Source organism: Neomonachus schauinslandi, chromosome 8 (genome assembly GCF_002201575.2).
Source record: "Neomonachus schauinslandi chromosome 8, ASM220157v2, whole genome shotgun sequence".
NCBI classification, from domain to species: Eukaryota; Metazoa; Chordata; class Mammalia; order Carnivora; family Phocidae; genus Neomonachus; species Neomonachus schauinslandi.
Genome location: NC_058410.1, coordinates 143,357,151 through 143,427,951, shown reverse-complemented (window position 1 = coordinate 143,427,951; position 70,801 = coordinate 143,357,151). Strand labels below are relative to the sequence as shown.

Here is a 70,801-nt window from a genome sequence, read left to right as displayed (position 1 = left end):
CTGCCCGAGCCTGTGACAGGGCGTGCCGGTTACCGGGCGCAGCCCTGGGAGAGGCATTTTGTTCTCTCGTCGTCTGATTCGCGCTGTGAAATCACTTGAGCCTTGTCCCTGCCTTTACATGCGCCTCACAGCCACAAAGAGGTCCGAGGAGGCTCGCCCCGAGCGCTTATCCCGAGCCGCGCCCCCTCGCTCTCACCCCGAGGCGCTCTCGCCCCCTCACGGCGCCGGCGAGCGGAGCGTTCCGTCCGTCCGGCCAGCGCCTCTTCAACGGCCCTGGTGCGCGGGGCTGGGAGCTGTTGCTGAGCGAGGGCGCGCTGCCGGGGAACAGCAGCCCCTGTCCGTCGGCCCCGGCCCGCGGCGTGTGGGGAGGCCGAAGAGGCACCGGGGGCGCGTCAAGGGCACCGGACTGCAGGCGCAACTTGGCGTTCACTCACGGGAAGGTTGTGTATCGTTTCCCACACGTGCCGCTGGCGTGTTAGCCGCGGTGGCAGCGAGTTGGGGTGTTTGCCACGCTACTCCTTTGACCAAAATTCATGAGAGGTCTTGACCAGGCGTGTCCCGCTTCGGCGTCGCCGGGGCAATGGCGTTGAGGACTGGTCCCAGACTCCTGCACACCGCCCTCCCCCCCACACCCCGCTTTCCTCTCTCCCTCCCGGGCCATTCATGACGCGCGACCTTTTACACTCAGTGCGGATTAGGAACGGGCGCCCCTGACGACGCCTCCCTGGATTCTTATTTGGCTGCCTCGTTTACAAACTGCTCTTCCTCCGCCCCCCGGAATCAAAAGGCTTGTTCCATAAAGGGAAGCGGCACCGTCTGGCGTTAATGGGCTGCGGAGCCCGACCCCTCCCCGCCCAGAAGTGCGGGCTGCGCGAGGCGACCGGGCTGCCGCCGCACAGTCCCCTCGGGGACGCGCTGAGGGCCGCGGCGCAGGGGGCGCTAGGGGGCGAGAGGCGGGCGCCGGCGAGCACCAATCACAGCGCGGCCCCGCCCTATAAATAGGCCGCGCCCGGGCTGCCGGCGTCTTCCTGCTCAGTCAGGTCCTCGCAGCTCGCTCGGCCTGCTCCGCTCTCACCATGTCTGAGACCGCGCCGCCCGCGCCGGCCACCTCCACTCCCCCCGAGAAGCCCGCGGCCGGCAAGAAAGCCAAGAGGCCGGCCAAGGCTGCGGCTGCCGCCAAAAAGAAGCCCGCGGGCCCCTCGGTGTCGGAGCTGATCGTGCAGGCGGTGTCCTCCTCCAAGGAGCGCAACGGCGTGTCCCTGGCCGCGCTCAAGAAGGCGCTCGCGGCCGCCGGCTACGACGTGGAGAAGAACAACAGCCGCATCAAGCTGGGCCTCAAGAGCCTGGTGAGCAAGGGCACCCTGGTGCAGACCAAGGGCACCGGCGCCTCGGGCTCCTTCAAGCTCAACAAGAAGGCGGCCTCCGGGGAAGCCAAGGCCAACCCCACGAAGGTGGCGAAGGCCAAGGTGACGGGCGCTTCCAAGAAACCTAAAAAGGTCACGGCAGCTGTTAAAAAAGCTGTTAAGACTCCGAAAAAGGCCAAAAAGCCGGCTGTGGCCAAGAAGTCGTCCAAGAGCCCCAAGAAGCCCAAGGTTGTGAAGCCTAAGAAAGTAGCCAAGAGCCCTGCCAAAGCCAAGGCTGTGAAGCCCAAGGCGGCCAAGGCGAAGGTGACCAAGCCAAAGACGGCCGCCAAGCCCAAAAAGGCCGCACCCAAGAAGAAGTAAGCGTTGCAGTTGGAACTTATTCCAATAACCCAACGGCTCTTTTAAGAGCCACCAACATACTTCGGAGGAAAGAGCTTTAGTACGTGTCTCCTGGCTCCTACGCGGAGTTTGCCACTGTCTTGCCGGGCTCCCTTGCCGGGGCGGTGCTGAGCCAGTCCTTACCCCACCCCGCAGTTCCTTAGAGGCTCCAGTTCCCACCGGCGGACCTGACCTTTCTAGGTGCCGTTTAGCGGCTCGGGAACCACTGGCCTACCGAGCTTCGTCTTCCCTAGAGTTAACTGTATTGGCAAGACCTGGGGGACTTTGTCCCTAACCGGAAGTCCGCGCCCCGGGCTAATGAGTCATCCCCGGTAACCAGGAGGGATGGGAGCCCCGCTCTGGCCCCAGCTGGGAGCGTGCGCCGCGCGCACACCTGTCTGTTCCATCTCCCCGTTGAGTTCAAAGCCGGGCCCTGCTCTTTTCGGGACAGTAGCGCCTAAAGCGGCCCTTTCCGGATGTGGGTTCCCCTGACAAGTGCTTGGGGGGTAACCCGTGAAACCGAAAGCCTGGCCACACCCTCCGCGGATGCGGCGCGCCAGCTGGATGTCCTTGGGCATGATGGTGACGCGCTTGGCGTGGATGGCGCACAGGTTGGTGTCCTCGAAGAGCCCCACCAGGTAGGCCTCGCAGGCTGAGCTCTGGAAGCGCAGGTCGGGTTTGTTGGCGCGGCGCCTCCGTGTGGGTCGGCTTGGGAGCTGCGCGCAAGTTTCTGGAGGTGGTCCCGACAAGGAAGCTTGGCTGCATCGGAGTTTTGGAGCCGAAGCTCACAAGCCCTTACCGGGCTCCTGTGTTTATAGGAAACAAAGCTGCCCTGATTGGCTAACATTTGAAAACCCACTCGGCCCCTAACTAGAGCGTATTTCTTTGCGTACAGGGTTTTCAATTCTGGTGGCGCTATACCATATTAAGTAGGGAAGGACACTTTCGCAGAATAGTCCCTTTAGGCTTTTGAAATTTAATTCTAGGATACAGATTTTAATAACCTCTTTCACCTCCGAGGAGAAAACACCATATGGTGAGCCAGGGCTACTAAACACAGCTCAGTTGGTTGTAAAGCCTCATTTTTACACGTGCCCCTACATACTCTTCTTTCCCCCCATTTTTTAGATGATCTTTCTTTCCCACTGTCTTGCTGGGCTCCCGCTTTCCGGTAACATCTGCCATACAGGCACTTCACATCTCTGCTCCCCGGCCCTTAAGCTGGCGTGTCGCTAGCTATTCATGATTGCTTTGAACTCGGTCTCTTAGGAGCACCTATCCTACACATGCATGATTGCTCCTTCTGGTTTTCGGTTAGGGCTATTTACAAAACGGTGACTTTACACAAACTGCTTCTTAAAACCTTTCCGAAATCCTTTCAGGTCAAAACCTCTTTTTAATGTCCACGTGGAGTAACATAAGCTATTCATCCATTTCCTAGCGATAAGCATTGACGTTGTTTCCATTGACCACTGCCCACTGTGGCGCAACAGAGTTCCGCCACCGAACTTGCTAGATTAGAGTGAATTTTATATTTCAGTTGGTGCTGACGTATCCTGAAAATAACTCCCCCTCAAGGTGTGGGCTCAATTTTTGCCCGTCTAAAGGGTGTAAAATTACTTCTCATTGTCACTTTGATGTGCATTATCATGGTCACTAGTATATCCTTTCTTTAGGTTTATTGGTCATTTGAATACACTCTTCAGAGAATGCAGGCTTATCCCTTTGCTTCCTTTTTCATTGGGCAGTTTTTCTTGTCCCACTGTTTTTTTTATATAGTAATGAACTACTTATCACCTCTGTTGCAGATAGTTTTCTAATTTTGGCATTTTTTACTAATTTTATTTATGGTGGATTTTCCATTTAAGTGTTATAAAGATCTATATAAAATCCCAAATATTAAATGTTAGAAACATATCTTTTAAAGCTTCTAGATTTCTTGGTTAAGAAACTGAGCCCCACCCCTCCATTATTCATTCAAAAGCCTAGGTTTTCTTCTAAAAATTGCTTCCTAAAAATTTTTTAGTCTCTAATCCATCTAAAATTTTATGCACTTTTAGAATCCGAGTTTACATTCTCCCAGATGGCCAGTTGTCCTAACGCAATTTATAATCCATCCATTTCTCCCACTGTATGTCCTGTTATTAAAGTCTTAATAAGATTTCTGTGTTCTTTTCTATTGATCTCTCCATATAAGTCATGTTTGTTAATTTGTATGCTTGTGTCTACTGTGAATGGAGGACTCATTTCCTTTTTTAGGTCTTACTGCTAGGAAGGAGGAAATGTATTGATATGTTGTATCCAGTGACCTTACCAATTTCTGTAATTCCACTTCTTGGTACTTTTTAAAATAGAGCCCCTTGAGTCTTTCCTAGTCATCAGCAAAATAACATATTGTTGTTGTTGTTGTTTTGGTCTTCCTCAATGTGAATACCAAGCATTTTATTTCTTTTGTACTGCACTTGCTGAGACTTTCCAAAGTAAAGTTAAATAATTTAGCAGGAATCCCTTTTTAGTTCTTGGTTTTAATTAGGCTATTGTTTGTCCTTTAGGACATTTGTTAATTTTTGGCATCTCCATTATTTTAAATGATACCTTCAAATTTTATTTTTAGAAAGTTTTTCAGTAGCTTTTAGACTTTAATATATTGATATATGATTTTCTTTAAACGCAGTGTGGCTGAAAGAGCGAACTAGAAAAAGATGTGTTTTTATAAGGCGGTCATCTAAGAGAGAAGCAGGTGTGCTGTGGTAGAGCTGGAGGAGGGGGGAGTCAGAAATTCTGAGTCCATGAGATCACCAACTGGATGAGGGGTATTAGCAACTGGGTTCAAATGCTGCTGATTGAGTGACTGAATTGAGTACAGGCCTGAGAATAGTCTCTTGGTTAAGTAGTATGGAGGTGACTGACAGCTTTGAGAATAGTTTGGGGAGGACGGAGTTGAATTAAGGTGGAACTATAAATTTGGGAATCATTGGTATATGGATGGCATGTAAAGCCATGAACCTGAGTGAGGTCGCCAAGGGGATGACTGAGGTAGAGAAGAGTATAAAGGGGAAAGTACTGAGTCCTGAGGCATCGAACATCAAGGGCGGAGGAGACCTAGTCCTGACCATTCATCATCGATAAAGCTGAGTAACTATTCTACTTCTTTGTGCTTCCGTTTGCTAATTTAAAAGTTGCATTAGAGGGGCGCCTGGGTGGCTCAGATGGTTAAGCGTCTGCCTTCGGCTCAGGTCATGATCCCGGGGTCCTGGGATCGAGTCCTGCATCGGGCTCCCTGCTTGGTGGGGAGTCTGCTTCTCCCTCTGCTTCTGCTGCTTCCCCTGCTTGTGCTCTTTCTCTGTCAAATAAATCTTAAAAAAAAAGTTGCTTTAGAGCAGTGTTTTTCATGGCTTGTCAGTAATCGAAGAGATTCGAACATATTAGAGCGTGCCACACTGAGGTATCTATGGCTTCCTGGAACTTAGGTTGGGGGCACTTCCGTTGTTAGGCGTATGTATGCATGTCCTGGGTCACGAAGAAGAATGCGTGTCTTAGTGGGGTCACCATCAAGTCTGAAAACCAGTGGTTAAGGTGCTCCCTTCTGGTCTTTCACAATCCCGAGTCTGCTGTTTTGATGTTCTGACCACAGAATCAGATCTAACATCCATATAAGACAGTAGAGAGACTTGAAATCCATCTCATTGTCCCAGAGATCTTCCAGAGACAAGTGGGTAACAGGTGACATACAAATTCTATTATTTACTAATTGATTTGATTGTCCTTGCCTGTGGGGATTTTTGAAAGGCAAGAAAAGAGAGGCGCAAAGCACAGGAGTTAAAGGATTTCCAGGACTGATGGAAGATCAGTGTGGGCCCTTTAAAGTACTGACGACAGATAATGAGCTTGGCTCTGTAAGTCCTACAACTGCACATATATGGGAAAAAGAGAGGAGGGGAAGTCTCACATCTTGATGCTGCAGGTTTTATTGTGTCCTATGTGCCCAAAGGAAAAGGGGGAACATTGGGGAGGAAAAGAACATTGTTCTTTTCTTTACACCATAACCTATTTTTCAGATCTTTGACAATGTGTACATGCAAATCTAAAGGGAAAAATTATTCTGCGTACAAAAACAGAACTGGGTTAAACTCGAAGTATTAACTACTAAATGGCTGTTCAGTAAAACGGTGGCCTAGAAACTACCCACAGGATTCGAGAGTGGGTGTGCGCCATTGTTTAGTTCACCAGTCACCTGCTGGATCTTAAAAATTTATTTAACAGAAACTACAGTCATTTTCAAGTGTGTCTCAGAATGGGTTTCCAGGAGTGGGATTTCTCTATCAAAGGGTAAAAAGCAACCTTGCGAGCTGCAGTTTACAGTTAAATAATCATCATGGAATCTTAAAAACAAATAAATACAAATGCCTAAAGACCAAAATGTGATTGGACCTAGACTATCACGGGTCACCATCTATTTTATTTCATTTTATTTTATAATACATAGTTTGATACAAAAATCCAAATTACATGAAAAGATACACACTGAGAAGTCAAGTTCCACATCACTGACCTTGACCACTCAGGTCCCCTTCCGGTGTTTTCTTTATGCAAATAGAAACAAAACATATATATACTTTTCTTTCTTGCCCTGTCAGAGGATAATGCGAACAAGTTCTCTACCGCTGTTCACTTAGCAGTCTGTCCTGGATCTTTGGCTGTAATGGGACCCAGAGCTCTCCATCTCTTTCCACAGGTATGTGATATACCATGTGTAAAGGAACAATGGTTTATTTTGGTTCCAGAAGCTCTGGGTCTGTATCAGAGAGCTGAGCCCTTTGTACCAGGTGTTGTAAAATGTTTTTTCAGATAGTCATTTGTCTCTTAACTTTGATAAGTTAAGAAGGGTCTTTCCCACTTCAAGAATCAAAGGAATTCACCTGTATTTTCGTCTGGGCTTTTTTTTTTTTTTTTTTTAACATGTCAGTCTTTGATCTATTTGGAGTTTATCCTAGTATATGGTGTTTTAAAAATGACTATCCCATTGTCTCAACACTTTACTCCCAATGATGAGAAGGGCTGACTATGGGGCGCCTGGGGGGCTCAGTCGGTGGGGTGTCCAACTCTGGATTTCAGATCAGGTCTTCATCTCAGGGTCATGGGTTCAGGCCCCACCCTTGGGCTCTGCACTGGGCGTGAAACCTATTTAAAAAAAAAAATGCTGTCTTTATGGCATACAAAATTCCTATGCTGTCGATTTCTGGACTTTCTATTGTGCATCAGTCCATCTAGCCAAGCACTAGCACCATGCTGTTTTAATTGAGGATTAAAATTCCTGTTCTTATTTTCCAATTTTAGGGCAATCATAAGACAATTCTAGCTTTTCAAAGAACTGTGCAATGCTTAGAGCTAGACAAGCTTTGGAAGTCAGTTAGTGTTTGTTCCTGTCTGGCAAAGTTCTGCAGGGAGTGTTGTGCTCTCTGAATACATGTCACAGCACCCCCATCAACTACGAAGGGCCCATCATATCTTCAGGGCATTTATATCGAGCCACGTTCAAGGTGAATGAGTGAGAAGAAACTGGAATAAGTTTTATGATCTTAGAATCAGTGGGTGTTCTCTTTGAACTAATTAATCATTCTTTCCTCCAAACTCTTTAGATGGCCACCATGCTTCCCTTTCCACATGGGGAATCCTAACTACAAAGGAAACAGATAAGGAAGCAGGTAAAGTATTCTCATTCCCGTGCCTCGGAGGAAGACGAAGTAGGTTTTGTAAGCAGCCACCCTCTTCCACACTTACACAGGTTTCTTTGTTTTTTAAAGGATCACTCACATATTTGCTAACTCCTCAGAGGGAGCACAAGGTCCAAGTGTGCAAGCCTAGACCCTGCCCCTAGAGGACCTAGCGATGCTTGGCTGCTCTAAAGTGGACACGTGGGAAGCGACCCATAGATCTGCACTCTCCCATGTCCCACATAGAAAGGGTCCACTGGAAACAGGATTCAGTCAATGGCAGGGGCAAGTGCCCCCAAAATCTTGTGGGTTGATTTTACCCTTTTATTTATAACGCTGCTAATATGCTACATGCACCTTGACTGTGCATCAAATACTCAGTATTTTGATTCTGACAGATGAAAAGAGTAAGTAGCAGGTAAGCCACTGCCACACCTACCCGGAAAGCAAACCGGAGATTTTAAAGTTTATTCTGGATGCTGAAAACTCTTCTCATGGAAGACATATTCTTTAGATGAGCCCCAACCTTCTTTAAACTTTTTAAATCTGGAAACATAACCTCTAAAGAGAAAATCATAACAAAACGTGACAAAATAGCAATGTAAAGCTCCCTGGATGATCAGAGTGAAGAGTCCTGAACCACCACTCAAGTCCAAAAAACAGAACGTCCACCAACTCTCCCCGTCCGCTCACACCCGCTCCCAGTCACTAACCCTCCGTCTTCCCTAAATGTACCCACTATCCTGATTTCTGACACAGTCATCCAGTCTGGCTGTTTTTGAATCTCATATAAAATGGAAATCAAAAAAAAGGTAGTCTTTCGTGCCTGGTATCTTTTACTCAGAAAATTAGGTTTGACAGATTCATCTGTGTCACTATATAGAACTGTGACTCATTTTTATTGTATAATCTTCCATTTTATGAATATACCACAATTTAGGGATCTGTTCCACTGCTGACAGACATTTGTTTCTCTTCTTCAGGGATTACAAACAACGCCAGGAACATTCCCGCACGTGTGTTTCGGCACCTATGTGGACACACGTGTGTTGTTTGTAACCCAGAACCAGAAATCACTGGGTCAAACCCTAAACTTTTTCAGAGTTCTTGTACCAGTTTACCTGCTCTGGAATCAAAAAATGAAAATTAAAGCCACAGTTATAAACATCTGGATAAACCTCACAAACCTAGTATCGAGTAAAATTTAGATGAAAATCCCTGTTTCACATCCTTCTAGTTTTGTTTATTTTTTTCATTAAAAATGTTAGTCTTCTTAAATGTTATCCATCGTGGCAGATGTGTGGTACCTCCCTGTGGTTTTCTTTTGCATCTCTTGCCCATTTTTCTACTGCACTGTGTGCTCCTCTGCTTGGTCTGCCCCCAACAAAACACCACGGCCTGGGTGCCTTACACAGACACGTATTTTCCCACAGTTCTGGAGCTCCACGACTGATGTTCACAGGGCTGACCTGCCGTCCTCAGCCCCCCTGGAGGAAGAGCAGATCCTGTGTGGCCCAAAGCTCCCATTAGGAGTTATACTGTTGACTGTCCAGTGGCCAAGGCCACCAGGTAAACAAAGACACTCTTATCAGGCAGGACACTCCAAGGGCCTAGAGACCACCTCCTAGCAGCCACGGGCAAAGGCCAGACCTCTCTTTGGGTAAGGTTAATTTAATACTACATACAAGCTTCTAGAATCTGCCAACTTACACTGCCCCTCGGACGTCCAGGAGGCAATCCAACCCTGGCATGTCCAACACCAATGGTTCAGTCTCTCTCCAGACTGCACCCACAGGCTCTCCCCTGTCCTCAGATGGTCACTGCACCTCCTTATTTCTCCCCTGGACCCATGGCAACAGCCTCCCAACTGGTCTTCCTATTTCCAGCATCGTCCTCTTCAGTCCGCTCCCAACACAGCGGGCAGGGTGTCCTTTCGTGTCCCCCGACTCACATCTTGCCAATGGTTTCCCTTCCCACTCAGTGTAAAACCCTGTGTTCCTACAAGGTCTGACGGCCGGGGCTTTAAGCATTTATTTTTAAAATTCCACTTGGTAAGAACTATTTGTCACAGCAAAGACACACCAAAGCAAAACAAGTATTTCATTAAACAATACTTACCCTGACTTGACTTTTTATGCGCTGTTTTCTCTGTGTTCTGCTCTTTCGTCCAGAAACACTTGGTAGCAGCCCAGTAAATTGATTTCATGAATACTTATCGGGTCATGCCCAGCACTGCAAAATACACTGCTCCGTATATACAAGCTCTGCCCCCTCCCCCCAGCACCTCACACTGGCACCCTGACCGCGCCCCCAGGGGTGCCCCCTTGCTTACTCCACCCAGGAATAGCGGGCCTTGCAGTCCCCAGGGGCCTTGAGGGCCTTTGCAGCGATCACTGTGTCTACCTGGAATGTCTGCCCCCAGATATCACAAGGGCTCGTTCCCTCACCCTCTTTCAGATTTAACTCCAATGTCCTCAGTGAGGCAGCCCCCTTTACCTCCTACATCACTGACCAGCCTCTAGGATCCCCCAGGGCTGAAACATATCCATCTTCCCCAGAACTCCTCGGACCTAAAAAGAGCCTTCACTATCAGGCCCTGGAAAGATACCTGGCTTCCCTCGGCTCGTCACCCTGGCTGGTCTGGCCATCCTCCTCCAGGACAGAGCTGGGGTTGGAAGACCACCAGAGGACAGCTACTTACAGAATCCGATGTCCTGAGGGAGAACCTGTGGACCAGCTAACAGGATGCAGGGGACAGAAACTGCCCAGGACTCAAGGGGGGGGGGGGCGGAGAATAAAGCTCAGACACCTGCTCTAGCACTTCCTGGCCACTGATCTTTGACAGTCGGCTTCATGTCTCACGGGTCTGGAATTCTTGGCTACAAACTGGAGTTTCATAGCATCCCCTACCTCACAGGAGTTTACACGGAACACGAAAGACAAAGAGGGCCGCCAGCCGAGTGGGGGTTACACACAGCGGTGCGCCGGGGTGGCTGACGCCGCTCGCCAGGGCCACCTGCTAAGCCTTCAGGCATTTTGTGAGCTGCGTGTTTAAACTCAACGATTATTAAAAGTTAAATTATATAAATTTACAATTAAATAGCTTATATAAAAAGCCAAGTTAAGGGCACCTGGGTGGCTCAGTTAAGCGACTGCCTTCGACTCAGGTCATGATCCCAGGGTCCCGGGATCAAGCCCTGCATCAGGCTCGCTGCTCAGCGAGGAGTCTGCCTCTCCCCCTCCCTCTGCCCTTCCTTCCCACTTGTGCTCACTTGCGCTCTAATAAAATCTTAAAAAAAAAAAGCTGATACCCCACATCTCCTCATCACTTCACCATTATCCTCACTCATGGGGTTGTTCACTCCTCTTGTGTGGTGGCAATATTACGTCGTGGGCTACTGTGCGTTGCTTTGTAACTAACTCCACATTCAGTCACTGCTAGTTTGAGATCCACTGTGGTGGAAATAGTTTCACCACAGAAATGGGCATGCATTACAAATTAAAGGGGTTTTGTGTGTGTGTGTGTGTGTGTGTGTGTGTGTGTGTGGTTCTTGTTTGTTTTCCTGAGAGCTATCAAACATTTATTGACACACCATTATTTTCAGAGAATGTTCTCAATAAATGCCTTCCTCTGGGCTTCCTCTCACCCAAGTGGGGGCAAGAACGATCAGGCAGGCTTGCTTGTTTGCTCATTCCCTTCATGTTCAGAGCTCTACACTGAACTTTACTGGGTAAAAACAGTCTGGGATCAGACTCCCAAAGTGGGAGTCTCTACCGAGTACTAATGTCACTGAAACATCATGTGGCTTCTGTTTGGTTCATAAGAAAACTTCCTTACCGCTTACCATGATTTGCAGTTCTGTAAGGTTTGTCACTTGGTTAGTCTAACTTCAAATCCACACTGGCTTTGATGTCATTTACCAGCTTCTATGAAGCCCACGGGCTGGGCTTTCTCTACACATGTTGATTTTAACTCCATTCAAAAATATGAACAAAGGTTCAAAAAAACAGTTTGGCAGGGGCATGGGAGAAGGGGACGATGTAGAAATATCTTCCCCACAGGCCTGGAAATTTCACTACAAGTTGCAACTTTGGAAGATAATAGGGGATATTTACACGTGAGCATCAGGGAGCCCCAAAGCTCCCTGGGAAAAGGAAATACCCCACCATCTAGAGAATTAAGAGCTCAAGACAAAAGAGAACACGGGAAGCAGTTAGTCCAAATCACAACTAACTCACTTTTCAACCATCAATAAAATTTTGTTCCTCATTTTATGGCCATTTTTTCCATACTTACACTGAACTTTTACTACTTCTTATAAGTGATTATGCAAGGAACCAAGAATGAAGACTCCATGACCACCACCTTGAACTACCAGCATCCTTGAGTAGGATTCCAATCTGCGCCTTGACAACATCATAAAATATAACGGTCTTGAATTTTTCAACTGAAGGAAGAAACTGAGGGGTCAAGAGTCCTGCAGCTGGAAACCCCACTGCCTCATTAGAGAGAATGCTCCTTGCTTTGGAACGGGGGAGGAGTGTTGGTCTCACTGGGATCTCAGGGCTCGCTCCTCCCCTCCCGACAGTCTAAGAACCAGGCCACTGGCCAATATATGCCTCAAAAAGGAGCCACCCGTGTTCCTCCTGAAATTTCACGATGTTTTCATATTCCTGCTTACCAGTAATCTAAGCTCTTCATGGCCTTGCCTTGGGGGCCACACCACAGAGCACAGAGCCTGCCTGCAGCTGCAAGGGCAGATCACTCCTCCAGGCTGTGGAGTCTAGTATTTCCTGCAGAATTGCTGCTAAACCCATAATGTAAGAAGAGGGAACCTCTCCTAGGGAAAGAGACTGTCACTGCCTGCAGGAGCTCATCGTTATGCGGTAGGGATCGATTAAAACCTGTTTGTGCATTTTCCGTACACGCTGCTCCATCTCCATCCTCTGAGCTTCCAGCAGTTTCTCCCGACATCGTCACTCCCCTTCCTCCAGCCCACTTCGCCTCTCATCCAACACCTCCACCGATATTCCAGAGGCCTCCCCAACAGCCCCCACAACACCTACAACCCACGCTAGGATGCACACCAGGCATGTTTTCAAAAGTAAGACTTTGGGCAGCTTCAGGGACCCTTCTTAGGGACAGTAGGCTGATTCTTCTAGACTGGAGGTGAAACAGGGGTGATACAAAAACGTTAAGGTGCTGGGCTTCAAGAGGGCAAAGTACAGAAACCCAAAGGGAAGTACTCACCTGGAACAAGGAGGGAAGAAAACACGGGATGATGAATTTTCAGTGCGTTCCCAAACTTGCCCACCAGAGGGAAGCCTCGAGCTGCCGGCAGGCTGGCCAGAAACCAGAGCACGCTGAGTGGGCGGCTTCTGACCATCCTCATGTTCCCTGTTCCTAAGTGTTTAGAAAAAAAGGATACCCACTTAAAAAAAAAACAAAAAACAAATTCAGGACAAAATGAAGAACTATATTTACTTTTCTACATTACATTCTAATTTTTATAAATTTTTTGTCAATCTGAGTATATTTTCCATCATTTGCCATAGTACGTCTTCACTTTTATTTCACTTAACCAAACATTTCTGTTAGATTACTGTGTGTTCATAATAATCACTGATTCTGTTGCACAATTCCTCAAACTTGTTGGTCTGATTAAACTTAGAGTCACTCATCTGCTTTGTCAGGAGGAAATACAGAATATTTTGGGTGCCCTAATTATTTTACAATATTCCTGATCCTAGCTCCTTTAGAATTGGTTCCTTAAAATATGTATGGTTATGGACATTCATGAAGTTTTCATCATATTACTGTGTTGATTGTATCAGAATTTCCTAATTTATGAAGGCATTAGCTACATATGACTTAGACTACCATATAATTTTAAAGTGGTTATTAGAAATAAAATGCTCTCCTCAAACTTTTTTATTATATACAAGTATTATTTTATACAAGTATAAAAAAAACAAAAGAGCAAAGCAAACCCCCTCTTTTTTTCCAAACGGCCTCTTCTTACTTTAATAGAACTAACATTTAATCAGATTTCTCTGCTGGCTAGATGTGCTAGGCTAAATATTAAAAATTCCCAAGCAAATGCATTTTTCCCTTGTACTTTACTGTTATCCAAAGAAAATATAAGGTCCTCCTATGTCATAAATGTAATTTTTGCTCATTATCAAATATGACACATTTAGGTTTCAACGGAGTTGAAGGTTTGTGAGATACTGCTTGGATTACACAACTCACAAAGGCAATAGCTAGGCTGACAGCTCACATTTCAGCGGAACTCAGAAAGCTCAGTAAGCTGGTGATTCTGTCTTCCAGCTTCTAAAACAAACAAAACGCTCCCAGCGGTTCAGACACAAGTCTCACCACCCTGTCTCCCACATTCCAGCAGGACAGAAGGGTAAATATATCGGATTCCACGTTGGTGGAGCTCCTACCACTGGTTTTGGTTCTCTCCATAAGTAGGGCAAAGGTCCTGTGGTCAAAGTAACATCTGATCCAGTGGCCAAACAGAGACAGGAGCAGGGGGAGTCTGCCACAGCCAATGTGAGCAACAGGGGGAGGACTGACCGCAGACCCCGCCACAGTGCCAGGAGCCACCTCCTCAAGAAGCAAGACTCTGGCGGAGTTCCAAATGCGTGGAGGCTGGGGCACAGTCAGGCAGAGGGAGTTTCCCTCCCGCACCCCGGTCCCCACAGGCGCTGTGGGTGTGTGTCTGGTAAAGGGCACGATCCTCAGCACCCGGGGTCCCACAGGAGGAGGAACCAAGCCGACTGTGGGGAGGGCGGTCAGAAGGCGACAGTTTGGACAGTGACCAGAAAGGAACAGGAGGAGGATGTCCAGCTCTACCGGACGATGTGCTCTGAGGACTTCCAGGGAAAGCGGTTCCGGTGGCCTCCGGGGACGGAGGTTCTGAAGCTGCTTCCACAGATGTTTCCTGGAGAACTCTGCCTGGTGAGCACCAGGCAACCTGCACCCGGCCCTACACCATCCTCCCCCCACTCCCCTTGCTCTAGGTCATACCTGTCCAGATAGTACTCGTACACGGAGCCCTGGATACGTCCCCGAAAGCTCCTCACACACTGCACTGTATGGATGGCGGTTCCTGTGATTCGTCCCGCAGAACCGACCACCCCGACCTGCACAGTGGGCTCAGGACTTGTGTGTGAGACTCGCGCTGTGTGAATAACCTCGGGAGCCTGGTTAGTGAACATGAGCTGGCCTCCAGGTCAGAACGGGCCCTTCTGTTCCGAACACCAAGAGCTACACATCTTGTCTCACGTCCCCTCCTGCTCCAAGCGGGGCTGGCCCCCCAGGATGGAATCCCCGAGGGGAGGCAGACGCAGAGCCCGGGCTCCTTGAAAATACAGAAACACGAAAACATGGAAATGCAGCTTGCTCCAAACTGCACGTAGGCGAACAAATGTCTGACTGCAGACCGTTATTCGCCCTCCGAATACGGCCCTTCTATGGGGACGGTCAGTCCGTCTCAGCCGAGGGGAGCACGCTCTGCCCAGGGCTCCCAGCCGGGACTCCAGCCTGGCCGTCTCCACGGGGCTTCCCCAGCTGATGAGGCTGGATGCTGTAAGCACCCGATCTGTTGCAGCTTTGCCTTATTCTCCTTTACTGCTTACTATTGCTCTCATCTATGTGCAGATTTCCCTTTTCTTCTTTCCATTTCTACTATATTTTTATAATATCAATAAAGGGGTTTTTCCACTTTGAAACTGAGAGTACAGCTGCTGTAAATCTTCTGTTCAGAACAGACACGACGCCTTCTAACTCCTCATTCAGCAGACAAGAAAACAATACGATAAAACGACTCGATGCCCAGGTAGTTAACTGCAGCGAATAAAAGCAGAGTAACTATAAAATAGGACAAGTTGATAGAGGTTGCATTAAATATAATTTATAAACACTGCTCATTTGCCTACCAACCACACAGTACAATATTTATTTATTTAAATAAATGTTTATTTAAATATTTAAATCCGTGTAACACAAACTTGTAGATGGTACACCTGATTCGACTCCATTTGATGCTTAGGTTTCCTAGCTCATCATATTAGGCATCGTGGCCTAAGAATTTCCGCTTACAACATTAAAAAGCATGAGAAAATCCAGAGGACATATGTGGACAGAGAAGGGGAGAGAAAGGATGGGAAGGCAATGGCAGGAAAGAGATGGGAGAAGGCAAAACAACAAGTCAGGAATGAGCTCCTTCTAGAAGGTGACTTATGAACGGGAAAGTGGAAGAGGCAATTCCACACAGCCCAGCCCACAGGAGACAGATGGGTGATATCAACATGGAAACTGGGTGAGTTATAAGGCAACCAGGCATGATAGGGCCTAGGGCAAAGCAGGGAGCACACTAACATTCAAATTTTTCAAATACTGAGGCGCCTGGGTGGCTCAGTTGTTAAGCATCTGCCTTCGGCTCAGGTCGTGATCCCAGGGTCCTGAGATCAAACCCCACATCGGGCTCCCTGCTCTGTGGGAAGCCTGCTGCTCCCTCTCCCATTCCCCCTGCTTGTGTTCCCTCTCTCGCTGTGTATCTCTCTGTCAAATAAATAAATAACATCTTTAAAAAAAATTTTTTTTTCAAATAGTGTATCCAAACACAGTGTGTCCATCCTGGGTACCAACGCCATACCCCTCTATACACCACCAAACAGACAAGTTCTCAATCCCTGTAGAAGGCTTCAGCATTAAAAGTGTTAGACTAGTAAATCATTCATTCAACAAATATTTACTGTGCATCTACTATGAACTAAGTACTGTACTAGATTCAAAGACAAATATTTTAATCTCTATAAAACTTAATTTCTTCATCGATACAATGGAGATATTAACCCCTGATTTACCCATCATCCTCAGCCTGATCCTCTGTGCCTGTGGGAGGTAGAGCTTTTTCTCAATTTCTTTAAATAGCTCTGCCAGGCTCTGGTGGGTGCTGGCATGCCCTGAGGACCCACCCTGACTCCGGTGCCCATCTCCCTCAGCTGCCTGACTCTCTACCACTGCTCTAGTCTTCTGCAAGGCCTTCCTTTTCCTATGGAGTCTCACTGTTTTCAGCCTGCTCTGTTGTCCTGATCTGCTCTGCCTCACATATATGTACGTAAAGGCCTTTTCCCTATTAAGAAGGAATAAGATATGAGAATCTAGAATTTCCCCCAGAGAACGCTGAGTGCTGAGAGAATCAAAGAAGCAGACTACAGCTGGGACTGAAAGGAGGATATTAGAGACTTCTCTCCAAATCCAGTGGGGGTGACTGCTCTCCAGTGGTGTCTGGGAGACACGGATCCTTCCATCCTGTGGCTCATCCATCTTCAGGTTATGGCTCCCAACAATGCCCTGCAGTTGGTCTCTAATCAGGAGTCTGAAGAGAAAAAGGGCATGGAGTACTGTGAAGTGATCGGTGGTTATGGGTCAAGTCTGGAAGGGCAAACATTACTTTTGCTCACCTTCTACAAACCAGAACTCAGTCTCTTGGCTATGCACACTGACCGGTAGACCTTACCAGGAGTCTGGCCTCGAGTCCAGGGAAAAGAGGAAGGAGACTGTAGTAAACATGTAATCGTCTCTGGCACAGACGCTTTCCTGACTATCACTAGGCCTGGCCCATTTCCCCTTCCTGCCATGTCACCGGGGCTAGCATCTATCCCTGGACTGGGTTGGTGTTATGTAATTAAGACAGGAACAAACCAATGCATCACCTTCAGCATCAAACCAACTGTTAAAATAATGTGTAAGTCAAATGATTCTGATTAAGAATCATGTCAGTGGAAGAAATGTAATAACTGAGGTAATTTTTGTTACTACTTTTTAGACAAACTTCACTGCAGTCCCTTATATACAGTCAACTACACAGAATCTCAATGTACAACTTGGTGAGGTTTGACAATTGTATGTTCCCATGTTACTCCCACCCTAACCAAGACAGAGACTATTCCCATCATTCCAAAAAGTTCCCTTATGGTCCTCTGAAGTCAATTTAGTAAGACCTAAATAAATGGGAGAGGCATACTGTATTCATGGATGGGAAAGCTTACAACTGTCAGGACACCTGGGTGGCTCTGTCGGTTGAGCCCCTAACTCTTAACTTCGGCTCAGGTCATGATCTCAGGATCATGAGATCATGCCCCGCATCAGGCTCTGCACTGGGCATGGAGCCTGTTTGAGATTAACTCCCTCACTCTTCCTGGCTCGCTCTCTCTCAAAAAAAAAATTTTTTTAATTTTTTTCATTTATTTTCCTATTTTTCTCAATTCTTTTCTTAAATTATTGTCTTTATATATATATATTTTTGTTTCCTTTCACTGTATTTTATTTTATTTATATACATATATTTTTTTTCTTTCTTTCTTTATTTTGGGATCTCGTTTCTTTTAACAAGCATACCAAAACACACCCAGGATCTAGGTTTTTTGTTTTTTTTGTATTGTTGTTGTTATTGTTGGGTTTTTTGTTTTATCTTTTTCTTTCCTCTTTTCTGGACAAAATGACAAGACGGAGAAATTCACCCTAAAAGAAAGAACAGGAGGTAGTACTCACTGCCAGCGATTTAATCAATATTGATATAAGTAAGATGTCTGAACTAGAATAATTTACAAGGGTACTAGCTGGGCTTGAAAAAGGCATAGAAGACACTAGAGAATCCCTTACTATGGAGATAAAAGAACTAGAATCTAGTCAGGCTGAAATTAAAATGTCATAACCGAGATGCAGTCCCAAGTGGAGGCCATAAAGATGAGGATGGACAAAGCAGAGGAGTGAATCAGTGATATAGAAGATAAAATTATGGAAAATAAGAAAGCTGAAAAGAAGAGGGAAAGAAAACTATTAGATCATGAAGGGAGACTTTTAGGAACTCAGCAATTCCATAAAGTGAAATAATATCCATATCATAGAAGTCCCAGAAGAAGAAGAGTAGGGGAAAAGAGGGTAGAAGGTTTATTTGAACAAATTATAGCTGAGAACTTCCCTAATCTAGAGAAGGAAACAGGCATTCAAGTCCAAGAGGCACAGAGAACTCCCTTCAGAATCAACAAAAACAGGTGAACAGCATGACATACCATAGTGAAGATTGCAAAATACTAAGGTAAAGAGAGAATTCTGAAAGCAGCTTGGGACGAGAGGTCCATAACCTACAAGGGCAGACACACTGGACTGGCAGCAGACCTGTCCACAGAGACTAGGCCGGCTAGAAAGGACTGGCATGATATAGTCAAGGTGCCAAATGGGAAAAATATGCAGCCAAGAATACTCTATCCAGCAAGCTGTCATTCAGAACAGAGGGAGAGATAGAGTTTCCAAGACAAACAAAAACTAAAGGAGTTCATGAACACTAAACCAGCCCTGCAAGAAATATTATAGGGGACCCTTTGAGCGGAGAAAGAGCCCAAAAGTAACAAAGACTAGAATGAAACAGAGACAATCTATAGGAACAGCGACTTTATAGGTAATACAGTGGCACTAAATTCGTATCTTTCAATAATTATTCTGAATGCAAATGGACTAAATGCTCCAATCAAAAGACACAGGGTATCAGAATGGATAAAAAAAACAAGACCCATCAATATGCTGCTTACAAGAGACTCATTTTAGACCCAAAGACACCCCCAGACTGAAAGTAAGGGGATGGAGAACCATTTATCATGTTAATGGATATCAAAAGAAAGCTGGAGTAGCCATACTTATATCAGACAAACCAGATTTTAAAACAAAAACTGCAATAAGAAATGAGGAAGGGCACAATATCCTCATTAAAGGGTCTACCCAACAAGAAGATCTAACAATTGTAAATATTTATGCCCCTAACTTGGGAGGAGCCAAATATATAAATCAATTAATAACTAACCTAAGGAAACTCATTGATAATAATACAAAAATAGTAGGGGACTTCAAGGGCATCTGGGTGGCTGTCTGGTGAGCATCCAACTTTAGATTTCGGCTCAGGTCATGATTTCAGGGTTGTAAGATAAATCCCGGCATCCAGTTTCATGCTCACTGAGGAGTCTGCTTGAGATTTTCTCTCTCTCTGTCCCTCTACCCCTCCTCTGCTCACACTCGCTCGCTCTCTCTCAAATAAAACCTTTAAAAAAAATAGTCGGGGACTTTAACACACCACTCACAGCAATGGACAGTTCATCTAAGCAGAAGATCAACAAGAAAACAAGGGTTTTGAATGACACACTGGACCAGATGGACTTCACAGATAATATCCAGAGCATTTCATCCTAAAGCAGCAGAATACAAATTCTTTTCGAGCGCACATGGAACATTCTCCAGAAAAGATCACATACTGGGTCACAAATCAGGACACAACCAGTACAAAGACTGAGATCATACCATGCATATTTTAGACCACAATGCTATCAAACTTGGTATCGAACACAAGAAAAAATGTGGAAGGACCACAAATACACAGACGTTAAAAAACATTCTACCAAAGAATGAATGGGTCAACCAGGAAATTAAAGAATTAAAAAAACATATGGAAGCAAATAAAAATGAAAACACGACAGTTCAAAACCTTTGGGACACAGCAAGGGCAGTTCTAAGAGGGAAGTATACAGCAATACAGGCCTTCCTCAAAAAGCAAGAAAAGTCTCAAATATACAACCTAACTTACACTTAAAGGACCTGGAGGAAGAACAGCAAATAAAGCCTAAATCCAGCACAAGGGCAGTAATAAAGATTAGAGCAGAAATCAATGATACAGAAATTAAAAAAAAACCAGTAGAACTGATCACCAAAACCAGGAGCTGGTTCTTTGAAAGAATTAACAAGACTGATAAATCCCTAGCCAGACTTATCAAAAAGAAAAGAGAAAGGGGCTCCTGGGTGGCTCAGTTGGTTGGGCGACTGCCTTCGGCTCAGGTCATGATCCTGGAGTCCCGGGATCGAGTCCCGCATCGGGCTCCCTGCTCGGCGGGGAGTCTGCTTCTCCCTCTGACCCTCCCCCCTCTCATGCTGTCTCTCTCTGTCTCATTCTCTCTCTCAAATAAATAAATATCTTTAAAAAAAAAAGAAAGAAAGAAAAGAGAAAGGACCCAAATAAAATCATGAATGAAAGAGGAGCGATCACAGCCAACACTGAAGAAATACAATTATGAGAGAATATTATGAGCAATTATATGCCAACAAATTAGGCAATCTGGAAGAAATGGATGCATTCCTGGAAACATATAATCTACCAAAACTGAAACAGGAAGAAATAGAAAATCTGAACAGACCCATAACCACCAAAGAAATTGAATCAGTAATCAAAAATCTCCCAACAAACAACAAGAGTCCGGGGCCGGATGGCTTCCCAGGGGAATTCTACCAAACACTTAAAAAATAATTAATACCTATTCTTTTGAAACTGTTCCAAAAAATAGAAATGGAAGGAAAACTTCCAAATTCATTCTATGAGGCCAGCATTACCTTGATACCAGACAAGGACCCCACTAAAAAGGAGAATTACAGACCAATATCCCTGATGAACATGAATGCAAAAATTCTCAACAAGATACTAACTAATCGGATCCAACAGCACATGAAAAGGATTATTCACCATGACCAAGGCAGATTTATTCCTGGGCTGCAAGTGTGGTTCAATATCCGCAAATCAATCAAAATGATACTCCACATTAATAAAAGAAAAGGGTAAGAGCTATATAATCCTCTCAATAAATGCAGAAAAAGCATTTGACAAAATTCAGCACCGTTTCTTGATAAAAACCTTCAACAAAGTAGGGATAGAGGGAACATAACTCAACATCATTAAGGACATACAAAAGACCCACAGCTAATATCATCCTCAATGGGGAAAAACTGAGAGCTTTTCCCCTAAGGTCAGGAGCACAACAGGGATGTCCACTCTTACCACTGTTGTTCAAGATACTACTGAAAGTCATAGTCTCAGCAATCAGACAACAAAAAGAAATAAAAGGCATCCAAATCAGCAAAGAAGAACTCAAACTTTCACTCTACGCAGATGACATGATACTCTATGTAGAAAACCCGAAAAACTCCACCAAAAAAAATTGCTAGAACTGATACAGGAATTCAGCAAAGTTGCAGGATATAAAAATCAACGCACAAAAGTCTGTTGCACTTCTATACACCAACAATGACGGAGCATAAAGAGAAATTCAAGGAACTGATCCCATTTACAACTGCATCAAAAACCACAAGATACCTAGGAATAAACCTAATCAAAGAGGCAAAGGATCTGTACTCAGAAAACTATAGAACACTCATGAAAGAAACTGAGGAAGACACAAAGAAATGGAAAAATGTTCCATGCTCACGGATTGGAAGAACAAATATTGTTAAAATGTCTATGCTACCTAGAGCAATCTACACATTCAGTGCAATCCCTGTCAAAATAACACCAACATTTTTCACAGAGCTGGAACAAACAATTTTAAAATTTATACAGAACCAGAAAAGACCCCAAATAGCCGAAGTAACATTGAAAAAGAAAACCAAAGCCAAAGGCATCACAATTCTGGACTTTAAGCTCTATTACAAAGCTGTCATCATCAAGACAGTATGGTACTGGCACAAAAACAGACACACAGATCAATGGAACAGAATAGAGAGCCCAGAAATGGACCCTCAACTCTATGGTCAACTCATCTTCGACAAAGCAGGAAAGAATATCCAGTGGAAAAAAGACAATCTCTTCAACAAATGGTGCTGGGAAAATTGGATAGCCACATGCAGAAGAATGAAACTGAACCACTTTCTTGCACCACACACAAAAATTCAAAATGGATGGAAGACCTAAATGTGAGACAGAAATCCATCAAAATCCTGGATGAGAACACAGGCAGCAACCTCTCTGACCTCGGCCACAGTAACTTCTTGCTAGACATGTCTCCAGAGGCAAGGAAAACAAAAGCAAAAATGAACTACTGGGACTTCATCAGGATAAAAAGCATTTGCACAGCAAAGGAAACAGTCAACAAAACTAAAAGGCAACCTATGGAATGGGAGAAGATACTTGCAAACGACATATCAGATAAAGGGCCAGTATTCAAAATCTATAAAGAACTTCTCAAACTCAACACTCAAGAAATAAAAAATCCAGGGAAGAAATGGGCAGAAGACATGAACAGACATTTCTCCAAAAAAAGGCATACAAATGACCAACAGACACATGAAAAAGTGCTCAACATCACTGGGCATCGGGGAAATACAAATCAAAACCACAATGAGATACCACCTCACACCAGTCAGAATGGCTAAAATTAACAGGTCAGGAAACAACAGATGTTGGCGGGGATGCAGAGAAAGGGGAACCCTCTTAGACTGCTGGTGGGAGTGCAAACTGGTGCAGCCACTCTGGAAAACAGTATGGAGGTTCCTCAAAAAGTTAAAAATAGAACTATCCTATGACCTAGGAATTGCACTACTAGATATTTACCCAAAGGATAAAAAAATAGTTATTTGAAGGGGCATATGCATCCCAATGTTTATAGCAGCACTATCCACAATAGCCAAAATATGGAAATAGCCCAGATGTCCATCGACTGATGAATGGATAAAGAAGATGTGGTATATATATATATATATACAAATTGGAATATTACTCAGCTATCAAAAATAATGAAATCCTGCCATTTGCAATGACCTGGATGGAACTAGAGTATATTAGGCTAAGTGAAATAAGTCAGTCAGAGAAAGACAAATACCGTATGATTTCATTCATCTGTGGAATTTAAAAAACAAAACAGATGAGCACAGAAAAAGGGAAGGAAAAATAAAATAAGAACAGAGAGAGAGGCAAACCATAGAAGACTCTTAACTATAGGGAACCATCTAAGGGTTGCTGGAGGGAATAACTGAGGTTTGGGTGGGGGGATGGGGTTTAAGGAGCGCACTTGATGTAATGATCACTGGGTGTTATATGCAACTGATGAATCACTAAACTCTACCCCTGAAACTAATAATATACTATATGTTAACTTTAATTTAAATTAAAAAAAAACAAACTGTCAAGATGTCAAATCTCTCCTAATTGATATAATAGCTTTAACACAATCCCAATGAAAAAATACAACTGGAACCTTTTTTTGGGGGGGGGGTCAAAACTGGCAATCTGATTCTAAATTTACATGAAATGTGAAGGGCTAAAGAGAGCCAAATCAACCTTTCAAAATAGAAAAAAGAGTCCAAGGACTTATTACTATCTAATTTTAAGACTTCATTAAAAAGCTGTAGTAATCAAGACTATATGTCAGTAGGTACTGATATAAGGATAGACAGAAAGATCAATGGAACAGAATAGAGTACATCTACAGTCAATTAATTTTGAGAAACATGCCAAAGCTAGCCAGTCAAAAGGGAAAGGACAATCTTTTCAACAAATGGTTCTCCAACAACTAGATATCCTCCATGGGGAAAAAAAAGAACTTCAAGCCTTTCACAAAAATTAACTCCAAATGGATCACAGATTTGACTATAAAAACTAAAATCACAGAAAATTTTCAATACCTCAGGACAGGCAAAGATTTATTAAAAATACACAAAAACCATGAACCATAAATGATAAATGACAAATTAGCTCACCAAAAGTAAAAACTCTGTCCTTCAAAAAACAGATAAGACAATGAAAAAAGAAACCACAGATATTTATAATACATATACCTGACAAAGGACTTGTACCCAGAAAATATAAAGAACTTTACAACTGAATAATAAGACAAACAAGCAAAAAAAAGAAGTAAGTTTTCAACAGACATGTCACAAAAGATGTACAAATGGCAAGTTCATGAAAAGATGCTACACATTATTAGTTATTACGGAAATGCAAATCAAAACCACAATGAGATACCACTTCACACCTAATAAAATGCCTAAAATTAAAAACCCTGACCTGGTGTTAGCCAAGGGTCTGGAGGAACCAGTCCTCTCACACACTGTGGAAGGAAGTGGACAATGTTATAACCACGCTGGAAAAAGAGTTTGGTTGTTTCTCATAAAATTAAACAAACAGTTATACAGCCCAGCAATTCCATCCAAGAGAAATGAAAACATGTCCGCACCATGACTTGTATACAAATGTCTCTTTCAGATTTATTCACAATGCCATAAATCAGAAACAACCCAAAAGTCCATCTACAGGTGAATGGATAAACAAAATGTCATGTATCCTTATAATGAAAGACAGCAATAAAAGGGAACAAAGTGGGGCACATGCAAGGACATGGATGAATCCCAAAAACATTTCGAGAAAAATAAACCAGATACAAGAATACATAATATAAATCCCATTCATGTGAAATCCAAGGAATGGGGAAACTAAGGTATAATAACAGATAGCAGATCAGTGGTTGGCTAGGGCCCAGGGCTGGGTCTGGGGCACAGGGAAACTATCTAGGTTGATGGAAATGTTCTGTATCTTTTTTTTTTTTTAAGATTTTATTTATTTGTTTGACAGAGAGAGACACAGAGAGAGAGGGAACACAAGCAGGGCGAGCAGGAGAGGGAGAAGCAGGCTTCCCACGGAGCAGGGAGCCCGATGCGGGGCTCGATCCCAGGACCCCGGGATCTTTGGGACCTGCCAAAGGCAGACGCTTAACGACTGAGCCAACCAGGCACCCCAAATGTTCTGTATCTTGATTATGGGGGTCACTACCTGGATATACAAAATTCATTATATCATACAATGAATACAAGTGCATTTTGTTGTGTATAAATTATTCCTCAATAAAGTTGATTTTTTATTAAGTATATTATTGTCTGGAATGGGGGCAGGTGACAATTATCATCAGGATAATTAAGCACAGTAAAAATTGAAAAATACTATAATCAACTCATAAATGTATCTGGAAATTAAAGAGGAGAAATAATGGCGTCATTAATTAAAATTAAAAACAACCTCTAAATTTTATTTTAGTCTATAGTTTCAAAAGCGGCCACTCAAACCTTCCATATTTCATCATTCCGGTTGTTTCAAAAGGTCCTGGCTTATCTATCATTAAAAAGCTTTCAGATAAACTCACTCCTATGGGGCTATAAACATGTTATATGTTAAGCCTTAGTGACACTTTAATTTCTAAAGAAGATACTGATTTAAACAAACAAAACTAAAAACATCAACACTTAATGATAAGATTCCACATACTAGGGCAAGTGAATGGGAAGATCTGGGGATTAGGATTCTCCCTTCATGCCCTCCCTCTCCCCACCAAACACACATACTGGGCTCCTGCTAAGTAGCTGAACAACTGGGGAATAAACATTCCACTAGCTGAATCCTGGACTACACCACACTGGCCTTCCCTGATGATAGTGTGGTTATGAGGACCCGGACGGGTCTTCTGTTGGCAGAACTATTTTATTTCCCCAACAGAAGAGAGCCCTGATTCAGAAATAAATGAGGAAATCAGTACAATAAAAGAGAAAGCCTACAGACAGTGCCAGTGCAGATCATACAGAAGCAGCACTACTAAAAGTTGGTGGAGAAAGGCTGACAACTCAGGCTGAGTAATTGGCTTTCATACAGAATTAAAAGAAAATTATAGTTCTACCCCTCACAAAAAGTTCCAGATCTAGTAAAGAAATAGACTAGAAAAGAAAATCTTTTAAAATTTTAGAATAAAATGAGACTATTTATGACCTCAGGGAAAGGCAGAATTCCTTAAGTCAGATACAAAACCAAAAATGATTAAGGAATATAGTATTCAACTTGAACAATCCAAAATTAACATTTTCTATATAACAAAATCCATTCTAATCACAATTAAGGTACAAACAATATACCTGCAGACACTATTTGTTACATCACTAAGAATTAGAATCCAAAATTCATAAAGACCTCTTTTTAAGATTTTATATGACAGAGAGAGAGCAAGAGAGCACAAGCAGGAGGAGCAGCAGAGGGAGAGGGAGAAGCAGGCTCCCTGCTCAACAGGGAGCCCAATGCCAGACTCGATCCCAGGACCCTGGGATCATGACCTGAGCCGAAGGCAGATGCTTAACCGACTGAGCCACCCAGGCGCCCCTCATAAAGACCTCTTAAACTCAACCAACCATTTGGAAAAACAACCCAGAAGAATACTGAACAAACGCCCGGCAGAAGAGGAAACTACAAAATGACTTGCAAGGAGATGCAAATTCAAACAGTGAGATACCATTTCAAACCCTCAGTGGCAGGAATGTAGGAAAAAAAGGATACTCACTTGACAGTCTGGAGTCCACCTGAAAGTGTGCATCCGTAACACTCAACAGTTTTCCTTCTTGGTATACACCCTGGAAAAATTCTTGTACATATGCACAGACATGTGTACTAGCATGTAAGGTGCAACACTGCTGGAAAAAATAAGGAAAAAATGAGCCATTGGAAGACATGCAAGAGCTCAGAGACTGACATGGGTGGATACAGGGACTGAACACATGAAAACAAGGCAGAGCATGTCCATGGGGAAAGAACAGATCGTTTGTAGATGGTGTCCTGAAAACTACAAGGGTGGAATCCAAATGAAGTAAATGGCTAAGGGCGTAAGGTAAACTCTAAAGTTTGTAAGTAAATAAGTAAATAAAAGAGAACTTGAAGTAAATCCCATAAGCGCAAGTCATAATTAAATTAATAATTTTGACTACGTTAGAATTAAGGTTTTCTGTTCAATTAAGGATCTATGACAAAGTTACCGTGTTTGTGAGGAGATACTTGAAATATCAAAAACCAACAAAAGATTAATAGCTAAACTCTATCAACATCTGAAAAATCAACAAAAAAATGTAACTGACTCGATGGAAAAATTGACAAAGGATATCATCTGGCAGTATACAGATGAGAAAACTGCAATGCTAACAATCATTTAAAGAGAATTACAACTCAAATGTTCCCAAAATGGTCAAATAAAACCATGAGAGGTCACTTTACTCCCTATCTGCCTGGCACAAATTAGAAAGCTGGACAAAAGCAAGCACACACGAGTTCGTGGGACATAAAAACTCCCACGCACTGATGCAGGAGTCTAGATGCTGAGGCCACTAGGAGGAGTCTCTGGCAGCACTTAGTAACCGCTGGGACCTGGGAGTCTCACTGGGAGGGTGAAAAAGCACGCACACACCGCACAGAGGCGCTCTGCTGTCGTTGGGATTCAGGTAAGTTGGAAACAGCCGCACAGAAGGGTTAGAACCAGCAGGAGATGACAGCGTCAGTCGGCCAGCTCTCCACCAACATCCGCAAACGCTCACCAACAGGAACAAAGGCATTCGTTGTGATTTATTCTTTCAGTGGGGTGCACTCCACTTCATGTATCTACCTAGATAACAAAAATCAGTACCCGCGGGGGGAGAAGCCAAGTGACAAAAGGCGAGCCACAAATGGGCAGGGCACCAAGACAGCACTCGAGGCTATTTTGCCCGTCCTTAAAAATGCATGTAAATGATATCGTACCGCATCTAGTATTTCGGAAAGTACCTTTAATATTTTTAATTTAAAAGGGGGTCCTGGGAGCCGACACCCCATCTTTAGAAGCACTGCGGACTCTCGGAGCGATAGGCGGTGAGTTCTTCCTTCAGCTTGTCCGCTTTTACTTCTCTCGACACAATCTGAACATAGTCAAATGTTAACTTGTAAAGATCTGGGGGCTGGATATGCAGGTTTCCATTACATTGTTTTTTTGTACTTTTCCATTTGAAGCCTCTGAGGAAAGCCCAGTGGCTCCAGACCACAAGCTCAAGGCGAGTAGGGGGTCGTCGGTTCCCGGACCACCCGCCCTGCGGGGGCGTCTACGCGACTCACCTCTTTCCTTCCCGCCCGACTCAGACGTGGGGTCTCCATCTTCACCCCCTGACGAGCGCACCACGATCAGCTCCTTTGCCAGAGCTCTCGCCCTCAGGAGGAAACCAGAAACACCGCAGCAATCGACCCGAGACGCCCGAACACGAGCCCCGGAGGCGGCGCATGCGCGGCTCCTGGAGGCTGGAGTGGGCGGGGCCGGCGCTGGGGGCGGGGCTCCTGCGGCCGGAGACGCCGGGGCCGCGCTCGGAGGGGCGGGCGCTGCTCCGTGGGCGCTGGCGCCGGATCCGGTCTCGCGAGGTCTCCGCCCCTCCCCACTCCGGTCGGAGGTGGAGTCTGCGCAGATGATCGCCGGCGTGGAAGGATAAGTCCTACGGGCAGTGCGCCGGTTCGGGGCGCACACCCATCGGGCGCTTCCCTGCCGCCGGTGACCGAGAGGAGAGGCTCCAGTGGGGGTGGGACCTTGAACGCCCCCAGGGCCCGCCTCAGGAGAGAAGCAGGTGCTCAGTCCTCCTTGAGGCTCATGGGGAGGGGGAGACCTGGGTAAGGCCAAAGAAGTGACACCTCCGGGGGAGAGGTCCCTTCACTGTCACTGCAGAAGCTCAAGACGTAAACCTTCTGCCTGGGCTCCCCTCGCTCACATTCCCCTTTTAATTTGTCTAGGGCAGGCCGGCTTCGGTGTGTTACCTAAAAGCTCTGCAGATAACCACAGTGGGCTGCAAAAGTTAAGAACCACTGATCTGGGTCGAGGACCACACAGTAGTGAATGTTTTTCTTTGTCATCACTAAAATTATGTTAGTATTTTCCTGGACTGATGGAGGCCCAGAGAAGGGATTGAGTTACCCAGGATCCCACAAAGATTACATGATGGTGGCCCAAGAAGTCCTCTTTAGCAGGTCATGTATATGGAAGTGCTTTGCAATTGTTACATCAACTAACAGAAAAGGCCTAGTTATTGTGTTACATACCTAGTGCTTTGTACCCGAGCCTGGGATTATTGCCCCAGTCTTACCCTTGAGGAAACAGAGCCCAGAAGTCTGGTGTCACCCACTTGTAAATCAAATCAGAAATCAGACATAGATCTGGCTGTACCATAGAAAGGTGAACGTTTTTATACTTCACTTACTATCTTTAATGGATCCAGGTGTCCAACAAACTAAAGCAGGCACTTAGGATTGGCACCAAGATGTAAAACAAAAACAGTCCCGTCCTCAGAGAGATTAGGCATTGGAGAAAGACAGAGAGGGTCAGATGGCTAGATGCAAGGCAGGTGGGAAGAAGAATGAGCTCTGAAGACTGCAGGCCCTTCCTCTGGACTGGAGTGATGAGACACCTGATTCCTAGAATAAGACAGGTTGGATCATATCTACTTGTCCAGAGAAATTCGTATAAGTTCAAGGAGTATAGCAGATTCTCTTGGCCCCGTGCTCATTAACATGCTAATCAAACACCTTCCTGAACAACAATCTCTGTCTTCCTTATTCCTCCTGGTGAAGAAGAGAATTTGGGGTGAAGGGCCTGAGGAGTTTCCTGCATTTCCAATTCCAGCTGCTGGTAATTCTTTTCCTTCCCTGGGAGTCCCAGAGAACCAAGTGCAGACTCCACTTCAGGCTGGTGTTATGGGTGGGCATGTGTTCTGAACAAAAGATTCACAACAGCCGTGTTTTGGTTTCAAAAAGGAAAGAAAACATTATTATTATTATAGAAACAGAAGAGGAAAGGAATCTACACATAGTGGAGTTAATAGTAGGCAATAAATGAGAATAAGGCAAAGTTACATCAAATCGGATACTTAAAGCATCCAACCTCATTGGCTGGGGAAGCCCCATGGAAACAGCCAGGCTGGAGTTCTGATTGGGAGCCCTGGGCAGAGCATCCTCCCCTCAGCTGAGACTTCCAACTGACCATCCCCATAAAGACCATATTCACAGGGCAAATAACAGGGTTTGAAGTTAAACATTTGTTCGCCTACGTGCAGTTTGGAGCAAGCTGCATTTCCATGTTACCATGTTTCTGTATTTTCAAGGAGCCCGGGCTCTCTGTGTCTGCCACCCCTCCCGGATTCCATCCTGGGGGGCCAGCCCTGCTTGGAGCAGGAGGGGATGTGAGACAAGATTTGTAGCTCTTGGTGTTCGGAACAGAAGGGCTAGTTCTGACCTGGAGGCCAGATCATATATTTTAAGAAACCAGGCTCCTAAGGTTATTCACACAGCACGAGTCTCACAAACCACATTCTTAAGCCAGTGCCTGTATATGCAGATCCAGGTGGTTGGTTATAATCACAGAAGCATCTATCCACATAGAAAAGCATGAGGGGCAGGGCTAAGAGAGGTGGGTGTGAGGATCAGTTCTCAGAGTCCCAGGGGCTCAGGCTGTTTGTGTGGGCAGAGTGGAATTACTGATGTTGCCAAGAGTCCAGTAGACCTTGTCTCTGGGGAGAGACTGGGGCTGAATCTGCTATGGGCCAAGGACTCAGAGTGTCTCTGAATCTCTATTCCTCCCTTAGTTTAGATGTAGAGACTTTAAGCAATAAGTTTCTAATGATAGATTGCAAAAATTGCCCTGAATTCATCTCATCCTCTTTCTCTTTGTACGCTTTTGCTTTTGTGACTTTGCAGCTTCTCCCATCAAGAAATGGAATGTATTTCTCTATCGCTTGGATCTGGGCTTGGCCAAGTGATTTAACAAATGTAACCTAAGCAGAGGCTTCAAAAGAGCCAGGTGCTTTGCAACTTGTTCCCCTTTTGGTTGGTTCTCTCACAGCCCTGAAACAACCATGTGAAAGAGGCTAAGCTCTCCTGCTAGCGGGAGGAGGCGCTCCAGGCAACAGCCTGCCAGCCCCCAGACTTAGGGGTGAGGCTGCACCAGATCACCTAGCACCAGCTGATTCTCCAGTTGCTGCAGACACACGAGAAGGCACAGCCGGGTTCAGCCACATACAGCCCTGCCCACAAGAACCTCCAGCTGACCTAGAGCATTGTGAGTGTGATGATTGATAGCAGTCTGAAGCAACAAAGTTTTGGGGCGGTTTGATGCAGAAATTGACACGCATTCAGTGGATGGCCTTGAATTAGTCTTCTACAACAGTGACAGCTCTGTCCGTCCTTGAGGAGAAGCAAGTGTTGCTTCTGAAGTAAAATCCCAGATGTGTCCAGCTTCTTGCCCCCTGCCCCTTCAGCCCCCTAGTTTTTAAAATTCTGTATCCATCCTTTTCTTACATGAGGAAACAGAAGTGGGTATTAATGAGGTGATCTCTGCTTCAGTGATGTTTTCACCTCCAAACTACAACATTCTTCACTCCCATCTGGGAAAGGTTCTCCCATCTGAACTCCTGCCCACAGTTCCCCTTGTTATCAAAGCCCCCCCCAAGGTTCCCAGCTCCGAGAGGGGTTAGCCAATGACAGCCAGAGCTATAGGAACAGAAGAGGGGATAGAGGAAGTGGGGGAAGAGGAAGGAGAGGGGCAAGAATATATTAACAGTCTTTTAACCAAACGTTCATATACTGTGACTCTGGCAACCCACCCTGAGGAAAAACAGGAGAGCTGAAGACCTAATCACATACAGTGATGTTCATTTGAACGTTACTTATAATTGCAAGAAACAACCCAAATGTATATGTGATTATGAGATTGCTACAGTCATTTAAAACCACATATTAAAATAATTGTTAATGCCATGGGGAAGAGTTCCCCCTGAGAAAAACATGCAAGATCTAACATATATATGGGGAAGGTGATTTACCACCATAGTAGGAGTGTTTGTTCCTTAGAACTGAGAGTATAATAACTATATTTTACAGTATTCCACAATAAATGTCTGTGGATTTAATCACTTGATATCTATATCCATTTCTATATTTATTTATAGAAAGAGGACACGAGAGAGGGAGGTGGTGGTGCTTGCTCTCTCTGAAAAGTTGAGCTCAGACCTGGAAGTGGGTGCAGGTGGTTACTAGAATGGGACCCCAGAATGCAGGCGTGCTGGAACACGGACACGAGGCAGGGAAGGTGGAAAAGGCAGTGGTAGATGCATTCCTGTCTTGATTACCGCTATGAGCACTTGGGTTCCATTTCACTGGATGTCCTTTGAGGCAACATGTAGAAGTCATCCCAGAATTGTTCCTCTGCAGGTCATTTGGGTTGGAGACTTTATCCATCCACCCCATTCCCTCTTTGGTTGAAGTTTCCCTCCTGGGATGTGAACTGCCCCCCAATTCTTGTCTGCACAGCTGGTGATCGGAATGAGCTCACCCAGCTTCAGAAAAAGCAGCTATGAAAAGGCCACTCTGAACCTAGAACACAGCATGCTCAAAAGCCCTTGGGCCAAAACAACCTTGGCCCTGTCTGGGCCCAAAGAGAAGACCATTATTTGTGGAAGGTCAGAGGCAGGAAAAGTAATTATTAATCCAGGAAGGCAAGGCCTTCGAGGCCAGAATTTGCCTTCTAGGCCATGGTGAGGAGGTTGGGTCTTACCTCAGCACAGACTCTGGGTCGGTTGATCGTTTTCATTCCTGCGGCCCCCCTCAATTGCTGTCCTCTCCTTCCTGCTGTGCTCGGTCTCCGGTCCTCTGGTGCAGCGTCACAGACACCACACGTACCTGACCTTGCAAGCAACTGCAGTGGGAGAGGTTGTCTAGAAGGTCTGAGGAAGGGGCACCGGGGGGCCCTCTTCTTTTCTGGCTAAATACATACAGGATACCGCACACAGCCTCTGCCCACTGGTTCTGGCTAATGCAGTGCAAGTAGGAAGCCGTATGGTAGGTTTTCGGAAGCTACATAAAAATTAGCTGCTGGCTGCAGGCCCTTTGCTCTACTTCTATGTCCCTTTTTCCATCCTACAGCTTGGAATGTGGTCTTGCCCAGTGGGGAGTGGCCTCCGAATGTTGACAGGGCCTAGAATTGAGTACCCTGCTCAGAGAAAAGTCTATACCCTTAAACACTCAGATTGCTGAACAAGGAAGAATGATGATAAACATTCAACTAAAAAAAAATTTTTTTTTTAATTAACAAAATAAACCTTTGGAAACAATAAGGATAATAAAGATAAAATGAGAAACTGACTGGGGTTCAGGCAAGTTAGAGAACAAAAAATAAGTTCTGCTCATCCTTAACGGGAAGAAATGCTACTACATTAAACAAAGCATTAGCTACTCTAATAAAGGTTTTTAAAAAAGAAAACAGGAAATAAAATGGAAACCTGAAAGAGCATATACAGGAATTAATAGTTTTGAGAGTAATTTGAAGAATTATGTGCAAATACATTTGAAAACTTCGATAAACTGCTTTTTAAAAGAAATTGAATGACCTGACTGAAGGGGAATGAAAATCTAAACAAACTCATACATACAAATGAAATTCAGAAAGTTCCAGAATTCCAATTAAATACATGGAAACAAAACATGTAAGGAGTAGATGATTTTATGGCTACTTTTTTTTTTTTTTTAAAGGAACAGCAACTCACTGTGCCCTGGTAGATTAGATTAAGTTCCATTGACTAGAAAACCCAAAATGATAGTGGCTGAAGCAAGTTCATGTCTCTCCCATGTAGACAGTCCAGGAAATCCAGAGACCAGGGCTGGTACGGCACCTCCCCAAATTTGCCAGCTCCCTTTAGGGAGCTGAGATCCCTAGGATCTCAGACAGCTTCTAAAGCCCCAGGCATCACACCTGCATCACTTACATTGTTTGTGGCTTGGCTGACTTCACTATGATCTTGCCATTAGTCAACTCAGCCATGATAATTTAGGTTTGCCATGGAATGTTCTCTTCAAAATAGACCCAGGTATAGCTAAGGTCTCTTTGATCATAGAAGAATCATAACAAAGTCTGCCAACAATCATGCCAGTGGTAATTATTTGCTGAGATCTTTAGCTATTTCAAGATAGCTGGCTTAGCACAGTCTGGAACATATCAACTTCTTTTCCACTACTGAGTCCCCCAAGAAAATTTGTTTTTATTCTGAATCTCCTTCCCATTTGAAACATATCACTGTAAGCCAATTTTAACTCTTCTTTCATACTTTACGTGTTATTGCCCAGGCAGAGCTCACTAGGTCTGGAAGGCATCTGCACTCACTGCATCATCCAGGGCTATGGCTCAGATGAATAATCAAATGTCAGGGGTTAGAAGAGTCACTATGTTGGTTCTCCTGCTCTTTTTTGCAGTTGGCAGAGACCATTGCAGCTTTGCCTCCACCCCCCACCCATGAGTTCCTATGGCATCAAACAAACTGGGAGAACTCAGACCTCCTGACCTCTGGGTCACCCTGCAGGTCACCCAAAGACTCTTGGAAATCAAAGCTCTGAATCCACTGGGGGGGGGGGTAGGATTTGGAAGACAATGCATGATCATTGCTATTATCTGGCTTTCCCCAGCTCAGGCTGACCATCTGTGGTATTTCTGCCGTTGTTCTATCCATTCATTCAAAGCAGAAGTATTAAGTAGTCACTAAAAGCCCAGGACTGTTCTGAGTATAAGAAGTGAAGAAAACAGACCAAATTTCTGCCCTCACAGGGCTGACATTATATTTTCTATGCTAGTTAAACCAAGAAGGAGATTTTACTTCTTTCCTTACTCGTCTGGGGGAGGCAAGAACAAAGGAGAATGTTGATAAACCCGGAAATAGGGCCGGACAGTATCAGAGAAGGAGGCCTTTGGGAAGGTAAAGATGTGGGATCCAGTGGTCATGTTGTAAAAGGATACAACTCCGACATCACAGTCCAGAAAAATCCCCACAAGCAGGGGCTTCTCCCTCAGATAAAGGGAAGTTATGGGAAAGGTAAGTGCTAAGTAGCCTTTCTTTTTGCATAGTCTAATGACCCAGAATCCAGACTGAGGCTTCTGTATCAGACCAACGTCCCTCTGAACATTGTCCAGACAGACTCCTAAGTCCCACCCAGTTCCTTCTCCCACATCCACTTCAAAGTAATGTTTTCCTGAAGTGAAGCCTTCACAGCCCAGAATACAGGGTAAGATCTTAAATCTCTTAGAAGAGTTGTCCAGATTCTCCTGGAGGCATCCACGAGTCACTTGTCTCCGATCCTCAGACAGAATTAGCTCATGATGAGCTGTATCTGGATCCAGAGTCACATTGACTGAAAAAAAAGTAGGTAAGTAAATAAATAGGTAAGACACATTTTTTGTTGCCAAGAGCACAGTTTAATTTAAATAAAACCAACCTGTGCTCAAGCCCAAGCATCGTCTCTTACTAGCTGTGAGAGCTTAGGCAAGTCATTCTCCAAGACTCAGTTTTGTTACATATGAAGTAGAAATTATCATACCTGTCACAAAGAATAGTGGGAGCATTGAATGAGTTAATGTATGCTCAGTACTCAGTAAAATTCCTGGAATATGGTAAGTGCCCAGTAAGTGGTAGTAATAATAATGTCATCTTAGTCACTCACAGGAGCCAAGGACCAGAACTAACCAGAATTGGCATGGTTACTATCCTCTCCAAAGCCAATGGGAAGTACTAGAGGAGACCGCAGGGCAAAAAGAAGCAGAGTTCAGAGTATTTAGTACCCCAAGTCCCTCCCCACTGCCTATCACTTGGAGGGTCTGCCTTCCCCTGCCTCTGGTCATACTCTCCTACAATTCTTCCACCTGCTGCTGAGGCCCCAGGGAGGCGATGGCTCCCTACCTATTCCCAGCCCTGGCTGCTTCACTATTCCTTATACAATGACCCCAATCCTTATCTTTGTAGATAATCCCTTTATTAAATGCTGTCCAATCGGTTCTTATCATGAGCCTGACTCAAAAAAGTTTGGGGTTCAATTTTTATTATCTTAATGATTCAGGAAAACCCAAGTTAAAAAATTAAAATGCTTACAGGTTGGCAATACCACTTGAAGGAGAAGATATCAAACTGGATTTTAAAAATTCTACCTCATATTGCTTATAAGTGACACATACAACAAAAAGACATAGAAAGGTTTAGAGTTAAAGGATGGATAATATATAGCTGTTACAGTTATATACTCATATCAAATGATATTAAGGCAAAGTATTACCAAGGACGAAAAGGGTTACCTAATAAACAAAAATATATAATTCACTAGGAAGAGATCCTAATTCCAAACAAGCATGCACTGATACTATAGTCTCAAAATATACAAAGTAAAAATTACAGAATTACAAGAAGAAAATGACAACTCTACAATCATCATGAGATATTTTAACACGCATTTTTCCCACAATTGATAGATCAAGCAGGCAAAAAAGGGAAGATATGGAAGATTTGAACAACCCAACAAGCCCCATCTAGTAACTATATGTAAAGTTCAGCAACTAATAAATAGAGAATACACACTTTTCTCCAGTATAGATGGAATATGTACTAATTGAGTAGACTAGTCAGAAAGCAAGTCTGAACAAATTGCAATGAACCTATATTGCATAGACCATGTTCTCTCACCTCGATACAATTAGGTTAGAAACCAATTAAAAAGATCAATAAAAAATCTTCTCAATATTAGGAAATGTAAGTGTTTCTAAATCATAATATGATGACATACAGACTTGAGCAATAATAAATGCTACATATAAAAAATTATACAACGAAGCTAAGGTGGAATTTTGGGGAAAATTTATAGCCTTTAAGTGCTTATTTTAGAAAGAGAAAAAAGCTGGAAATTAAGAAGCTAACTATCCAGCTTAAAATAGAAAAAGAACAGAGATTGGAGCTCTTGGGTGGCTCAGTTAGTTGAGCATCCAACTCTTGGTTTACGTTCAGGTCATGATCTCAGGGTCATGAGACAGAGCTCCACATGGGTCTCTGAGCTCAGTGGGGAGTCTGCTTGAGATGCTCTCTCTCCCTCTCCCTCTGCCCCTCCCCTTTATCATGTGCTCTCTAAATAAATAAATAAATAAATAAATAATCTTAAAAAAAAAAAAAGAACAGAGAAACCCAAAGAGAATTTTTTTTTTTTAAAAAGGAAACTAAAGTTTAAATACTAAACCAATGAAATGAAAGAAAGTAAGAATGCAATGGAGAGGGAAAAGCCAACAGTAGCTTTCATGAAAAGAGACATATCTCTAAAAAGATTTATCAACGGAGAAAAAAAAAGAAGTCAAAATTGGAATGAATATAGAAATTAAAAATTAAGAGAATTTATGATAAACTTTATGTTGCTAATAAAGTTGAAAATATCAACAACATGAATAACTTTCTAGAAAAATAGTTCTTAGTAAAACTCATGTAATGAATCATGGAATACTACATCAAAAACTAATGATGTACAGTATGGTGACTAACATAACATAATAAAAAAATCTCTATATTATATATCAAATGTTTTAATATATATTATTAGATATATAATATTCTGTTTGTGTGTATAATTGTATGAAAAGACTGGGATGTTTTTATTACCAACTAGACAAAGAGTCCAGGAGTAAAGGTGAGGAGCCAACATACAATGTTGTCATCAACAGAGCTGACAGAGTATTAGTTATAGTAATGGGGAAGGAAGGTGTTTGCAGAGGCACACTTACCAGGAAAACATATGACTCACTTTTATGTGAGGAGGTCTGATGGGTAAGCAGCCTCTCCTGACATACCTAGCAACTGTCTCCATCATCACTCTATCATAGTCATCATGCTATCAGAATATAGGTATCAGCTAAACCTTCTTTACTTCCAAATGTCAGCATTCCTGTTTGCTCAATGAATTATTTGTTTAACTGCTCTATGCAACTAACCTTTATCTAGCAACCTAAGTACAGCAGAATAATGATCTTCATGACAAATTAATATTTGGCTATCAAACCTATGTTATATATACTGTATATATATCAAAATTTAGCTTTTTCTGAGACTGCAACTATGGTTTAACATTAGAAAATTATCATAATCACCACATTAACAGATTAGAGGAGAGAAACTGCATGATCCTATCAATTAATACAACTAACTCATTGATAAATTCAATGCCCGTTGATGATGACAGAGCTCCTTGGAAACAAGTCATAGACTTTGAAGGAAAATGTGTCTTGAAACCCTATATATCAACAGATAGAATGAAAATGTAAAATGCCATACATTACCAGAGATATTAGCTATAATAAGCTCCCATGAGTCAATAAGAGAAAGAACCCAATAGAAAAATGCTTAAATCAGAGCAAATCATGGATAAATCACAGAAGACTAAAAGGCTAATGGACTTACAAGAGGCTCAACCTTGCTAGTGAAATCAAAGAGCACAAATTAAGTCCACAATTAGGTACCATTTCAGATCCATCAGATTGTCAAAAATTATAAATTATAAGCAAAGACTCAGGGAGATGCGGAATGGTGGGAGCTCTTATGTTGTCGGCAGGATATAAACCGATACAATTTCAAGATCTGCAGTATTTGGTCAAATTAAGATGTGCATCCCTACACAGCAGCATTTTCAATTCAAGGTATAGCCTCAGAGGAAACCATCCACAGAACACAAGGACACATGGAAAAGTATTCACGGTAGCACGGTGTGCACCAGCAACAAACAAAACCAACTATACATAAACTTCAATGCCCGCTCCACAAAACAATGGATTCAAAACCACAACATATTCATTTTTTTGCCACATTGCACAGTGATTAAGAGAGTGTGTTCTGAGAGATACAGAGTTACCACTTATTGCCTGCCTCACTGTGTCTTAGTTTCCTCATCTATAAAGTGAAAAATGCTTCCTACAGAGAGGACTGTGGTATGAAACAGGTAACACATGTGTAGCTTTTCTCATCTGTCATGAAAAGGTATATGTAAGTTGCTTTTCTTGGTGCTGATGAGACTGTATGTTGCCACACGTAATATGCATTAAGATTAACAACAAGCCCAGCACCCCCAGTGCTAGGTATTTGTCCTACAGGTATGAAAACACAAAGATGGAAGTTTGCACGGCCCAGACAGTTATTTACAGCAGTGTTTGATACCCAAGTGCTGGAAGCAGCCTGAAGCTCCAATGGTAGGGATATGGTTACGTATAATTATGACGTACTCAGGGAATATTAGCTTTAAAAAGCAATGAGTGACATTCTATATATTAAATGTTTGTAAAAAACAAACAAACAAACAGAGAAAGACATAGATACTGTTACCTGGAGAAGTAGGATTGGAGAGAGGCGGGAGAAACCTTGAATTTTTCTTCATATCTATCTATATTGTTTGACTGATTATAATTTATTTGTATTACTTTTGAAAGAAGAAAAGTTTTAATAATATGATAAATATGATAAATGATCTAGTTAAAAGATGAGCCCATTTTAGAAAGAGATTGACTTGCACAATGTTGTAATCCTTCTGTAAAAGCCAAGAGTAGACAAATCTGCTTGGTTAAATCTGGATGTGATTTGCACGGAGTCCTATTTTTGCCTTTCCTGAATCTTTACAGGATCAACTACAGAGTTGCTTTGTTTTGTAATTGTTCTTATTGTTGTTTGTTGTTGTTAACTTGAGGGGAAAACAAATACAGGTTCATAATCCTTATCTGAACCCCGTGGGGCCAAATGGGTTTTGGATTCGGAATTTTTTGTCGTTGTTGTTCTACTTCTGTGAAAAATGCAGTTGGTATTTTGATTAAGGATTGCATTAAATCTGTAGATTGTTTTGGGTAGTGTAGACATTTTAACAATATTTGGTCTTCCAATCCAGGAGCCTGGAATATCTTTCCATTTGTTAGTATTGTCTTCAATTTCCTTCATCGGTGTTTTATAGTTTTCAGAGTACAGGTTTTTCACCTCCTTGGTTAAGTTTATTCCTAGGTATTTTATTATTTTTGGTGCAATTGTAAATGGGATTGTTTCCTTAATATCTCTTTCTGCTGCTTCATTATTAGTGTAGAGAAATGCAACAGATTTCTGTATATTGATTTTGTAATCTGCACCTTTACTAAATATAGTTCTAGTAGTTTTTTGCTGGTGTCTTTGGGGTTTTCCATATAAGGTATCATGTCATCTACAAATAGTGGAAGTCTTACTTCTTCCTTATCAATTTGTATGCCTTTTATTTATTTCTCTTGTTTGATTGCTGTGGCGAGGACTTCCGGTACTATGTTGAATAACAGTGGTGAGAGTGGACATCCTTGTCTTGTTCCTGAGCTTAGGGGTAAAGTTCTGTTTTTCACCACTGAGTAGTACGTTAGTGGTGGGTTTTTCATATGTGGCCTTTATTATGTTGAGATATGTTCCCTCTAAACCTACTTTGTTGAGGGTTTTTATCATGAATTGATGTTATAATTTGTCAAATGTTTTTCTGCATCTATTGAAATGATCATATGGTTTTTATCCTTTCTCTTGTTGATGTATCACATTGTTGATTTGCCAATATTGAACCACCCTCGCATCCCAGGAATAAATCCCACTTGATCATGGCAAATGATTTTTTTTTAATGTATTGTTAGATTCAGTTTGGTCTTCCATAGTCCCAGCCTTCTGGTGTTCATGCTCTTATGCAATTCCTTCCAATTGAGTGTGGGCAGGACCTGTGAATTACCTCTGACCAACAGAATATGGCAAAAGTGATGAGATGTGACTCCTAATATTATATTTCATTATATGGGACTCCGTCTTTCTAAAGACATGCTCTAGAGACACTATCCTGAGCTCACTTTGAAGAAGTAATTGGCCATGTTGAGAAGCCCATGTGCAAGAGTTTGAGGGGTGCCTTCTAGAAGCTGAGGGCAGCCTCCAGCCAAGAGTTCACAAAAAGCCAGGGCCCTATGCCCTATAATCATAAAGCAATGAATTCTGCCAACAACCTGAGTAAGCTTAGAAGAGAATTCTTCCCTAGTCTAGTCTCCAGGAACCCAGCCTGGCCAACACCTTAATATGCAGCTTTGTGAGACCCTAAGCAAAGGACCAACTAAGCTGTGCCCAGATTTCTGACCCACAAAACTTATGAGATAATATGTGTGTATAATTTTAAGCTGCTAAATTTGTTTACTGGAAGAGATAATACAGTCACCAAATCATATTAGGTTAGGTCTGATTTTGTAGCCAAACAAGTTTTAAAAAACTTTCAGTCTTCAGAGCTTTTTAAATTTTGTAATTATAAATAACAGATTGCAGAAATATAGAAAGCACTGATTAAGAGAATCAATGAAGCAGGAAGTTCAGGCTTTGGAATTGGTAAAATTCATTTTTCATTATGGTTCTAATATTTACCATCTGTGTTGTCTGGGTCAAGGTCCTGAAACCATTTGAATCAAAGTCCATAATACTCACTGATCTTTCTTATATTGCTCTGAGAGTTGATTAAAATATTAACCACAAACACTGTGTCCCAGACACTGCACTAAGCACTTTACACATGTTGACACACTTACTTTTCATGACAACCCAGTGAAGTGGGAATTGTTCATATCTTTATTTTTCAGCTGCGGAAACTGAGGAAGTTATTTGCCTGGGGTGACACAGCCAATATATGGGGGATCAGGAATGTGAAGGGTCTGCACAGATAACCAGTATGCTATGTCCTTGTCTAAGCACTAGAGCATGCTAACAAGGGAGGGCAAGACAGCTCCACTGAAAATCACTAAATGACCTCTCCTGCTGTGAGCCCAGCTGGGGACAGGTGGTGAACATGGTTACGACTTAAGGCCCCTTCCATCCATAGCATTTAGGGATTCTTCACATACCTTGATAGCTCCTTAACATTTTCTTCACATCAAAATAGAGCTCAGAAACACTGCACACAGTATCAAGCTCCAAAGAGTGGGCCTCTGGTGTTTCCAACGTCACAGCCCAACTCCTAGAATAAGCAGAGGCCAAGGACTTCTTCAGTGATACATTCCATTCAACTTTATATACCCATACCCCTTCCCTCGCGCATTCATATAGGACTTACCTGTACAAAGTGTCTTTCACATCCTACAGAGAAACAAAGACAAAAAGTAAGTGGAGGCACATGGGGCTGTTCTCTATAAATGCTCCTTCCAAAGAAGTTAAGAGAGTGACCCTAGCCTTAGATATTGGTGGATACTCAGACAGAATGATTCCCATCGCAGCGCCCTGGGATAGTCAGCATGGCAGGATGTTTATCAACCTCTGAGTCTGTCGTCTTTCCTGCTGAGATCTGTGGCAAACTGTGGTGTCTGCAATCACAGCCTGTGGGATGCTTAGGGAAGAGGCCTAGGAGCTTTGCCCATGCTTCCTCTGCCAAGACTTGCTGTCAGTGACCTAATCCCTTTCAGAGTGAGCCCATATGAAAGACCACCTATCACCAAGGGTCCTGAGTGGTGAGTCCACGCATAGCCCCTGAGAATGGCCCACTAAGATAGTGGTGGCAGGCATATCATATGGTGGTGCTGCAGTCATGCTAGTCTCAGACTTACAGTGTAACCTCGAGTCCTGTTAGCAGGAACTAGAATTAATAGCTCCAGGCATACTTTATCTTAATGGGCTGGATCTTTCATATAGCTGAAAGAAGGCCCCATAAGAGCTGTGGAGGGCTCTACAAGCAAATTAGGGAAAAGACTGTCACTCATGTTGGCTGCCCTACTTTGTTACCCACCAGTCACCTGGTGGAGGATTTCAGGAGGCAGTTTCACAGGGTTCTGTGCACACAGAAAGAGGCAGGTGGTAGCAAAAGTTACCCCGTCATTCCATTTAGCCAAGGACCCCACCATATCCACCAGAAGGGCTACATTTTTCTGATTCACATGAACAGATTTTTGTGATTCGCTATAGACTAGTAAAGGCCACCCCATACTGAGGTATATCTAAAAGAAACATTTTTTTAAATTCCCCATACCAATGTGCCACTTTTGAGTGAGGCAGGCAGGCCTCGCCAATCTGCCCATGTTCCCTCACCCTTCTTCTTCCCTTAATAGCTCAAGAGTTCCTTCCCCCCGAGGGCACAGCCCCACCTGCAGCAATTTCTGGGCTGAGCCCTGACATTTCTCCTCTAGTTCCAGGATGTGACTCTTGAGTTCTTGGCTCTTCTGTTCCAGAGTGGCCTCGTTATCTCTCAGTCTCTTTAGAGTCTGCTCTTTCTCTTTCTTCAGTCTCCACAGATAAGCCTTCTCCTCTTCTTGTAGGAATCTCTGAAGATCCTTAAAGTCAGACTGGATTTTTTGTTTCTGAATCTCTATCTTCTCCTAGAGTCAAGAAAGTATGCTCAGAAGGTAGAAACAAGCCAAATGTCCATTGATGAATGAATTGATAAAATGTCGTATATAGATAAAGGAATACTATTAAGACTTAAAAAGGAATGAAATTCTGACGTATGCTATGATGTGGATAAATCTTGGAGACATTATGCTAAGTGAAATAAGCCAGAAACAGAAGGACAAATATTATATGATTCCACTTATATGGGGTATCTGTGCTAGTCAAATTCATAGAGACAGAAAGTAGAATAGTGGTTACCAGAAGTTGAGAGGAGAAAGGAATGGGGAGTTAGTGTTTAATGGGCACAGAGTTCAGTTTGGGATGACGAAAAAGTTCTGGAGATTAGTTTCCACTATTAGTTCCCACTAATAGATGTGTGGTGATAGTTGTGCAACAATGAGAAAGTACTTAATGCCAATGAACTGTACATTTACAAATGACTAAAATGGTAAATTTTATGTTATGTGTATTTTAACATACACAGAAGAACGTTTTCTCAGCTACTGAGTCATCAGAGCTGGAAGAAAGTCATAAATTCCCTGCCGCAGAGTCATGTCTAGGAGGCGGGCACTCAGATGTGGGAGAGGACAGTTGTCATGATTCTCTACAGTCACCTGATTTATTTCCCTCTTCTTCAGCCAAGATGCAGGGGGAAGGAGGGGCAGTAGTGCCAGATAATTTAATTGTGGAACTAAGGCTGAGGTCAAACACTTTACCAGTTACAGAGGAAAAACACTGAGTTTTTATTGGGTCATAAGGAGGTATTTCTGAGCCTGAGGAAATTTCTTGAAGCAAAAGCTTGTAATAAACATCACTGAGCCTGGACTCTAAGACAACCAGGCTAGTAGGGAAGTCCATGGTCTCAGCAGGGGCGGGTCTGGGTGGCAGGCTTTTATCATAGTTAACTGAGAAATATTCACCACCAACCCAGGGTCCCAGTAATCATCTTTATGTGTAAGACTGACAGAAGCCAAGTGCTACATCTTTTGGGGCCCGGCTTTCATTTTGGGAGAGACAGAATTGCAATTTTCACTAGTGCTTCCCCAATTCAGACAGGGTTTTGATGACTGAGAGGATGTGCTAGAAGGGTCATGGATGGGGTTTCTGTATATATCAGTTATAATCAAGATCCTCCGCATGGCCCAAGATCCCAGAAATAAGGGAAGTAAGAGCGTCCTTGGAGAGTTTAACATCCACAAACAAAGGATCAGGGCAGAGGATGGAAGAGACCGCTGAGAAAGGCAAAATGGTCCACCAGCCTGAGGGATTTGGCTACAAGTTGATGGATTACATAAATATTTCCAAAAGGGGATGCATCTCTGATCATGGGGAGCTAGTCAGCCAATGGGGATCATCTTAGAGACTCTTAGTCTGCAGTTTATATGTATAGGTTCTTGCAGCACTTATGACCCTCCTTATAAATCAAAGAGACTTCTTTTACCAGCCTCATGGGCTTGAGCAATATGAATCTCAACCTGGAGTGATTCTGTTTCCTTAATGTTCACAAAGATTGATTCCTGAACCACAGCCTGCACTGTGGTAAGCGTGCCAAAGTAATAAAGTTGAGGCCTTCAAACCAGGAAAGTACTTTGAGGGGTTTAAAATTTGAAACCTAGTCAAGGATGGCTCTAACTTAAATAGACGTACCAATTCTGCTTCTCCTGAGGCATCAGGAATCCTAGCCAATTACTACTGAAAAGTTGAAGGGATTGGAGATAAATTCTCACAGATGTAGACAACTAGGGGCATAAAAACAAACAACGGTTTCTTTTTGGGGTTTCATCTGGTTTCATTTGGTCTGGTTTAGTAAAAATAAATTATCATTGTGTTTTGCCAACCATCCTCTATGCCTACATTCTAGGATGGAAAAGAGCTTGAGATCAATAAACACAAATTCTTACATTCCACTCGCTTATTTGCTTTGTTGTGAACACCTTCAGTTTCATACATTCCTCTTCTAGTTGCCTCAAATTTGTCACAGCGTTCTGAAGCTTTTCCTGAAGGAAAAATTGGGTGAATAAAGTCTATTCAATTAGTAACTCTTCATTAGGCATGTAAGGGGAACCCCAGCCCTCCAAGACTATTAGAATAACACTGAATATACACTGAGTCATTTCTGGTAGTTTAGGAAGCACACTGAGGGCTGGATGTGCAATCACATATTTGATTCCCTTGGCAGCACTGAGCAATTGGTAGGATTTTTTGTTTTTTGGTTTTTTTGGTTTTTTTTTTAAAGATTTTATTTATTTGACAGAGAGAGACACAGCAAGAGAGGGAACACAAGCAGGGGGAGTGGGAGAGGGAGAAGCAGGCTTCCCGCTGAGCAGGGAGCCCGATGCGGGACTCGATCCCAGGACCCTGGGATCATGACCTGAGCCGAAGGCAGACGCTTAACGACTGAGCCACCCAGGCGCCCCAATCGGTAGGATTTTTAACATCATTTCTGTGCAGCAGAAACTGTGGCTTAGGAAGGGGTTAAATAACTTGCCCAAGGTGCAATAACTGGTTCCCACTAATAGATGGTTCTGAGTGGCTGAACCGAGCTATGATTCCAACGTCGTCCACTACCCCAGGGCCTGGGTTATATCCACCACTAGTCTTGCCAGGGAAACACTTCACACAGAACAAGCTAATCATCATCTAAAAGAAGATTTTATAAAATAATGTGTTGAACCAAACATAACCAATGCCATAGTGATGCACATGGAACTTTGAATGTGTTATGGTGAGTCGGGAAGGAAAGACCAGGATGTCAGCGAAAGTTACTAGAAACGGTTAATGGAGGAGGGGAGCCCTGGTACTTTTGAAGAGTGGTAATTCGTGAAGCCAATTTAAAATGATTCTGTATCTATGTCAAGCTTTTGGGTTATTTTTCGAAAGAGTTTCTCACGTTTCCATGGAAAGCAATTTTAAGCTGACCTAAATTGCTAGTTGTGACCAAAGGATCAGCTCCCGTCTTCCGTAAATCCAATAAGTATACTCATGAATTCTTGAGTACTCTCAAGAAAGGGCTCTATGAAACTTGTCAGTCAAAGACTGTATTGCCGTTGCTATCCAGGGGACCCAGAACCTTACTACAAGCCCACCTCCACCTCATGGGGGCGGGAATAAGGAGCCCCGCACTGGGGACATTTTTCTCAAATCTAGGCAGGAGAGAGAGAGAGTAAGGTGGCAGGACTGTGCCCTTTCTTCATTCCCTACAGCAAAGGCCAGCCTTCCTTTACTACTTCTGAGTGAGAAACAGGACTTGCCCCAAACCTCTCCCTCCACTTCATCCTCCATGAACAATCATTTTCAAATCCTTTAGCTCCCCTTCCTGAATCTTGCGTGAAACTGCCCCTTTCCCCCCTCTTATAGGAATAAGCTGAATTTTACTCCTAGATACTCCTTTTACTTTCAAGGCCAGAATGCCCTTTTCAATGTCAACCTGATCCTTCGATCTGCAAATAAAAACCCCCCAGTGGCCAGTACTACTCTGGGCTAGGATTTCGACTCTGAGTTGATACCACAGTTCCGGGCCAACCTCCTTTCCCAGGCCATCGCCCCTGCCTTTCCCTAAATCCCCCACCCTGGCTATCTCTTGCACTTTTGGTCTCCTCTGTCTGGAATGCCCCCTCTTTTCTCCATGCCTGTATCTATGGTTAACTGTTACATGTTCTTCAGGAGTCACTTCTGAGAAGACTCCTCAGATACCACTCCCCACCCCTTGGTGTCCCTCCTCACCACCCCAACCAGTTGATTCCAGGCAGTCTTTTTGCTGATTTATCTTCCCCACTAGACTATAGGATACCTAAAAGGTGGTATATCTTTGTCTCCTGTGTTTTCAGAGTGTATCATATGGTCTTGCACATTGTGGTTTCTAAAATTATATACATGGTGCGAAGCAATAAAACATGCAGGTCTGGGTTTGAGCACATTGCATTCTGGAGCAGGGAGACGTTCATCATAGCAAGAATGGAGAGGAACAAGAGTGTGACCATCCTGTTGAAGGTCAGGATGGACAGTCAGGACTTGACTCAATGAGGACCCATAAGAAACTATTTCTCGTATCATGAAAGACATGACATGAAGGGTGACATGATGACAGACAAGGATTTCAGGATCCTTTTCTCAGGTTATAGGCTAAATAACCTCAGTCCCCAAGGAGCAGCATGGGAGCGGTACTCGCCAAAGCCCTCCAACACATACGCTCACCTTGTAGTCTTGGCATACGTCCTCGATGAGAACCGTGTGGTGCCCTTTGTGCTGCGGTGACCGCTCACAGCGCCAGCAGATGAGCTGGCTCTCGTCTTCGCAGAATAGGTGGAGGTGCTCTCCGTGTTCCTTACACAACATCTCATGGTCCATCTCCTTGATGATGTCAATGAGACTTCCCAGCTGCTTGTTGGGCCGGAGGCTGGCCAAATGAAATGGAGCCCGGCAGTGGGGACAGGGGACCATATTTAACGTTTCCTGTTGCTCAAGGAAGCTGATGATGCACAGTTTGCAGTAGCTGTGTCCACAGCTGATGCTCATAGGCTCAGACATTAGGGACAGGCAGATGGCACACTTGGCTTCCTCCTTCATCTTGCTGGCTGAGGCCATGGCTTTTCCTGACAAGTTCCAATATGGGAGCTAGAGGCAGAGATGAAAATCCAAAGGTATGGAAACACACCTCACCTGAGCCTCCGTGCCACGCACTGCACCGGCTGCCACTAAAATGGATTGGGATTTAGATGGCACATAAAATGAGGCTGTGTTGTGGAAAATGGTGGTGACGATCACATGTGGCCACTTATATTTAAATTAATTAAAATTAAATAAAATTCCGTTTCTCAATCCCTCTAGCCGTATTTCAGTTGCTTAACAGCTGCGGTCACTGGTGGCTACATGATCGCCCATATGTAACACTCCCTGGTTGCAGAAAGTTTTCTCAGACCAAGCACTGACAGCGACAGAGAACAAGGAAGGCTTCCTCACCAAAGTTGTAGCAAGAGAGAACTCAGTGAGGGAGCGTGAAACTCTTTCCTACTCTCATAAACATCAAGAATCCTTAGTACCAGAACTGTCTCTTCATGACTGGTGGTAACCCTGAAGTAATTGGGTGGCCGCTGAAGGATTCCCCCGCGATCATCAAATTTGACTCTACTGGAACCCCACTGCCGGCCCCCACTCCCACCCCACAGGGAACAAAGGACACCAGGTTAATAAAGTCTCAACGGAGCCCCAACCGGGATGATAACGAAAGTAAATAAGGCAACCAGAAGAACCAACGCGTCTTTGCTGTCGACCTCTCAGACCTGAGAGAAAGATCTGGAAAGAGCTGGGAAAAGAAGGGTTGTCCCCGGGAACAGAGCTCCCGCAGAGTGAGGGAGGGGACCGGCTCTCGGGCTGACGGGAGCACTGGGGGTTTGCAGAAGCCAGGGAGTGGGCGGAAGCAGAGGAGGCAGGCCCCGCCTGCGAGGGGGGCGTCCCGCGGGCTGGGCCTCCTGGCCTCCAGCGGCAAGGACCCGACGACCCGTGACAGGGAGGGAGGCCTGACCTGAGGCACCCACTGCGGCCGGCAGCTGCTTGGGGAACCTCGCCCTGTCCCCCACTCCCCACCCCTGCGCCTTGGCGGGCAGGGGCGCGGAGGTGCGTGAAGCAGTTCGGAGGGTGACCACTATTTTCCCTGTTGACAGTGCCAGACAGAAAAAGAGGGCTTCGGCTCAAGTTGCGAGATGGGCTACTGGCATCCCATAACGTCTCTCGCAGTCACCGAGGATGTCCTCTGGAGACCTCTCTTCCCTGGCAGGTGCCTTCTCGGCGGGCACACACCGGGCTCCGCCGCGCCCGAGGCCCGGGCGTGCGGGGAGAGCGCCCTCCCTCCCTCCCCAGGCCCGGCGGGGACTCCGCGGGCCCAACAGCAGCCCCGACGGTCGGCAGGCTTCCAGCGGCGCGGGCTCCGCACAAGGACTCCCCCTCACACACTCACCCTCACACACGCGTGCATCCCAACCCTCCGGGACACGCCCGTGCCCACCACCCTCCCCCAGCGCCGACCCCCACACACTTGCCGCCGCTTCCCGAGGCCCCGCCGCGCTGGTCGCAGATCTCAAACTCAGAAACGAAACTGCTGCGAGAGGCGGGCCGCGAGGGACCGGAAGGAGGTCTGAGGAGGGGCGCGCGACGGCCCGGGGAGGAGGCGCTCCCCAGGTCCTAGGAGGAGGCGCCCGCCAGGGCCGGGGGTGGAGGCGCCGGTCAGGTCCTGGGGATGGGGCGCCCGCCAGGGCCCCGAGAGGAGGCGCCGGTCGGTCCTGGGGAGGGGGCGCCAGTCAGGTCCCGGGGAGGAGGCGACCGCGAGGGGCCGGGGGAGGAGGCGCCCGCCAGGTCCCGGGGAGGAGGCGTCCGCCAGGGCCCGGGGAGGGGGCGCCGGTCAGGTCCCGGGGAGGAGACGCCCGCCAGGGCCCCGAGAGGAGGCGCCGGTCGGTCCTGGGGAGGGGGCGCCGGTCAGGTCCCGGGGAGGGGGCGCCGGTCAGGTCCCGGGGATGAGGCGCCCGCCAGGTCCCGGGGAGGAGGCGTCCTCCAGGGCCCGGGGAGGAGGCGCCGGTCAGGGCCCGGGGAGGAGGCGCCGGTCAGGTCCCGGGGAGGAGGCGCCGGTCAGGTCCCGGGGAGGAGGCGCCCGCCAGGGCCCGGGGGGGGGGCGCCGGTCAGGGCCCGGGGAGGGGGCGCCCGTCGGGTCCCGGGGAGGGGGCGCCGGTCGGTCCCGGGGAGGGGGCGCCGGTCAGGTCCCGGGGAGGGGGCGCCCGCCAGGGCCCGGGGAGGAGGCGCCGGTCGGTCCCGGGGAGGAGGCGCCAGCTTTGCTCTCAGCTCATCCGAGCGAAGGGAAGAAGGCGGAAGAAAAACGCTTCTTTGACAGCAATAAAGAGACAGGACAAATGAATAACCTCCTCAACCATTTGTGACCTTAGCACAGAGGATCTCAAATCAGGAAGCCCGCAGAGAGTCAAGATCTTTCTACTTTGCCACCAACCCCCTTTGGGATCTGTAGCCTTCCGGGCCAATGTTTGTGTGGTGCTGTTTTTAGGTGCACTTCTCTTCCTGCTGAAGGGCGTGGGGAGAAGGGGTGGCAGTAGCAGAGTTGTGGGTGTCCCCAAGTCTGCCCATGCCAGCCCCACTTCTCCGTCCCCCGCTGTGTCTCCTTTCCCCCCTCGGCGGCCCTTGGAGGATTCAAATACGGCGCTTCTCCACGGCCAGAGGCAGCCGCCCAGGCCTGCAGACGGGAGCCCGCGATGGCGCAGCCGAGAGTGGCCTCAGCTGGGGCCAGCACGGTGCCTGCACAATGGAGGACAGGCTATGGGGCCGGGGACCTCGCCCAGCCAAGGTCCTGCCGGTCCCAAACTGTGGGACACGTTCCTCTTTTCCCTTCCCAGACAGGGGTCTCTCTTAAGCACTGTGCTCTCTGGGCCGCTCACAGAGCCTTCCTTATTTTGCCACCCATGGCTCATGCTGTCCTGCTGCCACGTTGGTGGTGGCAGGCCCTGCGCCCAGCACAGGACATAGCTGCTCCTGAGGCAACCGGCACACAGACAGAAGACGCAGAATGAGGCCCTGAATCCCTGATCCCATGACGCATGCTGGCAGATCCCCATGACTTTCGCTGTCATGGATGTGACTCTGGACCCAGGCAGAGCTCATCCCAAACTTGTCCTGTCAAAGGATCAGGAAAAGGAAGCCAATGAACACCAAAAAGAAAACAAACTGCTGCTACTACAAATAACAGCAAGAGAAAAGCTACAGCCTCATGACAGAGTCTGTCTTGACAGCTTGCCCCACCTTGCGCCTCTTTCCTGTTGCATGAAGGAAGGACTAGTTCCTGGAGAGAGCTGCAGTGTTAGAAGAGAAGGGGAATGCAGATGAGCCTTCAGAGATATGCCCCCCAAATATGGGCCTAGAGAGAGACCCATAGGAGTTGCCCCATGGGGAAATGCATCTCCTCCAATAAGTGAGGCTAAACTCAACCCTGTGACTCTGGGTCACTGTAGTCTCCTTTAAAAGGCATGCACTCTGAGTGTGGCCTCTTTGGGGAATGGTTGTCCTTCACGTAACCCCAGGGTGCCTTCCCTCAGCTTCAGATATCCCTTCTCAATGAGGCTTACTCTGACCACTTATTTATAAATGCACCCCTCTCCATTTCTGATCCCTCTTACAGTGCTCTATTTTAAGCAACTGACTCTTGGTTTTGGGTTAGGTCCCGATCTCAGGGTTGTGAGATTGAGCCCCACATCAGGCTCCACCCTCGGTGGGGAGTCTGCCTAAGATTCTCTCTTCCTCTCCCTGCCCCTCCTGCTTGTGCTTTCTCCTCTCTCTGTCTCTCAAATAAATAAATAAATCTTTAAAAAAAATAAATCCCTTTAAATTTATTAACTTGTATTATGGCCCAGAATATGGTCTATCATGAATAAAACCATGTGTACTTGAAAAGAAAGTGGGTGTAGATATTCAGTATAATGTTTTATAAGTATCAATTCATTCCAGGTGATTGATAGGGTTTTTCAGATCTCCTATGTCTTTACTGATATTTTATCTAGTAATTCCATCATTACTGAAAGAAGGGCATTAAAATCTCCAACTGTGATTGTAGAATTGTTTATTTTCCTTTATACTCTTTCCATTTTTTACTCCATGTATCCTGGAGCTCTGTTGTTAAGCTCATACACATTTATGATTGTTATATCATCATGATGAACTGACCCTTTTACCAATACAAAATATCACTCTATCTCTGGAAATACTCTCTGTCTTCAAATCTATCTGTTATTAATATAGACACTCCAGTCTTTTTATGCTTACTGTTTATATAGTACATTTTTTCTACCTGTTTTTTTATATTTCAGATGTTTCTCTTATAGCGAACATGTTTAGTTCTTCCATTTTCTAATTGATTCTAGCAATCTTAGCTTTTTAATTAGAGTATTTAGACCATTAACATTTAACATTAACCTTTACTTTTCTTCCCATACTACACTGGCTGGCATCTCCCAGACAATATTGAACATAAGTTGTGAGAATTGGCATCCTAGTTTCATTCTTAATCTAGGGGGAAGGGCAGAGGTGGAAAAAGCTTTTAATAATTTAACATTATTGTTTCTTGATATACTGTTATGGCATTTTAAATTATCATTACAAAAAAATAAAATTATTACATTTTGCATGAATTATTAGAAGAAAATATTTTCCAGGAAAATACCATAGCAACATCTCTTAATTTTGTTTCCATCTTTCTTTCACATTTTATATAAGCTACATAAGAGGCACATTATTGAAACTACATGTATTTTACATGGCACCTTGGTGACCTCTTTGCTTACATGTTGATCAATAGATGGCACTCTTGCATTTTTGGTGTCTTATGTCCATATGGTTTTGCCTTTAAGAAAGCATAACTACTTCTTTGATCAATATTAAAAACAATTGTAAATTTAATCTGTTCTTATGGATGACTTCAAATGGCTAACAATGGCATTTACATCCAAACAGTCATTCTTAAATGTATTTATTCACACAATAAGCATTTATTGAATAGCTTTTCTATGGCAGACACTAGGCTGGACCCTGGGGACATACCAATTATATTAGAGATCATTTGTTTCCTCTAAAAGTTTCCAGAAAGCTAAAACATGTAACAAAAAAATTTATATCCTACATGCTATAACAAGCTGGGGAAAAAAAGAAGCATGCAAGTCCTGGCAGAATCTGGATACTTCTGCAGAGTTGATAACCTCTGAGTTACATTCTGAAGGAGAAGTGAAAGTTCACCAGGGGAAGAAGGGGGCCAGGAATTCAGAAAGACTCTATATGAAAAGGTCAAGAGTCATTAAAAGTATTCCATGTTATGTGAATACAGTGAAGTTCCAGAACCAAGAGCATGGAGTCCATGAGGAGGATTGGTTTCAAGTAAATCTGGGACCAACATAGTGAGGCAACTAGCAGAACTCATGTCTCCTTCCTCCCCGCTCCCTGCACATTTCCTTTATAGGATGTTTACATGGAGGGAGAACTCATAACCACCACTGAGCTGGGGTGCTGGGGGAAGGTGAAGAATGAATCTGCTTGGTTTGCTCATCCCTCAAACCTCTCGCCCATCCCCACCAAATCCTCTCCTTTGGAAGGGGCCCAGACAGCCTAAGTTCAGGTCCCAGGGACCTGTTACCTACACACAGAACCTGCCCTGAGATGGATTCTATCCCGAGATGGACTAAAACCCACCCCTGACTCTTAGTACCGCCCAATTCAATCTCAGACCAGTCTCCCTTTCCAAGAGTCTCTTACCCCTAAGACTCCTCAACATCTTCGACACCGTTCAGGGTCATGGGGGTGCTGCCATGTCCATAACTCTTTGCCCGATACAGCAGTGCAGGGACGAGAAGGCCATCAGCCCTCGGATCATCCCTTTTCTCTGGCTCCTAAGACCTTCCCCCTGTTTTGAACGCTGCTGCCAAGACATCTTTGGACACCAAGGGCACTCTGCAGTGAGGTTTAGGAGTTCAATGAATCTACAGAACACCTAGCCTCTACCCTTTAAGAACTCATTGTCATGAAAGATGAAGAGGCTGAGGAACAGTTCCAGATTAAAAGAGACTAAAGAAACATGACAACTAAATGCAATGTGTGATCCCAGATTGGGGGGAGGACGGAACGTTAGGAGACACATCATTAAGACAGTTAGTGAAATTCAAATTTAGAGATAAAATATTTAAGGATAGAGGATGGTATGTGCCATTTAACCTCAAATGCTTCAGCAATTATATATAGAGACACAGATCTGTAAATAGATAGATACATGGGTGGAGAGAAAGCAAATGTGGCATGATATTAACAATTGGTGAACCTAAGTAAAGGGTATAGGAGATATCTTTGTATTCATCTTGCAATTTTTCTGTAAGTTTGAAATTATTTCAAAATAAATTTTTAAAAACCACAAGTCCCATTGACCTTTGACCCATATCATCAGGGCCCAGGTTCAGTAGGGACCCTGTGCCTTCTAGGCTGTGAGATGAAGGGATCCTAAGGAGGAGATAGGCTGCTTGGTTCTTCCCTTTGGGACTAGGGCTCTGTCTTTCTGTCTCTGTCTCTGTCTCTCACACACACCCCTCTGTATATCAAATCTCACTATCACTCCCTTGGTCTGGTCTACATCTCTCTCTACCCCAATGGCTTTGTGTTGTGATGGCTTGTTTATTTGTTTTTTTGTTTGTTTGTTTGCTTGCTTGCTTATTTTTTATCTTTTTCTCTTTCTGCAACTGAGAGGAGAACTTCCAGACCAGCCTGTTGTACTTCCAATCCACCTTATCATGGATTTTTGTTTGTTTGTTTGTTTTATCCTATTTGGAGTTTTCTGATTATCTTGACCCTGTACATTTATGTCTTTCAATGTATTTGAGATGTTTTCAGTCAATATTGGTTCAAATTTTTTTTTTTTCCATTCTGTGCTATTTCTCCTGTACTTCCGAGGCTCTGATGACCCAAATGTTAGAGCTTTTCAAAATTGTCCTACAGGCTTAAAACAATGCATACTTATTTTTATTCAGCATCTGTAAATCCAAAATTGAGGCATGGCTTAGCTGGGTTCTCTGCTTCAAGGTCTCACCTGACTGAAATCTAGATATTGACTGACTCTGAGGTCTCATCGAAAGCACAACTGGAGGAAATAGCCACTTCCAAGCTCACTCAGGTTGTTACCAAAATCCAGTTTCTTACAGCTGCAGAACTGAAAGGTTAAATTTCTTAGTAGAGGTTGTCTACAGTGTCTTCCCATGTGGGAGTTCCTAAATACAATGACTGGTTTCCTCAGAGCCTGCAAAGGAGAGACAGAGAGGCAAACCTGTTAAAGACAGAGGCAATATAACATAATACAATATAATCGTGGAAATGACATCCCATCACCTTTTCCATATTCCATTGGTTAGAAGCAAATCAAAGGTCACATCCATACTCAAGGACATGAACACAGACATGGACATGAAGAGAGAGGGATCATGGAGGCATCTTTGAGTCTGTCTATCACATCATGAAGGAGGCTGCAGACTGGTCTGTGGCCCCATATGTCCAGGGCTTTGGGCCTTAGCAAGATGTAGTCCTGAAGAGGTAGGGAGGCAAATACAGACTAAGGCTGGCAGCTAGCATCTCAGTCAAGCTGCCTACAGGATCAGAGACCAGATTTGTGATGGCCAGAATATCATTGCAAGGCGGGAGCCCTCGAATGCTAGGACAAGACCTGGCATGGTTCTGGATGTGAACCTTAAAATGTAGGTGAAAGCAACACAAAAAATCCTAGACAGTACAAGGTAAGCCCTGAGGGAGAGAGAGAAGAAAGTGGAGAGAGATTCAGAGACAGACAAGTAAAAACACTGAAATTTGGTTTGCACACCAAAATTTCAAAATTCATGAAGTAACATAAACCCAAAAGACAGTGATCAAACTCAACAAATGGCAAGCGAATTTATTCCAGATGAAAATAATTTTAAAGACAGACAAAGATAACTATGTTTAGAATGCTCAAGGAAATAAAAGATTCACTTCCACTTAAAAACACCAGGAAATTATGAAACTGAAATAGGTCAAAATTAGATAAGAAAAATTGACTATTCTAAAAATTTAGAAATACTAGAAAAAACATTGGCCTTGAAAAAAGAAACCTTATTGCTGACATAAATCTTAGACTAAATATTATTCCTGGACTGAATTATAGACAAAATATAGTGGAAGAGAGTATAAGAGCATTTCTACACAAAGTATCAGTGGGCTAATAGCTTCAGGATCAGCATCGTTCTGGAAGCTTCATAGAAATGTGAAACTTCAGGCCCACCCCAGGCCACTGAGATAGTTAACACTTTTGTAAATTCCCCCAGGTAATTCATATGCATGTTAAATTTCAGATGTGCTGCCTTATGGTACTGGAAGAAAATTTTGAGGCATTTGCTCAGAATGCTGAACAGAACAGAAAGACAAGAAAAACATATGAAAATGCAGTTAAGAGTCAAAGATAGACAAAGGATTCTGTATACATGTCATAGGTCGATCCAGAAGAGCAGAACAAAGTATTTGGAGAGATAGTAGTTGAGAATTTTTTGGAATCAAGGACATGGATTTCTCAAATCATAAGTACACCACAAACCCTGAGCAGGACAAATACAGGTGATTTATGCCTCTCTTTTGCTGTATTCTACTTTATTATTAAGGTGTTCCTCCACTGTCCTATCTGTTGTTTGGATAAAAAGTTGTCCCTTTCATAGATAATATGTTAGCTTTCCATGGTAGCTTTTAAGAGTCTCTCTTTATCTTAAAATTCTAGCAAAGGCTGCCCTTTTCTTGGTGCCCCTGGGTTGGTCCCTCTTTGTCTCTTCTTGCCATCTGGGGCCTTAGGGCTGAAAGGCTGTGATTAGGTTGCAGGTCTAGGGAAAAGGTAAGAAAGAGGTTCCATAGCCTCCTTTTCACCTGGGACAACGAGGTAAAATCAGTCTTTTCCATATGGTGCACACCACATCCAAGGTCGAGGCCCCAACCAAAGGCCTTATGGCCTTACAGAAATAATTCGTCTTTACCTACTTGGAGAACCCCTGGGGATATCTTCTTTGTGGACTTGAGGTCAATGTTTGCAACTGCTCAAATCCTTGAGGACCTTGATCTGGAGCCCTCTCTATTTATCAACTTCTTTCCACTTCAGTGTCATTTGGCAGCCAGAATTGGAGTAAGTTCTATGATGTTCACTTAAGGAAGTGACGTGGAATGACATAATGTGAAGCTCCTGTGGTTCAGCCTTTGTTTGTCCTCATCATTGCTTATCTGCATCTGCCTCCTGCTTGGAAACAAAAGTCTGGTTTCATTCTGTTACCGCCACTTTGAGTTTCTCACTTTTCAGTTAGGGATATACATGGTCTCATTCATCAGACATAACCACCAGATGAAACTTCCTAAAAGTATAAACCTGATCATACCCCACACTGGCTTAAAACATTTTAATCATTCCCAGTCACTTTTTTTTTTCCCCACTAGGTGATACTTAACCACAGAGTGGATCTGGGTGTGTAACACAAGAAAGCCTGGCATGGATTCTTTTTCAAGGCTCTATATTTTTCCTTGTAGAATTCATGCAAATTTTACATTTGACCAAAATTGTTTAAAACAAATAGAAAGAGGGTGCCTGGGTGGCTCAGATGGTTAAGCGTCTGCCTTCGGCTCAGGTCATGATCCCAGGGTCCTGGGATCGAGTCCCGCATCGGGCTCCCTGCTAAGCGGGGAGCCTGCTTCTCCCTCTGCCTCTGCCTCTCTGACTCTCATGAATAAATAAATAAATCATTTTAATAAATAAATAAATAAATAAATAAAACAAATAGAAAGAGGTGCCTGGGTGGCTCAGTCAGTTAAGCGTCTGCCTTCGGCTCAGTTCATGATCCCAGGGTCCTGGGATGGAGTCCCACATCATCGGGCTCCTTGCTCAGCGGGGAGTCTGCTTCTCCCTCTCCCTCAGCTGCTCCCCTTGCTTGTGCTCTCTCTCTCTCTCTGTCAAATAAATAAATAAAATCTTTTAAAAAAATAAATGAATAAAAGTAAACAAACATGTTCCTCAAAGTACTGCATAAAACTGGCACTTCAGAAAAATGTTTTGTGGGCGCCTGGGTGGCTCAGTTGGTTAAGCGACTGCCTTCGGCTCAGGTCATGATCCTGGAGTCCCGGGATCGAGTCCCGCATCGGGCTCCCTGCTCAGCGGGGGGTCTGCTTCTCCCTCTAACCCTCTTCCCTCTCGTGCTCTCTGTCTCTCATTCTCTCTCTCTCAAATAAATAAATAAAATCTTTAAAAAAAAGAAAAATGTTTTGTGTTTTTCCTGCCTTCTTCTGGGCAAACTAGGCAAAAAAAAGTCCTCATTTGTCTTCTTTTTAACCATTTTCATTGGCTACACTGCTCGTGCATTCCTATTTCTGTGTCTGCATAGCTTTGTGTTGAGGAAGTACAGAAACCACAAGATAAAATCCATACTCCTAAATATTACATAAAAGGCCTTTGCGACCTGGTCTTGCTGACTTCTCCCCCAGATTTCCCACTATTCCCTGACTTGGAGTGTATGATCTAGGTGCTTTGGGTGTTTCTAAAATCAAAATGGGCTTTTTCTTTTTCTGATTACAGAATAAATAAATACTCTTTATATAAAACTTTAAACAATATAGGAAAAACCTAAGTAAGAAAGTCAAGCATATCCCTTTCCACAGCGCTAATTATCTTAAATTGTTTGTGACTCTCTCGCTCTCTTTCCATCTGTGCCCCTGTGTGTTCATGTGGGCGTAGAAATACATGCACCAGTATACACACGCGCACACACAGACAAATACATACACGTGTATTTATGCACATCTACATACACACAATTCTACAGGCATGGGCTATAAATGCCGATTTTTTGTAGTCACCTTTTTGTGTAGTTTTATAGCGTCTTTTACCAACTCATTAGTTACCCACACCAGATAACCAAAGTTAACAGCCAGGTCTGACTCATAGAATCTCATACAAAGGTACATAGATACTGGGTTTTCGTGTGTAAATATTTAGAAAAAAATGGGGGTCCCTTTCTATGTACTCTGTATCTGCTTTACTCACTTAAACTCTATGACATTATACAAAAGCATCCAAGTCAAAAAGTACAGATGCAACTCATTCTTTTAAATTGTTGCTCACTTTTTTTGATATAAAGGTGTATTGCAATCTGTTCAGTTAGTCTCCCATTGATGGGCTTTTAGGCTCTTTCCAGTTTGCCCTTCCAGTTTTCCTTTTTTTTTTTTTTTAAGATTTTATTAATTATTTAACAGAGAGAGAGTGAGAGAGAGTGCACAAGTGTGCGAGCACACAAGCAGGGGGAGCGGCAGGCAGAGGGAGAGATAGAAGCAGGTTCCCTGCTGCACAGGGAGCCCGATGAGGGGCTCGATCACAGAACCTGGGATCATGAGCCCAGGGCAGACGCTAACCTTTTTTTTGAATTGGATTTTCACTGAATATATTTAGTAATTCCAAGAGGATCAACATTTTTATGATATTAAGTGCTCCCACCCAGCAATATAGTACATAGTTCCACTTAGCGAGGTCTTGTCTTATGTCCTTTAATAAAATTTTATTGTTTTCTTTCTTGGAGTCATGCTTTTCTTGTTCAAAGAGATTCTGAAAAATTTTGCAGTTTTTCTTGTTAGAGAACATTAAAAATGCCTTTCTATTTCCTTTCCTGGCCAGTTATTTCTACTACTGGGGAAAGCAATTGATTAAAAGAAAAAATCTTTCCCATGTTTGCCGTCAGTTCTCCAAATCCCCTTCGTGCCTTTGTACTTTAATCCCTGGTCGTGTTGAAGGATTGCAATTCCCCACACAATGCCTCTGTGCCTTTGCTCTTTCCAGAAGGTCCTTCCCCTACGTCACTGACTCACCCACACCACCTGTGAAGACTGACCACAGCCGTGCCTCCTCCTGGAAGCCTTCCCCTGACACCCCTGTGTTGGCGGGGTCCTCAGCTGCTCTTTCCTGGTATCTCCGTTCATGCGTGTCTTTTGTTTTCTTCACTTTTCACCCCAGTTGTCTTTCTGTGTATAGTCTCACTCAGTGGACTCCGACCTCTGTGGAGTCATGGGTCAGGTCTTAAACAAATCGGGGTTCTCTGAAGCTAGCACCACATCTGGAACATAGTAAATTCTCAAAAAAGAGTGTGGCATGAAACTGCTCTGATTGGAAACAGCTAACGCCAGGCCAGAAAGACCTAACTTTCTAAGGACCTCTGATCTTTTCTGCTACATTACTCTTGATATTTACACATAAGTTACAGATACTCGTTCTTTTAGTACGTAGCTCCCGGAGTTGATTTAACAACACTTTGTTATGTGAAAATCGTGATGGAAGGTGAAGGGCTTGGACCAGCTACAGAAATCTTGATTCTTGTTGGTGAGTGTGACTCTAGAATCCATCCACCAGTAAATTAATGTTTAATGAACACATACTATAGGCCAGATACTGTGCCAGGAGCTGTGAATATAGAGATTTTAAAAACACAGGGGATCCCTTCAGGGAGCTTGCAAAACTCAACTATACAATTACACTATTTAAACAAAATATGCAGCTTGAAGAATATAGTTTGAATCTTACTTTTGGCATTGGACACCATGGATTGTCCTTTAGTATATTTACTCCTATTTGGGGGGGAATCCACTTCTGGCTACTTTTTCTTTTCTTTTCTTTTCTTTTTTTAAGATTTTATTTATTTATTTGAGAGAGAGGGAGAAAGCACAAGCTGTGGGGGGGGCGGGGCAGAGGGAGAGGGAGAAGCAGACTCCCGGCTGAGCAGAGAGCCCGACGTAGGGCTCGATCCCAGGACCCCGGGATCATGGCCTGAGCTGAAGGCAGATGCTTAACCAACCGACTGAACCACGCAGGCCCCCCTTGGCTACTTTTTCTACCAGGACTACTGCCAAGTCATGCGGTGCCCTCAAGCAAATTAGAAAATGTCACACCGTCTTTGGGGCAGACTAGGCAAAAAAAAGAGAAGTCCTCACATGTCTTCTTTTTAACCATTTTTGTTGGCTGATCATGTACTCGATGACTTTACAATAAGTCAATAACCAGAATTTTCGTTAAAGGGAGGAAGGAACTATCATTTCAATTCTCCCTGCTACTCCTCTGTGACTTAAAAGTGGGCTGAATAATGCCACTCAAAGACTTCTACATCCTGGTCCCTGGAGCCTGTGAATACGTTAGTTTGTGTGGCAAAGGGCACATCCCTTGAGTGATTAAGTTAGGGATTTTGAGATGGGAAGACTCTCCTGGATTTTCCAAGTGAGCCCAATATAATTTCAAGGGTCCTTATAAAGAGGGAGGCAGGAGGGTCAGAGTTAGAAAGATTTGAAGATGTTTTACTGCTGCCTTGAAAGATGTAGGAAGGGGCTGTGAGCCAAGGAAAGCTGGTGACCTCTAAAAGCTGGAAAAGGTAAGGAAATGGATTCTCCCCTAGAGCCTCCAGGGAGAGTGTGGCCCTGTAGACCCCTTGATTTTTGGCCCAGTGAAACCCATTTTGGACTTTTGATCTCCAGAACTGCAAGAGTAAATATGTGTTGTTTTAAGTCACTAAGTTTGTGTTAATTTATTACAGCAATGACAGGAAGCTAATACAAAGAAACAAAGTAGCTAAACTAGGGTGTTGGCTCCAGCAGGCTCTTTGTGGGAGTATGGTGAGACCCACCCCACAGGGAAACTCCACCAAGGCAGTTCGACGCCGATAAAGTGAGAGAGGGCGGGCCCCCATCTCATTTTATAAGGGTCAAGAATCAAGCTGGAAATATCCTACTGGATACCACAGACCAAAAAATAAAATTCATAAATAAGACATAACCCAAGAATCAGGAGTCAAGCAGAGATTGGAGTATGAAAGGCTCAGATAAGAAACAGGAAGGAAGGGTGCAGGGTGTTGCTTTGCCACCCTCTTGGGAGCATCCTGAGTGTAATCGGAAGCTGGCCCCTGTACTCAGAGGACAGAGAGAGACTGAAGACAGAGGCAGCCACTCCAGGTCGGCAGGTGGCCATTTTAATAATAGCAAAGGGCACGACCCTTATCATGGGTGGCAGCAGTGGATCTCTGCACCCACCCTCCAAATCTTAGAAATTTATAGAGGCCCTAACTGTGCTCAGTCACATATCCTACAGGTGTTCTCAACACCACATCACCATCTCAAGGTTATGTCCTTGGAGCAGCCTCTGGGAACAGAAAAGGCAAGTGGGACCCACATTCCCGGGACAGAGGAGAGACTGAAGAACTTTTGAGTGCCCAAGCCTAGCTCATGGGTCAGTTGGTGCCCACATGTCTTTGATGACATTCCCCAACATAGGGTAGCTTCATGAAAGGATATCGGATTAGCCAAAGTTTATTAGAAAGTGGGCACCAAAAGCTTAAGGAAAGTCTAGATGACTTAGCAGAATCCCTTAGTGGAAACATCTCATTTATTGACGACTGACTACCAGTTAGCATAAGTATTTCATTTAATTTGCATAATAACCCCATGAGTTGGGTGTTATAACCCTTGCTTTACTAATGAAATTCACAGAGGTTAATTAAGTGACTTGTCCGAGGTCGCAGAAAACACTAGGAAGTGAAGGTGGGGTTCACCTCATCTCTCCAATCCCAGGAGCCTTGTTCTTTCATCCAAACCATGCCACCTTCCTTTCAGGAAAAATGTTTGTTGACTTTTTTGGTTGTATGCACAGTTCAAAGCAGAAAAACATGATGTCACCTTTTGAGATACTCATTTTATCAGTGAGAACTTGAAAATGAAGTTAAAAATTAAGCAGCAGAGTCAGACTCAGGTGTTCTGCTCTGAGGATGTAGGCCAGACCTGATGCTGTCTGACTGCCACGTGGCTCATTACTTATCCTTGTGAAACTCTGTGGAATTATTTGAAAGGGAGGAAAGGATAGAAACTTCTTCAGGGAGCCTTATAGTCTAGGGCTTAAAATACTGGTTTAATGGTGAAGGTAAGTGCTTTTCTTCTTTTTGGGTCAGAGGATAATTACTAATCAATCAGAGATCCATTAAAGGGAGGGAACAGTTTGAGGGGAAGTCAGAGGAAAACTGTTAACAGCAGCCTAAGGATTCCCGCCTGGGAATGGTTTCTGTTTCCAAAATGAAGAAGAGACTTTCTAAAGCATGCAATCGATTCAATCGATTCAATTGAACAAGGCTTGAAAGGCCACCAGGGGCCAATGGACACTGGGCAATTCTCTGAGGATTCCGTATTAGCTGTGACACCTTGATGAGTTGGATGGGTTTCACTGTGGGATAAAATACTGGATCAGAACTAACCAGGTTTGGGCTTGGGGACTGTGGCAAATGAGTCTTTTCAGATTTCTATGTATATTTGAGATTGTCTCTCAAGAAAAGGAGAATATGAAGTTGTGAATAAGATTAAAGGCAAGAACACCTGTATGCTTGTAGAGCTCACCTAGTTAGTTGCCCTCATCGGACAGCTCAGGAAAGGTGCCCAGAGAGATTATGATTATGGTGCTATGGCAGGAAGCCCTAGGCGCAAACTCAGTGAAGGTGCCTTCTCCCAGTCTGCCAGAGAAGATCCCTGGTCCAAAGCACAGTTGGGCTCGTACAGGCCTGAAAGACAAGCCTGAGGTTGTCTCTTGGAAGAAAGGAGCACAGGCACTCCTGCGGATATCCTGGTGAGCTGAGCTGTGAGTCCCCCAAGGCAGTGACCCAACTGCCCCTGATTTGGGCCTTACCCTGCTTTCTAGGATCACCCACTATTGGTGCTTGATACACTTTTTCTTTTTCTTTTTTCATGATTAAATCCATAAGTGAATTGACAGCATGACTTAAAGGACCTATTGGAATAACAAGTTTTATTTCAGCACGGTAGGCAGAAATAAAGGTAGAATCTTTCAGAAAGGTAGGCAGGTGATAAAAAGGGGCCTCAGTTTTACTAACATTGAAAACATTGCTTCTTCGCATGTTCTCTGATGTCTGTAGCAAGATGCATCCCTTCTTCCCCCATCTCGTGGATTCTAGTTCAGAAGAACCTTCTTTTAAAAGGACATGTTTAAAACCAATTTAACAATCAATCAAAAGCACTTCCAGAGAAATGTATTTTATCTGCTCTAAATCTGTACTTATTAACCTGAGAGGGCCCGAGTGCCAATCTTGTGAGTGTTGATTATTAGTAACAGTTTACAATGCATACTTTACATTTAGAAGACATGCCTCAAACCATTTTTTTTCCACTCACAACTGTCCCGTGAAGTAATATCATCCCCATATTACCTCTTTTTTTTTTTTCTATTTCCTGTTCAATTAAAGCTCTGGTAGCTTATGAAAAATGCACAATCTGGTTTACCCAGATTGTAAATGGCACAGAAGAGCTTGGTCCCTGGATACCCTTTGAACTACAGGTTCATACTCTTCAACCACATGTAACATTTACTCTGAGTAAACTGGGGGACTCGACTAACAGAGATGATGCAAGACAGGCTGAGGATTAGGGAAATCTAAGAGCAATAAAAAGACTACTCTAACAAAATAGTGGGCTCCAGACTGAAACAAATAGGAAAAAAGACTGCTCTTTTGCTTCTGCATAAACTATATTGTTGACATTATTAATTTATATCAACTACAACTCTATACTGTATCATCAAATTATTTTTAAAAGGAAGAACTTTCGTTTACTGTCTATTCAATTTTTCTATATTTACTTAGAGCTTTGGTGCTAGGACTCACTAGTTTTTAGAAGTGTCACTCCTGAATGGGAAGGTCCTTAACTGTTTACAACTGGACTAAGACTCAACCCACTGTCTCTGAGTTCATATCAGTCATGATAAGGCTCAGACCCCAGCACTTCATATGCTTCTGTGATTATTTTGGGAAAGTAGTTTTCATTATTACATCACTGAGAGACCCTAGTGTAGAGTAGTTTGGGATGTCTGCCCAATTTCTCTCTTTGTCCCATGCAAAGGAAATAGGAAATTAATAAGTGAAATCAGCTATTGAGACAAAATTCAAAACAGTATGTGAAATCATGAAAACTAAGGTAGGGATGGCAACAAGTGGAAGGAGGACAGCTGAAGTGACAGGTCTGTGATACAATTCCACTAGCAAACAAACAAACAAACAAAAAGCAAGAAAAACTAGTCATATTTCCTCTCTTCAATATTCAAAGCTCCACTTGAAAGTATTTTCATCATCAAATTTCCTTCTGGAATAAATGTTTAAAACCATTTAAAGCCATATGAATTCTTCTGTAGAATACCTCAAAATGAAGCTACCCTATTGTGTTCTAAGCTGAGCTTAAAACAGGAACATAAAGGGAAAGTGTATTTACAGATAGGATAAGTAACAGTCTGGCCATCCGGAGAGCTGGTGCTGGCTCTGTAAACCATGTGACTGGGAGTCAACCTCTCAGACGTCCTGCACACCGATTTTCTCACCAGCAAAATGAACAGTTGGGCCAGAGGATCTCTGGAGTGTCTTTCAGCTCTAGAGTTCAAGACTGATTGGTGAGGTTGGTGGGAAAGCTTTCAGGGGAGTATGGACACTACTAATCACATGTACAGCAAGGAAGTTCCCTTTAGGCAAGTCTTGGGAATTTACCCAACAAGGTAAATCAGCCAGAGAGTGGTCCAAACTCCAGGTAAACGAGGTGTCCTTTCCATTGTGCTTCAGCTAGGATCTGAGTGAAAAGCACTGAACTGGGCTTCTGACACCATCCAGATGTTAGCAAGACTTGAAGGCCTTCCACAGCAGGACAAAAGCCAACATGTTTCCTGGTGCTGACCTTGTCTGGTTTAGGCACTGGGCATCTATTTAGGTCAGGGTAAACAAATGAGAAAATTTCAAAACTTCGAGGGGGAGATCTTATTCTTAGAATTCTAGAAACTTTGGCAAGCAGAAGGCTATCCTGTCTATGCTAACGAAGCCTAATTACCATTTTTTCAATTAGATTCCTCCGGGTATAAAATGAGTATCTGTGATTTGGGGGAAAAAAAAAATCACTAGGTGGATCTGGAAAATCGTAAAGAATAATGTGAGCACCGTGTTCTATAACCCAGAATTGGCCCCGGCTGGTACTTGTGTGAATCTTTTTCTTTTTCTGCGCATGTGCAGGAATCAACACGGGCACGGCCACTGCTCTGTACTCGAGAGTACCTGCATTTCCCTCACAGTCGTCAACATCTTGGGGATGTTATTTTAAGAAAGTCCATCATAAGAATCTATTAAAGTTGACTCACTAAAAACCTTTTGGTTAGGTTAATTTGTCTCCAATATTATGCTGTAATAACTAATCCTGCAAAGAATTTTTTGGACAAAACTCTTCATCTTACCGTTCCTTATGAGCCTCTGTCCTAAAGTCATGGAATATGAACGTCCCTAAAGGTGCAGATAATTCTTGTTAAGTTGATGTGCAGAAAGAAGGCAAAATTCTGGGTGATGAAATATAAGCATGATACATGTATTTATAAAGTCATGGAGGCTTCAGTTTAGGGACAGCTGCAAAACTGACAGTATTCTGAGGATACGGATTGTTCCTAAAAGAAATAAGTGTATGTATCCACAAAGAGAGTTCGGCCGGTATACAAATATCAAGCTAAACATGTCCACTTGGGGATCATGAATTCGCTTTTCCTGTCAAAAGAACTGGGTTTATTTGTAATTGTAGTAGAAAGTCCCACTCTGTGATTTTACAGATGCTCTGAAGAACTTTTCAGTCCAATAAAGTGTCCAATTTGTGTGTAGCCAAGACAGCAGGAAACATTTCTGAGCCTCAAATGAGTATACCTAAGTGTTACGCAATGTCATCCTTCTTGTTCAGAGAAGACCCAATGTGGCATTGTTCTGGTTGTCCAGAAGGAACAGAAACACGGCCATAAGGAAAGCAAGGGTGTTCTGGAACTTTCTTGTCAGCTCCTGAGCTTATTTAACTTTCCTGTCCTCTGATCCACCCGCAGCCACGGTACTCCTCGCCTCGGCACAGTTCTCTGTGGTTTGCAAGTTTCTCATTCAATTCTTTTTTTTTTAAAGATTTTATTTATTTATTTGAGACAGAGAGAATGAGAGAGAGAGAGCACATGAGAGGGGGGAGGGTCAGAGGGAGACGCAGACTCCCCGCCGAGCAGGGAGCCCGATGCGGGACTCGATCCCGGGACTCCAGGATCATGACCTGAGCCGAAGGCAGTCGCTTAACCGACTGAGCCACCCAGGCGCCCTTTTCTTTCTTTTTTTTTTCAATTCTTGGGGCAGCACTCAGAAAGAGGCTGATTCTTACTGAACAGATGAGCGAAGGGATAGTTGCAGAATTTAAACAACCAGTTCTAAGTCACATAGCCCGATTTTCTTATAAAAACCGAGTCCTCCGTTAGCTTAACAAGAGTGTACTGCAAAATGTAAATCGCATAGCTGTGTTGGATCAAAACTTTGATGCTCAGAGAAGGCCACATTCACATGAAAAGTTATTTGTGTGTCTTGTTTTGGACTGTTGTTCATCCCATAGATAAAACCCAGTCGTGGTGAAAGAGATTCAGGGCAGAGGGAAAGTTCACACGCTGTGCCACTATTTCCCAAAGAAGCCAAATGGACAAGAAGTCTTCCACCAGGAAAGGTAAACCCTCCCCTCCGGTTTGCAGGCACTTCATGGAAGAGTGGGCACTCATCTCCAGCGCTGTTCTTTTCCTTGCTTTCTCCTCTGAATTTTTTTTTTTAATCATGTCACCCGTTATAAAGACTCAAAGACTCAATAGAACATTGTACTAGCTCCAGCCCCTCATTCTGTTACCTGTTGTTTTTTTGTTTAGGGAGCCCCACTGAGTTACTTATCAGAAATCAAGCCAAATGACCAATAAATACTGGGACATAAGGAATGGAATAAATCTTGAAAAAGTCATTTTAAACAACCTATGTATGAATTCTTCTATAGTGTTATTGCCAAGTGGCTGGCTATTTCCCAGAGCTTGGAATCCTCCAGTAGCATAGGAATAACTCTTTTGCAGGCAAATAATCCTATCACTGAGCCTATTTGGCCATTAAAAATGATTTCTTTCATTATATTTTTATCTGCTTGTTCACAGGTCCTCTCTTTATTTCTCCTTAGTTCTAGTTCTCCAAATTCACAGAAAAAAAATCGAATCCATCATTCACTTGGGAACCCTTGCAATATTGGTCCATTGTTCCACTTTGTGGGGACTTTTCAAAAAATGTGTTCTTCTTGGAGACACCTGAGTGGCTCAGTTGGTTAGGCGGCTGACTCTTGATTTCAGCTCAGGGTCCTGAGATCGAGCCCCGTGTCGGGCTCCACGCTCAGCAGGGAGTCTGCTTGAGTCTTCTCTCTCTCCTTCTCCCTCTGCCCTTTCTCTCTCAAATAAATAAATAAATCTTTAGAGAAAATGTGTTGTTCTTTTAACATATGGAATAATTGTCCAGCACTGTATCTCACCTGCAAACTCAGTAAAGATGGTTCTCCGCATTAGTTTTTTAAGAGCTGAATGCATATGCAGTCAGGTCTAGTGACACCCAACAAAAATGTTTCCAAGTGAACATCAAACCAAGGAATCAGTGGAGGTGCTCATTTACACACACTCTCTCAAATATTTCAAAGAGAATCCTTGGAGGTTTGGTTAGCTTCCTGCAACAGCAGTTCTCTAAGTATAAACTTCCAAGCTTTATGGTGAATGAATATGCAGAACAGACAGGACTTCTGACTTGCAGCTGGGTGACTTGGGTTTTATCACCGGCTCTGCCACCGTCTCCCCCATTCAGTTTATTTTGGGACAATGTGATCTAAATGCCTTCACTTAGGTTTTCCTGTAGTTACTATCTGCTTCCCATACCTCTGGGAAAAAAGGCCATATTTGCTTTACTTGACTGTAAGATCCCAGATTGATTCTCTTCCAGCGAACTAAAGAATATGGCAAAGGAACGTTGTATGTAGTCGTGGTTATTTCAGTGAAAAAAGGCCGTGGGGCTGAGTGAGGTCTCTGATGTTTTTTTCAGATTTAGCCATGGGACACGTGGAAAGATGGTGGCCTCAGTCAGGATGTTCATTGTGTGCTTCCATATTGTCCTCTAGGTCCAGATTTCTGTTCCTTACGCTATGGACTGGCTCTCATCATGCACTTCTCAAATTTCACCATGATAACCCAGCGTGTGAGTCTGAGCATTGCAATCATTGCCATGGTGAACAGCACTCAGCAGCATGGTCTGCCCAATGCCTCCACAGAAGGACCTCTTGCAGACACTCTCAACAACCCCAGCAGATCCATGAAGGAATTTAATACAGGGGTAAGTATCATGGAGAATGAGGCTCTTTGTCGAGAGGGAAAACCCAGTTTGAAAGGAAGGATCTTGATTCTGTGAAGCATAGAAGCATGAATTTTCAATGACCAACCGAAAAAAGACTGGAATTTTGTTTTTGAGAGATTTCTTACCTCTGTGATAAAAATAATCCTTCATTGAGATTGTTATGATTATAAGGCGGGGGGGGGACTATAGAAAAAATTGTGAAAACTTCCACAAAGAAACAGAATACTAGGTGTCTTCCATGAAAAACTTGGCACAGAGCACATCCTTCTGCCAGATTCTATGTAGATCTCTGCACCTTTCCTTGTCTTGGGGCCATTCTGCAACTCTGTAAGTTCTATATAACAAATAGTAATGCAAGGGATTTTTGCCATGGCTCTGCAAATGAATTTTGTCCTGTGGAAAATCAATTGATACTCTCCTCACTTGCCACTCAGTTGAATAAGCCAATTTTGCCATATATTTAAAATCTAATTCAGTATTACTTCCTACTTATGGGTCTTTGAATTCTCTTTGGACCAGTTGTAACATCTTACCAATTCCCTTATTAATCAATGAGTTAAATAAAATCTTTATCACAATATTGTATGAGAATTATGATTACACCTTATTTTTAAATTTTTTCTTTAAACTATCATTTACTGTACATTCCTAATGTCACCCTTGTATTTCATGACTTTATTACCTTGGCCCCAGCTTATTTATAATAATCTCTCTGCCTCCAGTCTTTTCTCCATAATTCATCCTACACATTCACATTCTCATGCTCAAGATTCCAGGATACCTTCAAGTTGCCAAACTTCTCTCTTGACGTGCTTGCTCCTCCAAAATCTGGCCCCACTTCTCAGCACACTCAGATCTGCTCTCAGTGGCCCAGGTTCTGAGTAAATCAGAGCCCTGGTTAGTTTCTCTTCATCTGGTATCATTTCAAATGCTACAAGTTCACTTTTGCTCTTCAATAAAAATGAATCTTCCTATTTCTCTTTGTGCAAATCATTGTCATTCTTCAAAGGATGGATCAAGTATTGCTTCCTTCCTGGGATCTTCGCAAATTGTTCTTCCCTCTTCTCAAAGTCCCTATTTTACTGATGTTTATCCTCAAACTTGAATTCTCACCTGAATCATATATCTTGCATTATTTATAATTATTATAAATGGATAAAAATAGTTCATATTATATATATATGTATGTATTTTTGCTTCTTTACTTCAGTTTATAGCATGATGCCACATATCTAGTAGGCTACCAAAAATTATTTATTGGCTTACATCATGAGAAGAATGTGATCTTATTAATATGCAATATGTGTTTTAGGAAGTCATCTCTGCCAAGGCAGACCATAATTCCTAAACTTGATTTTAAGGACTAATTTTGATGAGAGGTCAGTAAAGTTGTGTTTTTTTAATTTTTGAAATGAGAGTCAACATGTCCCCTAACTTTTCTCAGAAGCAAGTATTTAAAGGAAGCTCTTTTTCAGATGAAATATCTCTCAATGGCCTTTTTTCATTTAATATCTTCCTATCGTGTATTCATTTCTTTATCTCTTTTCTTCTTCATTTCTTTTGATTTTACTCCCCCTCTGAAAGGAGCAGATTAGGGGTATAATTGGTTGTTTGTTTGGAAGAGGTGGGATATCTGTTCTGTAAAAAATACAACTGATGAATCAC

General features: G+C 43.7%; 4 protein-coding genes and 2 long non-coding RNA genes across 7 annotated transcripts in view; 3 read left to right on the top strand and 3 right to left on the bottom strand.

The window, feature by feature from the left end:
- The first annotated feature begins 1,076 nt into the window (after positions 1-1,076).
- Positions 1,077-1,785, top strand: H1-1 (H1.1 linker histone, cluster member). Its single transcript, XM_021696842.1, has one exon. It carries the CDS (start codon positions 1,077-1,079, stop codon positions 1,722-1,724), a length of 648 nt encoding a protein of 215 aa, XP_021552517.1. The 3' UTR covers positions 1,725-1,785.
- A 380-nt stretch (positions 1,786-2,165) lies between these two features.
- LOC110586618 lies at positions 2,166-9,110 on the top strand. The gene is made up of 4 exons (XR_002480712.2): positions 2,166-2,380; positions 6,382-6,477; positions 7,382-7,447; positions 8,440-9,110. It is a non-coding gene; the product is annotated as an uncharacterized LOC110586618 (long non-coding RNA).
- A 3,464-nt stretch (positions 9,111-12,574) lies between these two features.
- LOC110586950 (potassium/sodium hyperpolarization-activated cyclic nucleotide-gated channel 2-like) lies at positions 12,575-33,955 on the bottom strand. The gene is made up of 4 exons (XM_021697240.1): positions 33,900-33,955; positions 28,222-28,589; positions 27,898-28,028; positions 12,575-12,860 (listed from the first exon to the last, which is right to left on the bottom strand). The coding sequence occupies exons 1-4, from the start codon at positions 33,953-33,955 to the stop codon at positions 12,846-12,848; spliced, it is 570 nt and encodes a 189-aa protein (XP_021552915.1). The 3' UTR covers positions 12,575-12,845.
- On the bottom strand, positions 16,040-27,635 carry LOC110586617. The gene is made up of 3 exons (XR_002480711.1): positions 27,545-27,635; positions 26,651-26,777; positions 16,040-16,848 (listed from the first exon to the last, which is right to left on the bottom strand). It is a non-coding gene; the product is annotated as an uncharacterized LOC110586617 (long non-coding RNA).
- On the bottom strand, positions 33,268-49,374 carry TRIM38 (tripartite motif containing 38). Of its 2 annotated transcripts, none has more exons than XM_021697014.2 (7): positions 49,342-49,374; positions 47,505-47,924; positions 45,212-45,307; positions 43,067-43,297; positions 42,046-42,068; positions 41,837-41,949; positions 33,268-35,313 (listed from the first exon to the last, which is right to left on the bottom strand). In XM_021697014.2, the coding sequence occupies exons 2-7, from the start codon at positions 47,892-47,894 to the stop codon at positions 34,790-34,792; spliced, it is 1,377 nt and encodes a 458-aa protein (XP_021552689.1). In that variant the 5' UTR covers positions 47,895-47,924; positions 49,342-49,374; the 3' UTR covers positions 33,268-34,789. The 2 variants fall into 2 exon arrangements, with proteins under 2 accessions (XP_021552689.1, XP_021552690.1); XM_021697015.2 differs by having other exon boundaries at positions 49,346-49,359.
- A 13,307-nt stretch (positions 49,375-62,681) lies between these two features.
- Positions 62,682-70,801, top strand: part of LOC110586722 (sodium-dependent phosphate transport protein 3) — a 17,648-nt gene continuing 9,528 nt past the window's right edge. The window contains exons 1-3 of the mRNA XM_021697016.1: positions 62,682-62,820; positions 67,332-67,439; positions 68,904-69,115. Coding sequence (XP_021552691.1) covers positions 67,412-67,439; positions 68,904-69,115 — 240 coding nt within the window. The 5' untranslated portion in view covers positions 62,682-62,820; positions 67,332-67,411. The remainder of the gene's footprint in view (positions 62,821-67,331; positions 67,440-68,903; positions 69,116-70,801) is intronic.

Coding starts and splice junctions, on each gene's coding strand:
- TRIM38 (XM_021697014.2), bottom strand. CDS start 47,894: ATGGCCTCAGCCAGCAAGATGAAGGAGGAAGCCAAGTGTGCCATCTGC. Junction 42,069..43,066: donor CAGCCCAGAAATTGCTGCAG/GTGGGGCTGTGC, acceptor GTTTCTCTGTAG/GATGTGAAAGACACTTTGTA. Junction 41,950..42,045: donor GTGAAAGACACTTTGTACAG/GTAAGTCCTATA, acceptor TGCTTATTCTAG/GAGTTGGGCTGTGACGTTGG.
- H1-1 (XM_021696842.1), top strand. CDS start 1,077: ATGTCTGAGACCGCGCCGCCCGCGCCGGCCACCTCCACTCCCCCCGAG.
- LOC110586950 (XM_021697240.1), bottom strand. CDS start 33,955: ATGGCTGAGTTGACTAATGGCAAGATCATAGTGAAGTCAGCCAAGCCA. Junction 28,590..33,899: donor TCAGCCAAGCCACAAACAAT/GTAAGTGATGCA, acceptor CACTGCCCGTAG/GACTTATCCTTCCACGCCGG. Junction 28,029..28,221: donor GTCGGGCGGGAAGGAAAGAG/GTGAGTCGCGTA, acceptor GACTATGTTCAG/ATTGTGTCGAGAGAAGTAAA.